We start from the raw sequence: 72089 nt of genomic DNA, 5'->3' as shown, positions 1-72089 counted from the left end.
GCAGGACTTTGTCAAAAGCTTTCTGGAAATCTAAATAAACCATGTCATATGCTTTGCAATTATCCATTATGGATGTTGCATCCTCAAAAAAATCAAGCAAGTTAGTTAGGCACGATCTCCCTTTCCTAAAACCATGTTGACTGTCTCCCAGTACCCTGTTACCATATAGGTAATTTTCCATTTTGGATCTTATTATAGTTTCCATAAGTTTGCATATAATAGAAGTCAGGCTTACTGGTCTGTAGTTACCTGGTTCAGTTTTGTTTCCCTTTTTGTGGATCGGTATTACGTTTGCAATTTTCCAGTCTGTCGGTACCACCCCTGTGTCAAGAGACTGCTGCATGATCTTGGTTAGCGGTTTGTAAATTACTTCTTTCATTTCTTTGAGTACTACTGGGAGGATCTCATCCGGCCCAGGGGATTTGTTTATTTTAAGAGCTCCTAGTCCCTTTAACACTTCTGCCTCAGTTATGCTAAAGTTATTTAAAACTGGATAGGAACTGGATGACATGTGGGGCATGTTGTCAGTATCTTCCTTTGTAAAAACTTGTGAAAAGTAATCATTTAACATATTTGCTATTTTTTTTTCTTCCTCTACGATTTTGCCATTTGTATCTCTTAAACATTTAATCTCCTCTTTGAATGTTCTCTTGCTGTTGTAATATTGGAAAAACATTTTGGAATTGGTTTTAGCCCCCTTAGCAATGTTCATTTCTATTTCTCTCTTGGCCTTTCTAACTTCCTTTTTGACTTGCGTTTGCAGTTCTGTGTACTCTTTCTGCGTACTTTCTTTTTGGTCCTTTTTTAATGCTCTGTAAAGTGCCTTTTTTCGCTGAATATTTTTTTTTAATTGATCTATTAAACCATTTTGGCAATTTAGTTTTACATTTAGATTTGTCTACTTTAGGGATATAATTGTTTTGCGCCTCTAGTACTACATTTTTGAAGAACAACCATCCTTCTTCTGTGGGTGTTTTCTCTATTTTACTCCAATCTACTTCTGTTAGTCTCTGTTTCATACCTTCATAGTTTGCTTTTCTAAAATTGTAAACCTTAGCTTTAGTCTTTACTTTTGGGGATTTAAAAAACACTTCAAATGAGACCATGTTGTGGTCTGAGTTTGCCAGTGGTTCTCTGACCTCTGTTTTAGTTATTCTATCTTCGTTATTTGAAAAGACTAAATCAAGGCATGCCTCCCCTCTAGTGGGTGCCTTGACAAATTGTGTTAGGAAGCAGTCATTTGTCATTTCCACCATTTCTATTTCATCCTTCGCGCTACCCACCGGGTTTTCCCATTTTATTTGGGGGAAGTTGAAATCCCCCATTAGTATGGCTTCTCCTTTGCTACACACATTTCTAATGTCATTGTATAACAGATTCATTTGCTCACCGTCTGAATCTGGCGGTCTATAGCATGCTCCTATTATTATGCCCTTTGAATTTTTGTCCGTTATTCTGACCCATATTGATTTGGTTTTATTTTCTTTGTCCAGGTTTAACACCTGGGCTTCAAGACTGTTTCTTATGTATAGCGCTACCCCTCCTCCTCTTCTGTCCTGCCTGTCTTTCCTATACAGTGTATACCCACAAATATTATATTCATCCCCATCACTCTCAGATAACCACGTTTCTGTAACACCTATCACATCATAGTTACCTGTTAGTGCAGTAGCTTCAAGTTCTAGAATTTTGTTTCTGATACTTCTAGCATTTAGATAAATACATTTAATGGTTGTCTTACCTGAGTTGTTGTTCTTGTTTTGATGCGGTCTCCCTTCTGTTTTTTTGTTGATTTCTCCCCCCTTCCTTTCTAGTTTAAATGCTTCTGAACCTACTCGAGGATCTTTTCTCCAAGTAGACTTGTTCCCTTGTTATTTAAGTGCAGTCCATCCCGTCTATACAGATAGTCCTCATTGTAGAATGTGGTCCAATGATCAAGATAGGTGAAGCCTTCCCGTGTGCACCACGTCTTCAGCCATTCCTTTTGATTAATTATTTCCAGCTGTCCATATGGTCCTTTGCAAGGTGCCCGTAGTATACCAGAAAATACCACAGTTTTGGTTTTCTCTTTTAATTTCCTTCCTAGCTCTCTGAATTTGTTTTGCAGGGATTTTGGTCTGTCTCTTCCAATGTTGTTTGTACCGATGTGGACGACTACTACCGGGTCGTCTCCTGTTCGTTCTAGGAGCCTGTCCACGTTTTCAGTGATGTGCTTGACCGAGGCTCCCGGAAGGCAGCACACTGTTGTAGTAAGGGGGTCCAAACTGCGAATTGAACTTGCTGTGTTTCTCAATATGGAGTCCTCAACAATCATGACCTCCCTTCTTTTTGCTGTCTGGTCACCACTGTCAATAGGGTCCTGGATGTTGTTCCTTTCATTCTCTTGTTGTTGGTTCTGCTCATCAAAATTCTGAAGTGACTCAAATCTGTTGGTTGTTTTGATTTCTGGTGGTTGTGTTTGACGAAGTTTCTTTTTTTCCCTGCTTCTGCCTATCTGAACCCAGCTGTTCTGACCTTCTGTCTCCCTGGTGGCTTTCAGTCTGTTAGGGGTGATGCAGACTTCCATGAATTGTGGGTGTGCCAGTTCCTCAAGATCCTGTTGCTGTCTCACTTCTTCCAGCTCCATTTCTAGCATACTTACTAGTTTATGCAAATCCTGGATCTCGCGGCACTTTACGCACACTTGGTTTAGCTCCGCTGGGTTTTCTCGGATTTCCCACATCAAGCAGGTGTCACAGATTACTGGCTTGAAGACCATGTTGAGTTTTTTTTTTTGAAGTTTAGTTTCTTCTGCAGCCGTCAACCTGCTTTCAAACTGCTTCGAAACTGCTCTGTACTTTTCCACGCCTGTACTTCTCCCACTCGCTGTTGCTTCCACTCGCTGTCGCTGGGAAGACTGCCTCGTTTAACTGCGTTGTTCTGCTGTGCTGTTGGCTCCTCCCCTCGCCCGTGTCTCAAAACGGCGCTGAATTTGAATCAGCTGCTCCGAGTTTCAGCTTGTTTGTTATCAGAAAAACACACGCGGCTGTTTGACTTTGAGCTGCTGCTGTGTTTCCCCAATGTCCTCTGTTTTCTGATTAAAGCAATTCAAGATGCAATTTCTCCTTTCTGCTTCGAAACTGCTCTGTACTTTTCCACGCCTGTACTTCTCCCACTCGCTGTCACTTCCAATCGCTGTCGCTGGGAAGACTGCCTCGTTTAACTGCCATATCCATTGTCGATGTTGCAAAAAAATCAACCAGGTTAGTTAGACACAATCTCCCTTTCCTAAAACCATGTTGACTGTCTCCCATGTTCGGACGGTGGAAATGGTTTGTTTCCCAGGTCGTATTGGGCGGCTTCAGCATCTGACATGGCCTGGTAGGTTGCCTTGGCCTCCCTGATCAAGCAGGGCACTAGCTGGCTGGCCCACAACTCCTTTGACCAAGACACGGTAGTAGCCAACCACTCAAATGCGTCCAGGTATGCCTCTGGATCATCCTCTGCTGCCATTTTTTGTGCCTGAGCCTTTGGAGCTTTCATTATGGGTCCTGGGGTTGCGTTGGGTAGCATCGCAATACCGACCCTCTCGATCAGAGCTGTGTACCTCTCCACTCTCCTTCTCTCCTCGGCCTTCGATCAGAGCCATGTACCTCTCCACTCTCCTTCTCTCCTCGGCCCTCGATCAGAGCCATGTACCTCTCCACTCTCCTTCTCTCCTCGGCCCTCGATCAGAGCCATGTACCTCTCTGCTCTCTTTCTCTATTTGGCCTCCAGTCTGCGCCTCCAACAGTGTAGCGTGATCCATACCGTGTTTTGACACCACGTGTGGCATAATGGTTTGCAGTGCGCAGGTGTAGTGGTGATGTGATTGCGAAACAGAAGACAGACAACAAAGTCACGATCCAAACAGTGGTTTATTTTTGTAATCCCGGTCTGAACCGCAAAGAATAGTCCCAGGCAATACACAGCAATGTGTTTTGCATTGTTTCAAACAACGGGTTACAGTCCCAAAATAATAAACACAGTATAACACACACAAAGACACAAACACGAACACAAGTCCAAAGTGAGTGCTGATGTGCAAATGGTAAAATACAATTTATTGGTATACAGCTATTAAGTGTTGTCTGAGATGGTGGTGGCTTTAGGTAACAGCTTCCGGTATGTGTTACCTGTATAATAAACAAACTAGTATAATTAGATGCGACAAAACAAACAGTAAACGCTCACGGTTGTCCTTTTAGCTGTTTGCTCGCAACCAAAACAAGGAACAGATCACTTAGCCACGTCCCCTTTTGTTGTCACACCCTTTTACCGTCAGTCACGCCCCCTTGGTTAGCGAGTGCAACCGTTTCTCCTCCAATCCACGGTTGCCACATCGCTTCCCTTCTGGGGCGATGACTTGGTGTACCATGGCACTGCCCCCTTTCTAGATGGCTGACTTCCACCTTTCCTTGGAATTAATATTCAGACCATCCAGTCCAGGGCACTCTGTTCCCTTTACACTGTGCCCTTCCTCACAGGTCGGGAGGGAGATTTATAACCAAGATTCATTTATAACCAAGATTCTTTCTCTGTCACACTGATGCACGGATTCCGCTTGGTTCATTGAGGAAAAAGCACTTTCACAGCAATATATGGATCCAAATAATGAAAAGACCATCAAAGCAAAGTCTTTTGTTGTTGGGTGTTTCTGGTCAGAAATCAGAGGCCAAAATGCAAGGCTTGTTTTGTCCTTTCTCATTGTCTTTAGTGACAAGTCGTGTAGTAGGTCAATTAGTTCCATTTGCACAACAGCTTTAGTGAAGCCCAGCAGTTCATATGCTTCAGATACTTTTGTTAAATTGGCTGTATGAGGATCATCAGTGCATTGAAGCAGAAGTGCCAGGGTTTGAAAATCCTGAAAGTGAGAGGAGACCGCTATTATTTTGTTATTAAAAAATTGCAGAGAGTTTTTTTTATATATATATATAATAATATATTATCTATATATATATTATATATATATATATAGTCGTATATATATATATAAGTTCAGCAGGAAGAAAAACACAGCAAGGTAAGGTACTGCAGGCAAAAGGACGCATGGTGTGCCATTTATTGAACAATAAAAATAAATAAAATATTTAAACACAAAACACTGCTCACAGAGCACAAAATAAATATTTAAACGAAACAAAGTCATGAACACAAATAATACAAATATAGGTCATGCTGGGTGATTGCCTGCACTGTTCCTATATATTATTTTTAGTTTTGTTTTGTTTCTACTCACGCTCTCCCGTTCTCCACTTCTGAACAAACCCTCCCCCCCCGACTACAGAGAGCTTTTATGCAGGTGACCATCTCCTGATTAGGAACAGATTAATCACTTCGGAGATCCACCTTCTGCACAAGGTTTTTAATTATTAACGTGGATAGGCTTCCCATCCAGGGTGTAAAACAAATACAAAACATACAGCTACGCTGTCAATATAGTATATACATTGTAAGGAATTGGGCGGTTTAAAAAAATGTAAAAGACAATGTAAACAAACTGGTTGGTAAACTAAGTAATGAATATAACTGTAACAAAGAGGGCCAACACCCGCACCCCAGCTTGTCCTGACTGCCAGCCTCGCTTCGCCCAGGGATGCCAGCCTCGCTTCGCCCAGGGATGCCAGCCTCGCTTCGCCCCGGGATGCCAGCCTCGCTTCGCCCAGGGATGCCAGCCTCGCTTCGCCCAGGGATGCCAGCCTCGCTTCGCCCAAGGATGCCAGCCTCGCTTCGCCCAAGGATGCCAGCCTCGCTTCGCCCAAGGATGCCAGCCTCGCTTCGCCCAAGGATGCCTCTGCATCGCCTGGGGTTGCCCGCCGCTCTGCATCGCCTGGGGTTGCCCGCCGCTCTGCATCGCCTGGGGTTGCCCGCCGCTCTGCATCGCCTGGGGTTGCCCGCCGCTCTGCATCGCCTGGGGTTGCCCGCCGCTCCGCATCACAGCCGGAAGTACTGTGGCCGGAACCCCATGAAGGGGAGCTGCCGGCCACGAAGAAGGGGGAGGAGGTCTGGAGACCGCCAACCCCAGCAGCAGTTTCGCTGCCGGAGGAGGGGGAGGAGGTCTGGAGACCGCCAACCCCAGCAGCAGTTTCGCTGCCGGAGGAGGGGGAGGAGGTCTGGAGACCGCCAACCCCAGCAGCAGTTTCTCCGCCGGAGATCGTGGGGGAGGTCCGGAGACCTGCTCCCTCTGCAGTTTCTTCCCTGCAGGAAGAACGGTGGTTGAAACCCCACCAAGGGGAGCTGCCGGCGCCGAAGGAGGGGGAAGGTCAGGAGACCACACCCCAAGCAGCCTTTCCGCTGCTAGGACTACCCTGGCAGGAGAATGCTACCCTGCTGACAGCATTACGACCTGTGGGCCCCTGGAAGCCTCTGGTCCTGGCCAAGGACTTTGGGCGGGACTTTTGGGCTTTTAAGGGGGGAGGTGGCCATTGAGGCCATGTGTGCTTTGCACAGGAGGGGGTATATGTAACAAAGTGCCCGCCCCTGTGTATATTATCTGTTATGTGTTGCGTGTGGTGTGTTTAAATGTTGGTGTATAGACATTGGTACACGGGATATAAACGGGTCTGTGTAACACGAGTGTTTAAAAATGTATATGTGTATTTAGGCACGAGGATTGCACAGCACTTCACGTGCAAGTAAAATGTAGTAATATGTGAGCACGGGGAATTGCACTTTATTAATTCACGTGCTGGGATTCAAGTGAATAATTAATTGGTAATTGAATCCCAGCACAATAGTATATATAGATGCACGTTGTCACATACTGGGGTTGGGTGTTCGGTGAGCGGAGAACGGGATTGGAGACGGAGGAAATAAGCAGTAGTAGTAGTAATAATAAGAGGAGAAAGTATCCGCTCACCGTGTTTGTCAGTGTCTGTCCGTGCACCGTTTTGTTAAGTTTAGTCTGTTTTTGTTTGTCTATTTATTTTGGCGTAGAGTGCCGTGTCCTGTGTTTTTCGTGTTTGTTAAACCTTTTATTTTGTATTAAACCGGCGCCAACAGGCGTCTTCATCATTTCATTTCATCCGTCCTGTGTTTTGTGTATTGCATTACCTTTCCTGGTTCTGACGCCGCCCACTTCGGCCGTCTCTGTGACAATAACGTATTTGGGATCAAAACTAAAGATGGGTTAATTAATACACTTTTAATTGATAATGGTTTGTTAAATAAGGGAGATTAAAAGTAATTAAATCAGGTTTAAAATAAATAGTTCTTAGAGACAATACATTGGGGGCATTAGAACTCGATAGTGGCTACAGGAGTCGGGACCAATTCCACGTTTATTTAATAGACTAATTAGCAGATTAATTAAGAATGTTTTAAAGGGTGTCTGTGTTTTGTGTGGGTGTGTGGCAATTTGACCGGTGATTGTGAACAGGTGTGGAGATGATTTTAATCCGGTAGGAAAGTGGTTTTAATTGTAATCCGGGTTTGGTGACCAACAAAAGAAAAATGCTCCGGCAATACAAAACAAAGTGTAATGCGCGGAGCCAAACAAACAGGTTTACAGTCCCAAACAATAAACGTTATCCAGCCCACAATACTAAAACACGGTCACCAGTCCCGGATGCGTGTAGTAGTACTATGGTGGGTGGTAACAGGTTATTTGGTGACAGTTCTTGCAGTGCAGTTCTGGCTTCTGCTGGCCCAAAAGTGACAGCTCTGGATCGTGTTTAGCCGTCTAGTCATACAATAAACAAGACAATTACTAACACTCAAAACAAACAAACACTCACGAATATTCCTCAGCAGTTTCTACGGCAGTTCTCAGTCCTTCCAGGATTAAAGCGCAAACCCCAAGCGAAGGAAAAGATTAGCGTTTCATTGGCCTCCTTTATGCTACCCGGCATGATCCTTTGGTAAACAATTCCAGCTGCATCTATAGCTTTCAGCTGCTACCTCGTTTATTTTCCGGGTCAATACGTTCCTGCAACAGAGTCTCGCTTCCATCCAGGCTGACTGACTTCCCAACCTTGGAAATGAACTGTCGGGCCAGCCCGTCCAGGTACTTTTCCTTTTTGCTATTTAGCACCCTCACAGGTCGAGAGGGAGATTTATAACAGAACTCATTGTATTTCTGTCACAGGGTGATAGAAGTAGTTTGGTTGGGAGAGTTAGAGAGCAAGCGGATTATTGTGACTATTGTGAAACTGGAAAACAAACTGTTGAAAAAGGTATTTGGATTACGATTTGCATTGCGATTTGGTTTTGGTGACGAGGTAACAGATTTAGCCTGCCTTGTTATCAGTTAGGAACAACATCTGTTTAGATAGGGCCCGAGAACAGGTTAGTTTTTGTTTTGTTTATTTTCTTTTGGTTGTAAATAATAAACACACGCTACGGCGTTTCCTGGCATCCTGTGTCTAAAGTGTTTATTTGGAGAAGAAAAATGCGTGACCAGAGTGCAATCCATCACAATATATATATATATATATATATATTATATATATATAATATATATATATATATATATATATATTTATATATATTTATATATATATATTATATATATATATATATATATATAGTAGCGTTTTCTGGGGCGGGTTCTTTGTAAGGCGGGTTTACATATAAAGCCACACAGCACAAGTGCAAGTAAAGGGTAAAATGTGTTTATTATTTTCAGGCTTTGGCAGCGTTCTTGATAAATAAAAATCAAAACAAACAAAGTAAATAATCCGCCACCAGTAGGAGGTCCTTCAAGTGTTGTCTTGTCAAGCCGTGGTTTGTTGCTGAGGGTCGTTTTCATATAGAAGGTGGGTCCAGAGTGCCATTCAGGTTCTCCAGTCCAGTCCTAGTTTGTCGTTGAGTGTTCAATCCTTGTTGTAATTATATTTGTCTCTCTGTAAAACTCCTTCTCCACAGTACACATTCTCTCACCAAATACCTCCTACTTCTTCACCTGCCAGGATCAAAAGACAAAGAAAGAAATCCAGGGCGCGGTTAAATAGAGCAACTGATTAGTATCACCTGTCTGCAGTTTGGCTCTGATTACAACTGGAGACAGGTGTGGCTGTTCTGCTGCAGTCTAGAAGTTTCCACTGAGCTGTCCATGGTCCTGGCAACCAAAAAACAAAGAAATCTCGCAGGCACATACCGTCCATCCACAACACAGCCCCTGAAACCGCTACAATATATATATATATATATATATATATATATATATATATATATATATATAATATATATATATATATATATATACACACAGTACCAGTCAAAAGTTTGAGTACACTTTCTGGAAACTAGGTTTTTTTTCATAATTGACCATGTTTTACGTCGTATACGTTTCTGTAAGTACTTGAAAATGGAAACACATGTTACAATATACAAAACAAAACATAAGGAGTATCAAAGCAATGTTCAAGAAAATTGAAAATTGTCTCTCAATCTCGGATTCCTCAAAATAGCCTCCCTTTTCTTTAATAACAGCCTCACAAACACGAGGCACTTGGTTAACAAGTTTCAGCAGGAAATCACCCGACATGTCTTCCCAGCTCTTCTGCAGCAATTCTCAGAGATGTAGGGCACTTGTGGGTAGCTTTGCTTTGACTCTTCTGTCCAGTTCATCCCATACAAGTTCTATGGCATTGAGGTCTGGACACTGGGCAGGCCAGGTAATTAGATTGAGTTGTGATTTTGTGAACAAACACAAATTAAACTGCACAGGGGCGGGGGGAAACCCTGTTCTAAAAATAAATAAATACGTTTACAGGGCTCCTCGTCCTGTCACAATTCCTCAAAACAAAAATGTGAGTCTCTGCGATTCCAACTGGTAATCAGACCTCAATTTGCCCAATAACAAACCGCAAGTGTAATCTGTGCAGCAATCAGAGAATGGCAAGTATTTTAAGCAGGAATCTAACTGTGTCTTGGGTTACTACAAAATCTGAATTCCTTCCGATTTTAGTTTTCATGACAGCACTTTTTGTAATAACAGAAACATCTTTTTAGGTGGCAGCAATACGATTCGGTAGCTACACTACTCTAGCATCAGTACTGAGTAAAAACCAGCGTGTTCGAAGAGTGCTTGAGAAAAGCATAACCCACAACTTGAACAGTTTGTTCTGACATAAAACAATCAAGTTTATGTCAAAATTAAATTACCAAATTAATTAAATCACCAAACAGGAACCATTTTTACCAGTGTGTACTTGAGGTTTAAATGCAATTTAAAGCTACAATTGCATTTAAATTGCTCCACCAGGAAATGAGCTCCTGGGGAGACTGAATCAAATTTAATATGACAAGCTGAAATATCTGCTGTATAGACCTTTAATGTAGAGTGGGATTTCCCCCTAATAGGTCCTGTAAAAATTGCAGTATAACTGCTATGGGACAGGTTGTAGGGTCTAACCCCTTTGACAGGCACCACATTTCAGAAATACCCCACTTGTATCAATACTGGGAACGTGTTAGATTGCACTCTGGCATTCTTTAGAGTGTCAATAACTCTATTAGGAATCTCCAGGTGGCTCAAATAGTGTTGTTTAGGGTCGGGATGCCACAACATCCCCCATGCCCGACCGAGCAGGTCGTGGCGTTGTGGTAGACGCTACGGCTGGCCTCCAGGAGCTGTATCAGGGTTGAAAACCACAGTCTCCTGGGCTAATAAAGCTAGTAATAATACCCTGGCCCAGTCTTGTCTGATCTTTACTAAGCACAGCAGGAGCAGAGCCTGCAGTTCCAGAGTATTTATACGGGGATCTCCATATTCCTTGCGGTCCCTTGCCATTCCACATAAGAAAATAAGAACATAAGAAAGTTTACAAACGAGAGGAGGCCATTCGACCCATCTTGCTTGTTTGGTTGTTAGTAGCTTATTGATCCCAAAATCTCATCAAGCAGCTTCTTGAAGGATCCCAGGGTGTCAGCTTCAACAACATTACTGGGGAGTTGATTCCAGACCCTCACAATTCTCTGTGTAAAAAAGTGCCTCCTATTTTCTGTTCTGAATGTCCCTTTGTCTAAACTCCATTTGTGACCCCTGGTCCTTGTTTCTTTTTTCAGGCTGAAAAAGTCCCTTGGGTCGACACTGTCAATACCTTTTAGAATTTTGAATGCTTGAATTAGGTTCGCCACGTAGTCTTCTTTGTTCAAGACTGAACAGATTCAATTCTTTTAGCCTGTCTGCATATGACATGCCTTTTAAGCCCGGAATAATTCTGGTCGCTCTTCTTTGCACTCTTTCCAGAGCAGCAATATCTTTTTTATAGCGAGGTGACCAGAACTGAACACAATATTCAAGATGAGGTCTTACTAGTGCATTGTACAGTTTTAACATTACTTCCCTTGATTTAAATTCAACACTTTTCACAATGTATCCGAGCATCTTGTTAGCCTTTTTTATAACTTCCCCACATTGTCTAGATGAAGACATTTCTGAGTCAACAAAAACTCCTAGGTCTTTTTCATAGATTCCTTCTCCAATTTCAATATCTCCCATATGATATTTATAATGTACATTTTTATTTCCTGCGTGCAGTACCTTACACTTTTCTCTATTAAATGTCATTTGCCATGTGTCTGCCCAGTTCTGAATCATGTCTAGATCATTTTGAATGACCTTTGCTGCTGCAACAGTGTTTGCCACTCCTCCTACTTTTTGTGTCGTCTGCAAATTTAACAAGTTTACTTACTATACCAGAATCTAAATCATTAATGTAGATTAGGAATAGCAGAGGACCTAATACTGATCCCTGTGGTACACCGCTGGTTACCACACTCCATTCTGAGGTTTTTCCTCTAATCAGTACTTTCTGTTTTCTACATGTTAACCACTCCCTAATCCATGTACATGTGTTTCCTTGAATCCCAACTGCGTTCAGTTTCAGAATTAATCTTTTGTGCGGGACTTTGTCAAAAGCTTTCTGGAATGTCATATGCTTTGCAATTATCCATTATCGATGTTGCATCCTCAAAAAAATCAAGCAAGTTAGTTAGACACGAGCTCCCTTTCCTAAAACCATATTGAATGTCTCCCAGGACCCTGTTACCATATAGGTAATTTTCCATTTTGGATCTTATTATAGTTTCCATAAGTTTGCATATAATAGAAGTCAAGCTTACTGGTCTGTAGTTATCTGGTTCAGTTTTGTTTCCCTTTTTGTGGATCGGTATTACGTTAGCAATTTTCCAGTCTGTCGGTACCACCCCTGTGTCAAGAGACTGCTGCATGATCTTGGTTAGCGGCTTGAAAATTACTTCTTTCATTTCTTTGAGTACTAATGGGAGGATCTCATCCGGCCCAGGGGATTTGTTTATTTTAAGAGCTCCTAGTCCCTTTAACACTTCTGCCTCAGTTATGCTAAAGTTATTTAAAACTGGATAGGAACTGGATGACATGTGGGGCATGTTGTCAGTATCTTCCTTTGTAAAAACTTGTGAAAAGTAATCATTTAATATATTTGCTATTTTTTTTTCTTCATCTATGATTTTGCCATTTGTATCTCTTAAACATTTAATCGCCTCTTTGAATGTTCGCTTGCTGTTGTAATATTGGAAAAAACATTTTGGAATTGGTTTTAGCTCCCTTAGCAATGTTCATTTCTATTTCTCTCTTGGCCTTTCTAACTTCCTTTTTGACTTGCGTTTGCAATTCTCTGTACTCTTTCTGCGTACTTTCTTTTTGGTCCTTTTTTAATGCTCTATAAAGTGCCTTTTTTCGCTGAATATTTTTTTTAATTGAATTGGCAATTTAGTTTTACATTTAGATTTGTCTACTTTAGGGATATAATTGTTTTGCGCCTCTAGTACTACATTTTTGAAGAACAACCATCCTTCTTCTGTGGGTGTTTTCTCTATTTTACTCCAATCTACTTCTGTAAGTCTCTGTTTCATACCTTCATAGTTTGCTTTTCTAAAATTGTAAACCTTAGCTTTAGTCATTACTTTTGGGGATTTAAAAAACACTTCAAATGAGACCATGTTGTGGTCTGAGTTTGCCAATGGTTCCACATGCCGCCCCAGCCGAGGCTGGACGCATCTTTGGTGACAACCTCTCTCCTGGTAACACTGCCCAGCAGTGTGCCTAAGTGTTGGTGAGCAAACAGCCATGGTTCAATGTGGGTTGAAAAACCCTGCTGTTGAACCACCTTTCAGAGGGCGCATGTGCAGAAGACCGAGAGGAAGGGTCTGGGAAGCTGCTGCCATCAAGCCCAGAAGCCGCTGTGAGTTTCTTGCTGAGCTGAGAAAGCTTCAGACAAGTGGTTATTCTCTGCACTCTGTCTTCCGACAGAATGGACAACATCTTCTTGGAATCCAGACACACTCCTAAATAGGAGGCTGTTTGTGAAGATGTGAGCTGGCTCTTTGCATAGTTCAATGACAGACCTAACCTGAACAGGTGATCTGTGATGAGTTTCATGTGAACCCCTGTCTGCGCTGGAGATTGAGCACAAATGAGACAATCATCCAGGTAATTGAGCACTCTGATCCACCAGAGTCTCAATGGGGACAGAATAGCTTGCATGCACTTTGAAAAGGCATGGGGAGCTAAAGAGAATCCGAAACTCGTACACTGTCCCTTGGAAAGGGAACCTGAGGTACTTCTTGTGCAACAACTGCTGCATGGTTAACATTTTGAACCTCTGTCGACTCAGAAAAGGGTTGGCTTCTGCAGCAGGTCTGTCACCTCCTGAGACAATACCAATGCGTCTCACGGATCCATGACTAATATTGTAGTCACACCCTAAAATGGAGGAGAACCGTGTTTATATTGCAGAGAATAGCAGGTCTGTACAGTATTGAGCACCCAGGTGTCCAACGTGCATTGATGCCTGTACTCCAGTTGTCTCACTGAAAAGGGGCCCTGAGTCTGTGGCAGCAAATTGCTAGGGCTGGTGCTTTGCCTGAGGCTTTTGCCTTTGCACTTGATGGCGGAATTTATTGAATTATTGAATTTACTTGATGGCGGAATTTATCCCCCCTTTGCACAGCCGCAGGTCAGTCGTAGAAACCCCCTCTGGCTTTAGCAGGAGCCGGCTGTGCCGGTCTCTGAGGCTGCTGGAACCTTGGTCTCCAGGTTGGCGACGGTCTACATACTGGGGGTGGCCTCTTTGGAATCAGGTGCACCAGTTCCTTAGTAGACTCCTGATCCCAATGACAGAACTGCAACATGCCAGCTATTGCAGGACCAAAAGTGTGCCCTGGAATAATGGGAGCATCCAGCATTAGTGCCTTGTCACCATCCGCTCTGCACACCTGAGTCAGCCAAAGCTGATGTCTAGCAGCTACTAAAGCAGCCAGGTTCCTATCTACTGCCTGCCTATTGAATTCTGAATACTGATCAGGTTCTCATTCACCAGCCGCAGTTCCTCGAGCTGCTATTTGTGGGTCTGTGACAAACAGCTCTGGTAAGCCATCAAGATGTTGTTATAATTGCCCAGCTGCACGCAAAAGCACCAGCTAAGTAAGCCTTTTTAAGCACAATTTCACAAACCCTGCACTGCTTATTTGGGTAGGTAGCATCTTTATTTAAAAGCGTTAGTTTTGGGGTTTGCACCAATGATGCGATAGCGGCATCTACTGGTGGAAAATCAGCCGTTTTTCAGCTTCATGCAGGCTGTAGCTCATTCCCAAAGAATGTGATGCAGCAGGTGCTGTAGCCGGGTGACCCCGGGATGAATGCACCTCAAAGAGGAAATACGGCTGTACTGGAGGAGACATCTGAGAGAGAGCAGGATCATCCTAGCAAAGTGAGTGTTTCTGCTTGTCAACTACAGGCCATGGAACATTCAAACCATCCGTGGCTCTTTTTATCAGTGGCAAAAGCTCCGCTGATAATGACACATGCGCTACTGGTGTTGCGCCATCTGAGTCACCCTCCTGAGACGGGAACTCTGAAGCAGAGATAGACAGCAGATCTTCTTGCTGCCATTCTGCATGTACTCCTCCCTGTGACTGTAATGGTGCAGAGTGAGCAGGTGTAGGAGTGCGGTCGCAGAACAGCTCCGCTAACATGTTTCTCTGTTGGGAGACCGCCCCCCAGAGCTTATCCAGTTGCCCACAGCTTTCTGATCTACAAGACCGGTGGCTCTTTCTCTGGAGGAGGGAAAAGGGAAGGAGAAGATGATGGTCTCCTATCTTCCCTAGGCACTGAGCTCTGATGAGAGGATACAGCTCTCTCCTTCTGAGATGAGGAAGGGGATCCTTGTGCAGATGAAACATACAGAGAGTGCTCTCTAGGACTGTGTGACACTCGTTTTTCTAATGTATGCATAGAGAAGGACACACAAAACTCACAATAATTGTGGTGAGTGTTTTTTAGCATGCTCTGGACCCAGACAGGAAGCGCATCTGATATGCCTGTCCTCTGTGGGGAGACCCCTCTTGCATATGTCACAAGAATGAAAACCAGACATAATGTATCTGCAGTAGTATGTAATGCAAACAATCCTTAACTGTAATCGCTATAACAGTATAGCAAAGTGGCAAAGTGGTTAACAGTGTGCAGGTGCAAGTGATCCGTGAACAGACAGACATTTATAATCCAGGTGCAAAGTTGTTTAATGGGTTTGCATGTCCAGTGCCTGACAGCAAAACAAACAGTAAATAATAATGATGGTTAGTAATATAGCAGCATGTATTACTTAGTTTGTAATCCCCAGGTTTGTCCCGAAATAATAGTCCTGCTTATTCTACACAAACACGAACACAAAACAGTGCATGAATTCTGTTAGTGCATGAATTGTGCTCGTGGTGCAAATACAGTGCTGTGCTGTTCCAGGTTTGTGCTGGCCTCTGGCGACAGCTCTAGAACGTGTTAGCTGATAGAAAGCAACAAATAGGCAGAACAAACAAACACTCGCAATACGGATAAACAAAACACAGGTCCTTCTGGGTCGTTCCGTAACCAAAACGATGGAACAGATTATGTCACTTCGTCCCCTACTTATACCATCACTCATGACTCCTTGGAAATGATTGCAGCTGCTCCTCTAATCTGCAGATGCCACATCATTTGCCTTCCGGATCGATGAATTAAAGTACTGAAGCTCCGCCCCTTTTCTAAATAACCGGATTCCTTTTAACCCTAGGAACGAAGCATCAGGCCAAACAGTCCAGGGTACTCTGTTCCCGTTACCTAATGCCCTCACAGATCGGGAGGGAGATTTACCACTCAAGGAGAACACATATGCTGCTAGCAGTGCGACAACAGTGGTAAATGACTCTAACCAGTGCTGATTAGATCAAAGATAGTACTGTATTGTATCAAATGCTTAACACCTGCACTGCTTACTATAATACAATGTACAGTACACACAGAAAGTGTCTATAGTGCACAAGCACAGTACAGTATAACAGTATGGTACAGTACACAGACTATGCAGTACAGTATGATGGGCAATGCACAGTATGATATAAACGAGACGGTATAGTGTTAATGATATATTATAATGCCCAATGTATGGTTGTGAAGAAGTGCCACCCCTGTGTGTATTTTCTGTTATATGTTGTGTGTGGTGTGTTAAATGTTGGTGTATAGTCATTGGTATATTTGTATATTTGTATTTAGGAATGAGGATGGCACAACACTTCACGTGCAAGTAAAATGTAATATGTGATCACGGGGAAATGCACTTTATTAATTCACGTGCAGTTGTACGGCAACTCCAATTGAATGATTGATTACACCGTGTAACAATTTTTTATTTTTTTTTGTTCCTAGGTAGTAAGTGTTATTTCCTAATTGCTTATACCTCAAAAGTATAGAAAATGGCTATTATTCCCCACAAACTTTGCTTTTGTGACCAGGACAGTGATATTTCAAAATATCACTATTTCCAATGGGAAAATGGGCAAATGTGTGTCTTCGTTCACATAAAGTCAGAAAAAAACAACATGAATCCAAATTTACATGTATTTATACTAAATTAATACAAAAATGAATACAAAAGAGTTAGAAGTCAGTAGTTTTTTGAGATTTACGATTATACTGCATTTACAGTATAATCGTAAATCTCGAAAAACTACTCACTTCTAAATCTTTTGTAGTCATTTTTGTAGACGTTCGTCTTTAGTTCGCCGTTGCTTTGTGACAGCCTTTCTGACCGTTTACTGTAAATAGTTATTATCTTTTCACATCGGCGAAGTTAGGAAATAAAAATGTACATTACAAATATCATATGGGAGATACTGAAATTGGAGAAGGAATCTATGAAAAAGACCTAGGAGTTTTTGTTGACTCAGAAATGTCTTCATCTAGGCAATGTGGGGAAGCTATAAAAAAGGCTAACAAGATGCTCGGATACATTGTGAAAAGTGTTGAATTTAAATCAAGGGAAGTAATGTTAAAACTGTACAATGCACTAGTAAGACCTCATCTTGAATATTGTGTGCAGTTCTGTGTCCTCGCTATAAAAAAGATATTGCTGCTCTAGAAAGAGTGCAAAGAAGAGCGACCAGAATTATTCCGGGCTTAAAAGGCACGTCATATGCAGACAGGCTAAAAGAATTGAATCTGTTCAGTCTTGAACAAAGAAGACTACGTGGCGACCTAATTCAAGCATTCAGAATTCTAAAAGTTATTGACAGTGTCGACCCAAGGGACTTTTTCAGCCTGAAAAAAGAAACAAGGACCAGGGGTCACAAATGGAGGTTAGACAAAGGGGCATTCAGAGCAGAAAATAGAAGGCACTTTTTTACACAGAGAATTGTGAGGGTCTGGAATCAACTCCCCAGTAATGTTGTTGAAGCTGACACCCTGGGATCCTTCAAGGAGCTGCTTGATGAGATTTTGGGATCAGTAAGCTACTAACAAGCAAACGAGCAAGATGGGCCGAATGGCCTCCTCTTGTTTGTAAACTTTCTTATGTTCTTATGACTGCCAGCAATCAGACCCGAAGCAGAGCTGAGCCCAGCAACTGCTAGTGAATCAGAAGGGTAACCTTATTCGTTGTGCAAAGTGCTGGCGGGAACGGTAGCAGGTCTGGGACCCAGTTACCCCAGCAGGGTTATAGGGATGCCCACCTATAATGCTTACTTTGGCTAACCAACAGATCGAAACCCAAGGAAAGCCTACTGCTAGAGCCCGAACAGTCTTCACACTAATGCTGTAAGCAGATCTTAACGTGGAACAGAAACACTGTGGGAAAAGCAGAAAGCAGATAGACCAGCGCACGCAACTATTCAAACATAGGACAGCTAAGTCCAGCAGCCGCGTTAGTATTTCTGTGGAAAAGGCAGAAAATACGGAAGGACCAACTTTGTCACATTTGGTGGAGAATGCGGGCATCTTGATGCGCCTCCTGCTGGGCTGTAACCGCTTGCATCAGTGCCTGTACAACTGCCTCCTTACAGAGTCTCAGTTGCTCTTTTCAATTTTGTATTTATGTTGTCAAATGTAGTAGAAGATTCCCGCATTCTCCACCAAATGTGACAAAGTTGGTCCTTCTTTGCGAACTTTGTTCACAAGTATGAGCAGTGACAACGCAATAGACGACGAGTGTAAGTTCATTTTAAACAGGATGTTACCTGCGTGTTTATTTTCCAGGGAAGTCCAATAATCAGAGTTGTAAAGTTAAAACAGAGTTTGCAAACAATCAGGTAGTCATCCAAATTAGGGTCAAAACAGCCAACAGGGTTATCCAAACAGTCCAGGGTCATACACAATAATGCAATCCAGAAATCAATAGAACACACCAACACCCTCTCCGAACACAGCACCGAACTCCCTCTACTCCCCCTCCTTTTGGTGCTGTCAGGCTGCAGTCTTCGAGCGGAGCACAGGGCCGCTGAGGGACTAACAAACAGCCACGGCTGAGTGCACAATAAGTGAAGCAATTTTTACTAAAACACAAAACAATTTGCAATAAGTGATAAACACAAGCGAACAATAATAACAATACAATCAGATATAACACTGTGTCACTTATCTGTTCATAGATCTCTTAGTTTGGTGAAAGTTAAAATGATGTATTGAATGACTGTAGTCTCTTTTATACCCTCGGGGGTGGGCACGACTGCGTCATGGGCACTACGTGCAGCTTTGGAATATTGATTCAAGTTAGATAGTATCAAAGGATTAATACCCCTGAGGTAATGGTTACATTTTGTACATGAAAGGGAACTGCATTATTCTATGTTATGCCATCTGTTATGTATAATTATGCTATATTTTTATGCCTGGAGGGGAAGTGGCTGAAGGTGATTTTCCCTTTTTAGTTTTTTTTTTTCTTCCCTCCATTGCCTTCATATCATTTTATGCGATACAATGGATTTTTTAGGGAGTGTGGAAGGGTGTGGGTATTCACTGACCAGGAGATTCTTTTTGCAATGATTTATTTCAGCCCGCAGAGGGCGCTGTTGTCTGTAGCCTGAATACCACCAATGGTAGACAGGTCCACTGGAATACCAACACAGGTAGAAAGTTCAGTGCTGGTGCACTCACAGGTGCTCAAAAAGAATAATTAAAAAAAGGCAAAAAAAAAGGACAATAAAACCACAAAACAAAAGTGCTGCTTATGCAGCACCCCCACTGCCGCTATGCCGGTCAGTTCGGTTTTCCGTCCTATGCTTCGTGTGCGCTATACACTGGGGTGGCCAAGGATCCCCTATCACGCCACGACACATATATTACAAATACATATACTTCAATACTCTGTTTACTTAAGGCTGGCTGTCTTCCTCAGCCATGCGTGCCTGGTTTTGGTTGCTCATTCCAACCATTGGCATTCCTGCCTGGTCAATGTTTACATTTTCCTTCTCCGCTGGCGTCTCTGTGTATTCTCAATCACGGCCACCCCAATGCACAACCAAGCACAGTACTTATGGGCCGAGCAAACCCCCAAGGCCCACCTCTCAGCCACTCAGAGAGAAGGAAAGCCCACACACCCTCATCCCCACCTCTCTGTGTCATCGCCATGACTGACAGGCAGATCTTACGAGGATGCCACCATCATCCTGCAGTACCACGCATGCGCCCGACAGTCAGTACAGGTTTTCCATTACAGGGCGATAACTTTTTTTTTTATATTTTCACATTCAGCAAAATGTGTGAGGTGGTGTAGGTGGTCATAATTATATATGTAGCATATATTTATATTTTCATTTTTTTGGTTTGTTTTTTGTTCAATGGCATGAACACATGACATCAATTATGAGTGAATAGCGACTGCATAGATCTATTATTTTATTGCTTGTTTTTTAGCAGCTGTTATTTTTATTCATATTGTTTGGATTCAATGTTTTTAGAAATCTGTAAGATTTCATATTATAATAAAGGTGGTTATTTAACACAAGATTGTCCTGACAAACTCCCTCGCTTGAAAACTTTTTTTGATTATATAATTTTTATGTTTTATTAACATCACGTAACCAAAGAAACTACAGAATGATATTTCAAAAGTCTAACGGAAGCCATAATAGCTGTACAGCAGTACTTAACACTGCAGACATTTTGACAGTTTGAGGTTTTCAAATTTAAATTAATCTGCGTGTCTGAAAGTTATGCAGCTGTCCATTTATGACTTTTACTAAATACATGTATTAAATACCCTGATGGTGTTTGAAAGGCAGGACCACGAACACAAGGAAGTTATAATCCCACCCAAACCGCCAAAGCCGTCACTTAGACTGCCTTTTACAATACGTTTTTATTTTGAATATAACACAGCTGTAACTTTGAAACTGAGTGACCAAATACCTGCAAAAAAAAAAAACCAAAACAAAGTAGTAAGTACACTTAGTAAGTAAGTTAACAAGGTTAACAATTAAATAAACTGGACGATAACAAAAATAAAATACAAACAAAAAAAAGCTGTCTTTATTCTCAGTCACATTGACTTTGTCATAAAGTAATGTATTTTTATCAGTTTGTATACGATACAGAAAAACACAAACACATTATCCACCCCTCTCAGACACAGACCTTGAAAAATGACTGAAATCCAAGAAGTGGTTATGCTTATTTTTATTCCTCCTGTCTGTTCTGCTGAAACAGTGTGTCTGCACTGTCAGTGACAGGGGAAAAAAAATAACTCCATCCCCTGCTGAGTCTTTTCAATTGCAATGTCGACAATATCAAAAATACAGATGTACTTTCTTTTAAATGGGAGTACTTTACTGGCGTAAGGATATTTAATTTAAAAAAAAAAAAAAAAAAACTTTGCGCTAAACATGATTTATGCTTTTTTCTTCAAGTTTGGCCTGGATTAGAAATGCAATAAGCCCCTTCAGGGTGTTCGTATACATTGAGTATCAAATTTTTTTTAGGGGTTTGACTTTGTCTCGTGCCTCACAATGCCCAGGGGCATCCATATATTGAACGGATACGGATATCGTGTCAGGTCTTATTGCATGCATATATAGTAATGTTGTTGAAGCCGACACCGTGGGATACTTCAAGATGCTGCTTGATGAGATTCTGGGATCAGGAGGTAGAAGTTCTGCTGCAATAAGCTACTAACAACCAAACAAGCAAGATGGGCCGAATGACCTCTTGTTTGTAAACCTTCTTATGTTTTTATACACACACACATGCTCTGAGACTACTGATTGACTATGGGCATTGGATTTTGGAGTTTTCATACATACTGTTATAAAATGGGGGCTGTTGACTTTGATGGTTTCACTTTGGATTGCAGAAAGAAGTGCTATAGAGGAATGCCTCTGCATACACAGTGTTACGCTCAGAACGCTAAAACTACAGCATGCTCATTTTTAAAATGGAAGCTTTTACACAACTTTACTATAGAAGTGAGATAATAAGTGAGATAATAAAGCGAACAGTTCTAGAAGTGAGTTTATTAATGAAAGTTTATTTATGTCATTAATGAAACTACAATCTACAAAAAGAAAGACTAGGCAAGTATGGGACAGCAGATTTCAAGAATGGTACTCCAACATTTGATGGCAGTGAATGCGTCTTTTTTTTGTTTTGTTTTTTAACAAGTTCACATAAAAGTTGTCTTTTACTTTAAAGTCTTATCTGAAACTAAAGATATCAAAGTTATTCTTTACAATCTACAAATGCTTTAGTAGCAGAAGCATGCCTTCATTTCTTTCCTGCGTGAATGCGCTGGTGTCGTTTAAGGTGTGCTAACTGATTAAACATTCTTTCACATTCAAGACAGTGATATGGTTTCTCTCCTGTGTGAATTCGCAGGTGTTTCTTAAGGCTTCCTAATTCACCAAAATTCTTGCCACAATCAGTACAGTGATATGGTTTCTCTCCTGTGTGAATTCGCAGGTGTTTTTTAAGGGTTCCTAATTCATTGAAACTCTTCTCACATTCAGTACAGTGATATGGTCTCACTCCTGTGTGAATTCGCTGGTGTATTTTAAGATGCCCTAATTCTTTGAAACTCTTCCCACAGTGAATACAATGATGTGGTTTCTCTCCTGTGTGAATTCGCTGATGATCTTTAAGGTGTCCTAACTGCCTGAAACTTTTCCCACAGTCAGAACAGGGATATGGTTTCTCTCCTGTGTGAACTCGCTGATGTATTTTTAAGTTTCCTAAATAACTGAAACTCTTCCCACACTCAGTACAGTTATATGGTTTAACCCCAGTGTGAATTCGCTGGTGACCTTTAAGGTGTCCAAAGCGACTGAAACTCTTTCCACATTCAGTACAGAGATGTGGTTTCTCTCCTGTGTGAGTTCGCTGGTGATATTTGAAGTTTCCTAACTGGCTGAAGCTCTTTCCACATTCAGAACAGTGATGCAAGGCAGTTCTAATTGTAGAACGGTTATTAGACTCTGTTGTCTCAAACGGCAAAGGCTCTCGCCTTCCATATTGTGAAGAAGAATGTATTCGTACAACTTCCAGCTCAGAGATGCACTGTTCCTGGTGAACGGGAACCAGCTCAGAGATACGCTGTTCCTGTTGAACGGGAACCAGCTTAATCGCCTCCTTATCAACATTAGTATGTAGGTCTTTAGATACCTCTTTTTTACTTAATATAGACTCAAGCTTGGAAGTTTCTGGGTTTTTATGGAAAGCTTCCAGTTCAGGGGCCTCTTTAATGCAGATAGGCTGCAGTTCAGGAAGCTCCTCTTTAATGAAGACAGGCTGCAGTTCAGGAAGCTCCTCTTTAATGCAGACAGGCTGCAGTTCAGGAAGCTCTTCTTTAATGTAGACAGGCTGCAGTTCAGGAAGCTCCTCTTTAATGCAGACAGGCTGCAGTTCAGGAAGCTCCTCTTTAATGCAGACAGGCTGCAGTTCAGGAAGCTCCTCTTTAATGCAGACAGGCTGCAGTTCAGGAAGCTCTTCTTTAATGCAGACAGGCTGCAGTTCAGGAAGCTCCTCTTTAATGCAGACAGGCTGCAGTTCAGGACGCTCTTCTTTAATGAAGACAGGCTGCAGTTCAGGAAGCTCCTCTTTAATGCAGACAGGCTGCAGTTCAGGAAGCTCTTCTTTAATGCAGACAGGCTGCAGTTCAGGAAGCTCTTCTTTAATGCAGACAGGCTGCAGTTCAGGAAGCTCTTCTTTAATGCAGACAGGCTGCAGTTCAGGAAGCTCTTCTTTAATGCAGACAGGCTGCAGTTCAGGAAGCTCTTCTTTAACATCCACAAACTCCATCTTTAACCCTTGTCTTACAGTTTAATAAGCCAGCGTCTCTTCAGAATTTCTATCCTGAAAAAAAGATGACATGTTTTTACAATTTCTTCTATATACACACTTTCATTTTGAAAATGCCAATACATACTTTTAGTTTTATAACTAACAGCTAGGACTGCCATTGTTACATTACAAATAATAGTTTTGAAAATCCAACTACGAAGTAACATGGCTCTAAATTGGCAAAAATAAGGGCAAGGCCAAAATGGCCTTCCAGTTCAATACATTTGTAGAGAGCACCAAGGCCACTAAACTAAGGTCAAGGCCAAAGTGTGAGATGTACTGTAATTTTGCTTAGGATTCAAATATAAAGCTAATTATTGGCCACAGAAAGAAACACAGTTTAACTTAATAATCACTACATACTCATTCAGAAAATGCTGTTTTTTTTGTCAAACAGCTGAAGCCACACATTGGCTTTTATCACTAATCCATAGGTTTTTGTTCAATTTATTCTGCTCAGTTTAACAAAACTAAACTAAACTCTGAAATCTCGTCCCCGCGTGTAACACACAAAATGCCAAGTCACTGTGTTACACTTATATATCAACTAAAAAAAATTCAAATGCATCTTTACCATAAGATGGGCAAATAGTGATAATAAACACTAAGACAATGTAGAACAGTATTTTCTACTATTTTGGTTTTGCTGTGGTAAAAATAAATTAAAATAAGGGGATAACAGCAATTGAAACATACTGAAATTCTACAGATTGTGCAAGGCTTTCTCTTTTTCTGAGATGCCTCCATGTCCTGGTGGTCCACTATGAAAGGCGCTATATAAAATAGACTGATTGAAATAGCAAGCAATGTATAGTAAGAATCTGCAGTTGCTGCCTCAGCTTGTTAAGACAGTAAATGGATTTTCAACAAGGTCTGCTTCGTATAGAAAAAGTACTGTAAAAAAGATAAAAACAGCACAAGCCAAACTCAAGATGGGTTTGCTGCTCTTCAGTACCCCCACGGCGCCTAAGCACTAGTACAGTACTGTACACTCACTTTGTGCGGTACTGTGACAGAGAGAATGAATCTGAGCTGCAAATCTCCCTCCCAACTTGTGAGGGTGCCTCAAATATTAAAATGCCCTGAGGGTTAAAGACACCGTTTGAGACTTGTTTTGTTTGAACTGCACCTGCACCACATTACCCTCCACATCCTGACAGGTACACACAGTACCCGAGCAATCAGATCCAAAGCAGAGCTGAGACCAGCGACTACCAGTGAACAAGAAGGTAATCTTGTTCGGCGGGAACGGGAGCAGGCCTGAGACCTACAGTTACCCCAGGGGCGACACGGGGATGCCTGCCTGCAACGGTCTTAAAACGAAAATAACCAAGAAAACTGCCAGCAGCCTGACCCAGCGCGTCTCGGTCTAACGCAGGACAGCTGAGCCCAGCAGCCTGACCCAGCGCGTCTCGGTCTAACGCAGGACAGCTGAGCCCAGCAGCCTGACCCAGCGCGTCTCGGTCTAACGCAGGACAGCTGAGCCCAGCAGCCTGACCCAGCGCGTCTCGGTAAAAACGCAGGACAGCTGAGCCCAGCAGCCATGTCAGTGTTTATGTGGAAAAAAAGAAAATACACTGAGAAAAAAAAAAATTCTCACACAATACAGTAATCAAACAATCACCATTATTTTAATATAGTTTTTATAACAAAAAACTTTTTTTTTTTTTTCCCCCTCTTCAACCGAAGCTAGCAGCTTAAGCGAGAACACAAGTAGCCAACTTAGGTGTTTGATACCAGGGAAGGGGCAGCAAAGCTGCCGGCTTCGCACTGGGCACAAAGCCACTGAAGGACTTAATGAAAAACCACAGCTGTTTGCGTTACTAGTGTAATAGCAGAAAAAGTAGAATAGAACTTGTGGGACTTTGGTTTTATTTAACAGTGAACGCAATCAATCAATCAATCAATTCGTGATTAACGGGAGAATCTAGCCTTGTAGCTTGACTGTTTGGAACATTTGCTAGTAAATGTAAGTAACATACTACGAGTACAACTATAATAAGCAATACTTGGGAGTTATTCAAATATAAAAATAGCTGTCTGCCCCCCCCCCCCCCCCCCCCCCCCCCCCCCCCCTGCATAGTAATACATTAAAAAAAATCTATAGAATATAAAAGGAAAACATGCCCAATGAGAATTTGGTCATTTTAAAAGCATTTTTATTTAAGTAAATGTAACTTTAATCTATAAAAAAGTTAATAGCAAAAAATAATGCACAAGAACTGAGAATGGATTTTTCTGTCTTTCATGCAAACATATATAACCTTTATGACTCCTTATGAACACACTTTTTTACGCCGTGTTTTCGGCATTTAAAAAAAAAAAATTCAGGACCGTGAAATGGGTAAACATCGGTCAAACCGACGCTCCTACCCGTGTTGCACCATATAAACTAGTAAAACCCGGTATACATAAACAACTTGAACAGTAATGTAATATTAACAGTACTAACATCAATAAAACAAAACGCTACGGTCACAGCTTGTGACACTAGTAAAATGCATTTACTACCCTGAAATCATACCAAGCCACAGTAAGGAATTGTGGAAAATAAATGTGGCACTGCACAGTCAACTCCGTTGAGATGAACTTTGTACAGCCAGCTTAAACAGGCAGATTTATGGACATTTTGTCTCCAGGAGTGTGAAGAATGCACTGAGCTCAGAGGTTGTCACACTAGACTACACACACAGACACACACACACACACACACACAATAAATTAAATGACCTTTGCAATTGGTTAAAGTCAGAGAAAGAGGAGGTGGACCGTCTATACAGAAGGGTATTTAATGTCATGCAAACATTGTAATGAAGAGTATTCTGTTTGTCCTGTACCTGGGACCAGGCTCCCTGCATATTTCAATAAACCTAACAACTGATTGAAGAAAAGGACTCTGTGCATTTTCTTGAATCTACTTAATCACCATCATCTATTTTGTTAAGTTACTTCATTGGCGAGCCACCTGTGGACTGTTTCCTGATACTTTTTTTTTCCAAATACCGGGGGGTTGATACTTGACTACGGAGAAACCTTTTTGCCATGCAGAGGACCAGGACAAAGCAGGCAGAAGGAGACTGTTTCTACTTTCAGCTCAGACGGTGTGGAGAATCTTTGAATCAGGACTTCAGATCGAACATATAACCACGTACATTGGTGAGTAGTTACTGGTTTTTTGTTTTATATGCAGTTTTTAGAATGTAGTGAGAATCAAGGGTAAAGTATGAAAGAGGACTTTTGACTACTTGATAATTCATGTACATTGAGGACACAATTAGTTAAGACTGCTTAACTAAAAGTGTATTGACTATTAGGACTTTATGTATGAAAGAGGACCTCTGGAATCCTAAAAAAAGTCAATCGAGTAAATCGTGTAGTGCTTTGACGTGCCAGGGAAGCTATGTACAGAACAGTAATGTACATGTTCATGTAACAGATCAGGAGTGTGTGTCTCGTAAGAAGAAAAAGACAAAGGCAATTCAAGACTGGTAGCCCACAAAAAACAGAACAAAAAAAAAAACTGTAATGCTAAAGATTCTATATCAACTTTGAGGAATGCATGTTGTAAAAATTAAATTAAAAGGTCACATTAAAATGTAATTAAGAAGTTGTTTATTAATGATTGTTTGAGCAATTCTGATTTTGCTCAAGCGTGGAGATAAAGTAACTTCTTAGTAAAACTACGTACTAAGAACCAGCACGAATACTTATTGTCTTGCCCCGATCATAAGAGGGTTTGATAAGGGAAAGAGACCCAGGTTAATGGATGAATTGTTTGACTGCAAAAGAATGGCCAACCTTTGGACTGAAACAGTAACACAAATATACAAAGGAACAATGAAAAAGTTTGTGTTGGATTATATTGATATACACAGAGCTTTTTGTTTTTCTAAGGGTTAACTAGAAAAGAAAGTGCAGAGAGGGAGAGAGAGAGATAATGTAGAGATTGCTGCTACATTGACTGCTTGAAAAAACACTTAGGAAGAAAACAAATGTTTCTGGAGATCAATAAATCTGAAACTAATTAAGTAAATCAACCTTGAAATATTTTATTACAAATATTTTCATGAAGCAAAGTTAAGTGTTTGTCTGTTTGTTTGTGAATTTTATGAATCACCTATGAATACATATTTGAAACCACAGATCACATGAGAATGAAATAGGAATGTTGGCGCAAGGGATTTTACAGTGCAGTATAGGACTGTAGGCTTGGTGGATAGTGGTACTGGATAATCAGCAGTACTGATTATGGAAAGTTTTTAGAAACTTATTTTTCAAGAATTAACAGATTTATTTGAAAACGTATTTTTCAAGAATTAACAGATTTATTTGTAAATTCTTGAAAATGCATGGCGTGATATTAATCAAACTGACACGTTTTTGAAAAGGGTTTTATAACTTGATTTAAAAAACAATAAAAACAGAGAAAGCAATCTGTTTGCTACAGGCACATAAACTAACACAGAGAGACTAAATAACTTACCTAATAGGCTACTGTTTTATCAGCTGCAAGAGGGTGGGTTATTGAATTGAAAATTGAATAAGGAATATTACATATACAAGATATCACTGAGGGATAATGTATACTAAATGGACCAGCAACTAAGTGTAAAATCTTTGGTTGACATTAGGCTGTCTGTGTTAGTATACTATCACCCTACAGGGGTTTCTTTGTCAATTATAAGCACAAATCGAAGTAGTGCACAATTAGCATAGGACTAAGCCCCTACCTAAAGGGTTACAATTTCAAATTGGGGAACAAATGTTGGTTATGAAAAACAAAAAAACAAAAAAATGGGGGATGGCTAGGGTGCCAATTGGGAAAGTTCCATATGAAACTATGGACAAACTTGTGCAAATCAATAAAGATTGTATAAAAGATATTAACTTGAAGTTTTTTTCGATTCTGGGTGATGTGCTCAGAAATAGCTGTTTTGTGATAAGACAAAAATAAAAAGACTTTGCACTTAAACACCAGTAGAGATCTTGTAAATAAATAAGCTTACAAAGGCTTAAACAGATCACTGGATTTAAGAACATAAGAACATAAGAAAGTTTACAAACGAGAGGAGGCCATTCGGCCCATCTTGCTCGTTTGGTTGTTAGTAGCTTATTGATCCCAAAATCTCATCAAGCAGCTTCTTGAAGGATCCCAGGGTGTCAGCTTCAACAACATTACTGGGGAGTTGATTCCAGACCCTCACAATTCTCTGTGTAAAAAAGTGACTCCTATTTTCTGTTCTGAATGCCCCTTTTTCTAAACTCCATTTGTGACCCCTGGTCCTTGTTTCTTTTTTCAGGCTGAAAAAGTCCCTTGCGTCGACACTGTCAATACCTTTTAGAATTTTGAATGCTTGAATTAGGTCGCCACGTAGTCTTCTTTGTTCAAGACTGAACAGATTCAATTCTTTTAGCCTGTCTGCATATGACATGCCTTTTAAGCCCGGAATAATTCTGGTCGCTCTTCTTTGCACTCTTTCTAGAGCAGCAATATCTTTTTTATAGCGAGGTGACCAGAACTGCACACAATATTCAAGATGAGGTCTTACAAGTGCATTGTACAGTTTTAACATTACTTCCCTTGATTTAAATTCAACACTTTTCACAATGTATCCGAGTATCTTGTTAGCCTTTTTTATAGCTTCCCCACATTGCCTAGATGAAGACATTTCTGAGTCAACAAAAACTCCTAGGTCTTTTTCATAGATTCCTTCTCCAATTTCAATATCTCCCATATGATATTTATAATGTACATTTTTATTTCCTGCGTGCAGTACCTTACACTTTTCTCTATTAAATGTCATTTGCCATGTGTCTGCCCAGTTCTGAATCTTGTCTAGATCATTTTGAATGACCTTTGCTGCTGCAACAGTGTTTGCCACTCCTCCTACTTTTGTGTCGTCTGCAAATTTAACAAGTTTGCTTACTATACCAGAATCTAAATCATTAATGTAGATTAGGAATAGCAGAGGACCTAATACTGATCCCTGTGGTACACCGCTGGTTACCACACTCCATTCTGAGGTTTTTCCTCTAATCAGTACTTTCTGTTTTCTACAAGTTAACCACTCCCTAATCCATGTACATGTGTTTCCTTGAATCCCAACTGCGTTCAGTTTGAGAATTAATCTTTTGTGCGGGACTTTGTCAAAAGCTTTCTGGAAATCTAAATAAACCATGTCATATGCTTTGCAATTATCCATTATCGATGTTGCATCCTCAAAAAAATCAAGCAAGTTAGTTAGGCACGATCTCCCTTTCCTAAAACCATGTTGACTGTCTCCCAGTACCCTGTTACCATATAGGTAATTTTCCATTTTGGCTCTTATTATAGTTTCCATAAGTTTGCATATAATAGAAGTCAGGCTTACTGGTCTGTAGTTACCTGGTTCAGTTTTGTTTCCCTTTTTGTGGATCGGTATTACGTTTGCAATTTTCCAGTCTGTCGGTACCACCCCTGTGTCAAGAGACTGCTGCATGATCTTGGTTAGCGGTTTGTAAATTACTTCTTTCATTTCTTTGAGTACTACTGGGAGGATCTCATCCGGCCCAGGGGATTTGTTTATTTTAAGAGCTCCTAGTCCCTTTAACACTTCTGCCTCAGTTATGCTAAAGTTATTTAAAACTGGACAGGAACTGGATGACATGTGGGGCATGTTGTCAGTATCTTCCTTTGTAAAAACTTGTGAAAAGTAATCATTTAACATATTTGCTATTTTTTTTTCTTCCTCTACGATTTTGCCATTTGTATCTCTTAAACATTTAATCTCCTCTTTGAATGTTCTCTTGCTGTTGTAATATTGGAAAAACATTTTGGAATTGGTTTTAGCTCCCTTAGCAATGTTCATTTCTATTTCTCTCTTGGCCTTTCTAACTTCCTTTTTGACTTGCATTTGCAGTTCTGTGTACTCTTTCTGCGTACTTTCTTTTTGGTCCTTTTTTAATGCTCTGTAAAGTGCCTTTTTTCGCTGAATATTTTTTTTAATTGATCTATTAAACCATTTTGGCAATTTAGTTTTACATTTAGATTTGTCTACTTTAGGGATATAATTGTTTTGCGCCTCTAGTACTACATTTTTGAAGAACAACCATCCTTCTTCTGTGGGTGTTTTCTCTATTTTACTCCAATCTACTTCTGTTAGTCTCTGTTTCATGCCTTCATAGTTTGCTTTTCTAAAATTGTAAACCTTAGCTTTAGTCTTTACTTTTGAGGATTTAAAAAACACTTCAAATGAGACCATGTTGTGGTCTGAGTTTGCCAGTGGTTCTCTGACCTCTGTTTTAGTTATTCTATCTTCGTTATTTGAAAAGACTAAATCAAGGCATGCCTCCCCTCTAGTGGGTGCCTTCACAAATTGTGTTAGGAAGCAGTCATTTGTCATTTCCACCATTTCTATTTCATCCTTCGCGCTACCCACCGGGTTTTCCCATTTTATTTGGGGGAAGTTGAAATCCCCCATTAGTATGGCTTCTCCTTTGCTACACACATTTCTAATGTCATTGTATAACAGATTATTGTGCTCACCGTCTGAATCTGGCGGTCTATAGCATGCTCCTATTATTATGCCTTTTGAATTTTTGTCTGTTATTCTGACCCATATTGATTCGGTTTTATTTTCTTTGTCCAGGTTTAACACCTGGGCTTCAAGACTGTTTCTTATGTATAGCGCTACCCCTCCTCCTCTTCTGTCCTGCCTGTCTTTCCTATACAGTGTATACCCACAAATATTATATTCGTCCCCATCACTCTCAGATAACCACGTTTCTGTAACACCTATCACATCATAGTTACCTGTTAGTGCAGTAGCTTCAAGTTCTAGAATTTTGTTTCTGATACTTCTAGCATTTAGATAAATACATTTAATGGTTGTCTTACCTGAGTTGTTGTTCTTGTTTTGATGCGGTCTCCCTTCTGTTTTTTTGTTGATTTCTCCCCCCTTCCTTTCTAGTTTAAATGCTTTAAAAAGCGAGTATTATATTTCTCTGTTACAAACTGCTTTAATAGCCTATACATTCCCAGATGAAATAAAGAAAATTCAAGGAGAGAATAACCCCATTGAAGGTTTAAATGAAATCAGATGTTATCAAAAGAATTAATATTGCACTTGATTTTTCTAGCTTTGGAAAATAAATAATTCTGATGGAGATTCAAGCATTGGGACACAGGTGGAGACAACGGTGAAACAACTGATCGTACAGCAGGGGCTGTGAATGGGACGAGACCATTGAAAACTGCTGTGCTACTGAAGAATATTGTCAGCTATACTGGACATTCATTTTCAAAAGAACGTGACATTTGAATGATTCAGTGTTGTATATGTCTAAAATGAATGAAGGGAAATTCATGTTAACATTATAAGCAGTAGAAGTGCTGTGCAAAATTATTAAATTTGTGGGGGTATTGTATAGAGAATATCACGAGATATAATTAAGGTTTTTTATGACTGTATAAGAAACACTTACATACTAATGTGTTACTGTGACAGGGTCTTCCTCGAGTCACGCGTGTGGGTAGCCGCTGTTCAAGCATACAGAGAGACTGAGGTGGTGTTGAAACGCCGGCACAGGCGCGCAGGATTTATTAACAAAAACAGAAAACAAAAGTAAAATAAAGGCGGTCATGTGACGTTACCAGCGATGGTAACGCACAGAGGACAAATACAGTAAACCGTACAAAAAGTGCAAAATAAAACACAATACCCCAAACTATAACTCAAAAAGGTGCCGTGAAAACGGCAGGCCTTGCAGCAGCCCCGAGCAATCTCCCGCGGATGTTTTTAAACTGACGGACACTCGGTCGAGACCCGCCCACGTGCTGATTGAGGACCAGCACAGCCAATCACTTGCTGCCCTTCCCTCAACCAAGCATAGGAGGCAGCAAGTCTCAATCGAGCGCCCGTCTGTAAACAATAATACAATCAAACTAAGCAAGTCCCAAAACGTCACAAAATAAACCCATTCCCACATATAAACCACACAAACACTAGTTTACCACTGTGCAGGGCAATCGCACTGCCACAGTTACATATAGATAGTTAAGCATTCACACGCTATTTTAGTACTTGTTCAATGTATAGTGATCATGGATAGCAAGTACTGTTGGAGAAGGAATGGAAAGACTGGGGAATGGACAAATGTATGTAAATCAAGGGATTACACTCCAGGGTACAGCTATATATGAGCTAATAGATGAAACAGAGGGAGCCTTGCGCAATTTGACCAAAGCGATAGATTGTAGAATATTTGCGGGTGACCTTTTAAAAACAGTGAAGGAAGAAATAATGAACATTAGGCTAGGAGTGGTACCTAGACATGCACAGGAGGAACTCAGGTTGAGGTTGGCAATGTTCCATCCTGATCAGACTGACCTCCTGGGAGCTAGTTTAGTGTGGCCAAAGGAGAACGGCAAGGAACCACCTGGTCATATAGGGTTCTATCTCTCAATACCATACATGGATCCTAATAACAAAGTTCAACGAGGGAACTGGAGTGGTGTGGTGCGTAAAGCATGCTGTTATGAAACAAACAGTCAAGTAGTTTGCCGGTGTCCTGCAATCACCGGAATCAACAGAAATATAAGCACTGAATTAGAGGTACATCCACTAGAGGGGTGGAAAAAAGCAGTGCAGGTTGGGAAATATCAATGGTGTGTGTTGAGTAACCATACCAATTTTAAGTATGGAGATTTAATTTGTCAGGCTTCTCCAGGATTTTGTTTTACTCCGACACATGCAGTTCAGATTGGAGATCTATATATACCTGAAACTGAAGCAGACGAGTTCCAAATTACAGCTTGGTGGGATGACACGTTTCTAGATTCATATTCGGTCATTTTTTCTCAAATGCACAAATTGGTTAAAATAGCCCAACAAAGAGCGGAAGAGAAGCTGCTCAAAGCTAAGGTCAAAGTTGATTTGGCACAATCAAAAGCCACTGTATTGAAACAATATGGATGGGTATGGCAGGCCTTAGGGAACACTTTTTGGGATTATATTGTTTTAACAATACTGTTATTAGTAATAGTATTGATCCTGTGGAATAGCATTCAGTGTTTCTGGTGGAAAAAACAACAGCGACAGTTACAAAGGACCATTGACAGATGGGAAACTGTAAACTTACTGGGAGCCACCATGAATAAGAAATAACACCTGTGTACAGTGATATTAACTGTATTTACTGTATTTTTCTATGTTTATTTTTCATTTTTTTGTATTATTTGTACGTATCTTTGTTTTGTTTTTGCTTATAGCAAACTTACCTATAGAAACAGCGAAAACAAGGTAGATACCTACACATAATGGAGAGACTTAGAATGAGAGGAACATGATTAACTATAATATATTATACAAACACATTACTTGATGTGACTACTCAGAACCAGCGAAGAGGACATCTGAGGGCTCGGGATCACGTGAGCAACTTGGTTGTAGCAGGTCACCCCCCTCCATCTTATATTCTAAAAGTAGGGTATGGTAGAAAAAATAATGTTGAGTATTCTGTTTGTCCTGTACCTGGGACCAGACTCCCTGCATATTTCAATAAACCTGGCAACTGATTGAAGAAAAGGACTCTGTGCATTTTCTTGAATCTACTTACTCACCATCTATTTTTTGTAAGTTACTTCAGGCACGAGACGAAGTCGAGGCGCTGCTACAACCAAACGGTGGTATAATGCCTGGTAATACCCGATTGTGAGGGTCTTATTGCTTATATACTTCAATATTACAGCACAATTAACTATAATTTTTATTGATTTTAACTGAATTTATTTCGGTTTTCCTTTTTTATTTATGTATCCTGTCACATAACACTCTAAAATGAACGTTCTAGAAATATAGTCCTCCATAACAAGAATCTTCTCTATGAAATGTGTACAAAACAGCGTTTTAAAAACTGTACACTTATTTGAATAAACAGAGAACAACAGATTGTGAAAAAGTATTTTAAAAACTGTACATTATTATTATTATTATTATTAAAAATTATTATTATTAGCACACAATGGTTAAACATAATTCCATGTGTAATAAACAAGAGGTACTAAAGATCTCCTATTTCTAGCCTTTTGTTTCTAACACATTATCATCATTATATGATGTATATTATTATTATATTATTTAATCAGAAAAGGAGAACCATTGACTAAACTTTGAAAGGTCTAATATTCGTAATAACTTTTCCAAAAAGTCAAACAGGACTGTTTGTCTGAAAGAGAGTAGACACGATGAACTTAGCTCTATGACATGTGGAGAGCTCTCCCGCCTTATTTTTCCTTATTTTGATTTAGCCATTCCTCAATTGACATCTTATTAAAAAACTTGAAATTTACTTTAAATGACATTTTGTTAATAGCTGATGGAGTTCTTGTTTGATTTGTTTTTGTGATGTGGTTGCAAAGATTCTAAGGGCATATATCAGGGACTATATCCCCCTAGCGCAACCTTATTTAGAATGCGTGGAATCTTTCCATTAAAGTGTGTATATATATATATATATATATCTCTCTATCGCCTTATGTGGTATACATTTTTTTATGTAAATACAAATGTTTTTGTTGTTGTTTGGTAGCACCAATTGTTTTTCGTTGATTGTACCTAAAGACACATGATAGCGCAACCGTTGAGGGGTCATTCAACATATTGGTTATATATCATGTAATGATTATCACCCAGAGTTTTTCCTGTGGTTAAGATTCTACGATCCCAGAGTGTCGACACATTTTTTTTACTGCAAATCAAAAAAATTAAAAAAAATATCCTTTTCAGTTGATGTCGGCTTACTGGGATTTCCGAATTGGTGTATTCTATATCATTATAAGACATACATATGTCAGACGTAGGGGGAAATTGACAAAAGAAAGTAAGAAAGTCAATGCCCACACAATATATATATATATATATCATATAATATATATATATATATATATATATATATATATATATATATATATATATATAAATATTACAGCTCCCTTTGATGCAATACCAAGCATCGCCTTCAAAGCCACCATTAACTGAATCATGTTTCTAATGTGAAACAAATACTCAGTGAGTAACTGTTACACATTACAAAGGCACATTTGTAGAGCCCTGTGTTTTTCGCAAATATAAAATAGCACGAAATAAAACTGAATTCAACCTATAAAACGAAAAATAATAAAATGAAAAATAATTATAAAGCAAACATAGGGTAGCGTTTCAGCAGGAGGCAGAAAACGAGTGGTGGGAAATAGAGTGGGAGATGAACACAATTACAGCGGGAATTACAGACACAACTGCATGGAGCACTACAACAATGGCATTTTTTAACTGGGAGGTTTATGCCAAAAATACAGAAGCTCTGACTAGCACGTGCACAGATGAATAATTTGAAGCGATTTGTTTGGGAATTAAAAATTGTGATGATAGAAGAGAGACATTTGTTTCTAAAGTGCCTAACAACCGTAAAAAAAATATTATATATCTATAGATAGATAGATAGATAGATAGATAGATTTTGCAACTGTCATCTGGAATGGGAGTCGAAAGATACCGTCTAAGCATTAGCTGTTTATTCCTTTTGGGGAAAATATGGCTTGTTCGCTTGTATTTTGTATTAGCATGCAAATTATTTGCTTTATTTCAAATAGTGCAAACTTTGCACTGGAGCAAATGCTGTTTTGGTTTTGAATGAATCCGAGTGAATGTATCTGCTTTTCTTGGTGTTTAGGCTAAAGACTGAGAAACCCCAAGCTTAGTGTATACTTACTGTTTCGTGTTTGCAGTTTATTCAAAATTTTGCAGAAAAATTACAGATTTTTTGTTTTTTAACTGGATGTCAGTTTTTACTCATTTATACCCAATTTTTGTCTATTATTCAATATTTTCCTGGTACTGTTTTCTAGGAAATACACATTACTTTGATTAAAATGTCGTTTTATTTTGACTCCGATATTGCAATAAGCAGCCCTACAACTGCATCCTAGGATACAGCATATGTTTAGACGTCAGAGGATCAAATAACATTCAAATCTGTATTGTGGCAATTGCTGGTCATATTAACTACTACCTTGATCAAAAACTAAAATACTTGCACAGAAACATAATATTTTTAGTGTATGAGGATGGGGAGAAAATGTAAATCAGTTTATGAAAATTAAAAATAAAAAATAAATATACAAAAGTATACAAAAATAAAAAAATAGCAGACGTGGATCAGATGAGGCAGAGGATACATAGCGCTGCAAATACTGCTGCACTGAGGTGTATGTTCACACTGACAATAAAAGAACATACAGACAACTAAGCAACATACAGACAACTAAGCAACACATTAAACTAAAACAAGTGAACTGAGAGACAAGCAATCCATTTCTGCAGCTTTTACACATGCTTTAATAAAAAGAAAGCACACAATGGCTGTGTTCATGAGTTTGTAACAGCGCTGTGCTTTGGTTATCGGTGTGTATTGGTGACTGTGCGAAAGTACTGTACAACTGGTAAAACACTGCCTAACGCCGACAAACTTAATCAAATATTTGACAGAAAATAGCGATACTTTAGTTGGTAAACTTATACGGAGCTGTGACGGAAATAGAATGATCTATGGTGATAAATCTCCTGCCTGACTTGTGATGGCGCCAAGTAGTGGGAACAGAGTACACTAGACTGTTTGGCCTGACACTTCATTCCTAGGGTTAAAGGGAAGTCGGTCATCTAGAAAAAAAAAGGGGGTGGAGCTTCAGTGCACTAACTGATCAACACGGAAGGGAAACAATTACAGCCGCTCCTCCAATTAGCAGCTGCAATAGTTTACCAAGGAGTCATGTGTGACTGTATAAATAGGGGACAAAGCGACGTAACCTCTTCCTTCAGTTGTAGTTACGGAATGACCCGGAAGGACCAGTGTTTTGAAATATCGTGTTTTGTTTGTTTTGCCTTGTCTGAAAATACTGTTTGTTACTGTTTCAACGGCTAACACGATCCAGAGCAGTCGCCAAAGGCCAGCACCAACCCGGACAACACCACTGCACTGTTTCATTAAGGACTGTATCTTCACCACGAGCCCTCCAGCACGCACTGTGGACTGTGTTGTGTTACGCGTGGGTGAATAAGAACAGGACTCTTATCTGGAACCAACCGTGGATTTAAACAGAGCAATACACGCCGCTGTATTGCCTTTAACATTGTTTATTATTTGCTGTTGTTACGCCATCAGGCAATCGGATTATAAATCATTAAACAACACTGCACCGGGATTATAATTATCTGCCTGTTTATTGATCACCTGCACACTGGTAACCACTTTGCCACAGGAAGGCACTGATGGAAATGTCCAGTGTGATTGGCTTGCACAGTCCAGTTCTGTCAATTTAATTTTCTTTTTAGGATTTCAAGCCAAATAACCTTGGCTTGTTTTGTGCCAATCTCATGTTCATACCTTCTATAGATACTATTTCTGTCAGCACAGCAATTGCCCAAACGTTCTCAAAGTACCAGCTACAAGGGAAAATGTGGCTTTGACTTGCACAAATTAACGCGGAACACTATGTGCACTGTTATATACCTCCCCAAGCCTGAAATACAATTCGTATGGTTTTCTATGGGTAGACTGCTATATGTGCAGTTATTATGACAGCCCCACAATAGAAGCAGGGCCTAAAATTAACTTTTTGGTGAACCAGCCATTTTGGCTTGTGGATAGAAAAATTCACCAAAATAATTTTTGACCATTCACTGAAAACACCTTTACATGCGTTGCGGCGCGTTTCTTCAATAATGGAACAAAAAATGGTTTAAAAAAAGCAACATTTATTAGAACAATATCAGTGATCTGTGCAAATAACACACTTGTAAAATGTTACAGTTCACAAAATCAAAAAGGATGAACTATTGGGTGCACCAACAACTTCAGCAAATCTAATTCAAGAAAAAAAATCTTACAGTACACCATGTACAGGGCTGTGTTTCTTCTTTATTATTTTTGTAATTTGTAGCTTAAAAGTTTAATTAGTTAATAACATTTACATTATAGTAATTGACTAGGCAATTCAGAGGAAGTATAATAACTAAAAACTAACAAAATAAATATTAAATAAAAGTAGAAACAATCATTCATAATAAACAAAAAACACCATGTTTCCACTGTAGGACTAATACACAGAGAATTGTGAGGGTCTGGAATCAACTCCCCAGTGATGTTGTTGAAGCTGACACCCTGGGATCCTTCAAGAAGCTGCTTGATGAGATTCTGGGATCAATAAGCTACTAACAACCAAACGAGCAAGATGGGCCGAATGGCCTCCTCTCGTTTGTAAACTTTCTTATGTTCTTATATAATGCCCCCTAAACTGTAATATTGCCATTTGCTACATTAAATCACGCAATCTCCTCTTCAGACTCATCTCCAAGGCTCCTCTTGTTCATCTTGTGTTTCCATCCTGATTTCATCACTACACTTTCTGCCATCCATAAATTCTGGTCTCCTGCACCTAAGGCTAGCAACATGCCACAGCTCAATTGCTGGGTTTGGGTCAAACTCTTATCTGTGGAGCTACAAGTTGAACCATGAGCAAGTCTGAGAGAGTATCACACTTCAGACTCGACCGCCAATTACTTTTCACTTGCTTCATTATATTAAAGCCTCTTCACATTCAGCTGTAGAAGCTGGCAGGCACAGGACAGGATCCACCAGGTCCAGCAGGGAGGAGCACTGATCCCTGTGCATCCTATGCACCTCAGGCCAGGAGAGCTTCTCCAGAGCCTCTGGTGTGAATGTTGCTTGCTGGTGGATCTTGGACTTTAGAACAGTCCATTGATCAGGCATCTCATCTACACTGACCCCAGAGGAAGTCAATATTGTCCTGAAGTGCTCCACAAGGATTTCGATCTCTAAATCGCCAAAATCTGCAATGTTTGCAGGATTTGGCCAAGTTCTAGAGTCTACCACTTTTGTGGCACACAAGATTCCAGTGTCTACATTGGAACCGGTTATCCATGCTGCTTGTCAGCCTGTCTAACAATCTGTCCTTTGATAATGCAAGGAGCTTTCAGTGTCACAGTTTGACAAAGTGACACCCTCAAAGCAAGTGTTGGCCATAACAACTTTCAATGGGGCCAGGCCTGGATTTGCATTTTTCAATCATGGCCTGGGTGGATGACAGTGCACTGTGAACCTCTGCCACGGTAATAATTGTCTTTTACAGCGTCTGAGACAAATTGCTCAGGTGAGTTAGAGCATCATGCAGGAACAGCTAAATTTCACAACACCGCTTGCTGTAGCAGTGCTGTAAAACTTTCGAGCTTTGCTCTGCTGCACACCCTGGATGCCTTCAGCATCTGGTGATTGAATCTAAAATGCAAAGCAAGAAATCCATATAAAATGACTCAAACTGTCATTTAAAAGAGAAAGTTTAAATATGATGGTGTGACAAAGTGCCCGCCCCTGTATATACTATCTGTTATGTTGCGTGTGGTTTGTTAAATGTTGGTGTATAGTCATTGGTACACGGGATATAAACGGGTCTTTAACACGAGTGTTTAAAATGTATATTTGTATTTAGGCACGAGGACTGCACAGCACTTCGCGTGCAAGTAAAAAGTAATAATATGTGAGCACGGGAAATTGCACTTTATTAATTCACGTGCAGTTGTACCGAGACTCCAATTGAATGATTGATTAGCAGTCGAGTCTTGGTACAGCTGCATAAAAACAGCATGTTTTCACCCACTCGCGGTTGGGTGTTCGGTGAGTGGAGAACGGGATAGGAGATGGAGGTAAAAGTAATCATAAGAATAATAATAGTAGTTAAAGTATCTGCTCACCGTGTTTGTTTATCTAGTCCGTTTTGTTTGTCTTTTTTGTTTTGGTGACGTGTGCCGTGTCCTGTGTTTGTGTTTGTTTGTACAACCTTTTTATTTTCTGTTCTGTTTATTAAATGCTGAGCAAAACATTGCCTCTCAGGAAGTGGGAAACCTACCTTGTGCCTCCCACTCGAGTGGGTAAGAGTGGTTTCTGTCCAAGGACTCTGTAGCTGTTGATCAGGTTTGCCCTGTTCAGTGGGCTGTTATGATAGAAGTAATATAAGCCCATCAAGAGCCCTTCCACTTTCTGGTACAGGGTGTTGGTTTTAATGGCATCAGCAAAAGCTAATTCAAAACGGTGAGCCATGCAGTGAATTCCTAAAACATGTGTCGCCATGAAGCCTGCTGACAACACCACTCTTTGCCCCTGGCATGATAGCGGCACCATCAGTATCACAAGCAAGCAGCTTTTCTTTCTATAGCTCTTCAAAACCACTACTGCCATCAACCTTTCTCATGAGGGAACATATCAATTCCAATCTATGTTTGGCATCTGCCTTTTTCACTTACACCTTCCCTGCTTGACTGAGTCGCGCATACAGCAGCTCCTCTTCCATGACTGCACTGTCTGTGGACCCATCTGACATCACTGACAAGAACTTTGCTGTTTCAATCTTTTCCTGCAGCTGCCTCTGCAATCTAGTGCATAAAGGCTTCATGCCTGCATGGCATTCCTACATTCACCCATATTCACAATTCAAACTGTTGGAAAACATGGATCGACAATTGATTAGGAGTTTGCTACTCATGTGGACTGGCAGAGCTATACTGGTGTTCTTTCTGAAAAGAGACTAATATTGCAGATAGCAGACTGTTTGGTTCAAATTGCATGTACTGCTAACCATTGATAGACGTTGCGTCTACAAGCTCTTGCCCAACATTGACTGCAAGCTAACGAGATAACAATGCTGTGGACTACAATTAGCACAGGCTCTAAAGACTTCAGAGAGATCGAAAGAGATAATGCCACTAGGATCAAAGGGGGTCGCAGGAAGATAACAAAAGGCAGAGGTATGGATCTTTTATCTCCAGGAGTGTGAAGAATGCACTGAGTTCAGAGGTTGTCACACTAGCCTACACACACAGACACAAACACACACACATACAATAAATTAAATTACCTTTGCTCTACCTGTGGCTCTCATCGTCTAGAACCCAAATACAAACACCTGAAGTTTACACAGGATGCGGTCAGGAATGCAGTCAAAGATAAAGTTGGGGAATTACTTTCAAGTCTCCTAGAGAACACTGATATCGCAGAAAAGGAACCAGGTACATCAGAAGCAAGTGGACCACCCGCAAATAAACAATGCTCTGACAAGGATTCTGCTGTGGCTACTTTATTCGGAGATGAGTATTACACAGACGCCACAACCTCTCTGCAAACGGAACTGGAAAAGCACACACAAGATGAGTATTGAATATTAGTCTCTTTTCAGAAAAGAACACCAGTATAGCTCTGCCAGTCCACATGAGTAGCAAACTCCTAATCAATTGTCGATCCATGTTTTCCAACAGTTTGAATTGTGAATATGGGTGAATGTAGGAATGCCATGCAGGCATGAAGCCTTTATGCACTAGATTGCAGAGGCAGCTGCAGGAAAAGATTGAAACAGCAAAGTTCTTGTCAGTGATGTCAGATGGGTCCACAGACAGTGCAGTATATATATATATATATATAAATATAGGTAGCATAGGCATAAGTTTGTCATTCCTGAATGTAAGGGAGCAGAAAATGGCAAAATACGCTCAGTTAAGCAAAAAAGAAATATTACTATAAGAAATGAAGGTCAATCTTTAGGGCAAATCGCAAAAACTCTGCAAGTGTCTGTAACTGCTGTGGCCGAGACCATCAAACGATTTCAAGAAACTGGCACTCATGAGGACTGAACAAGCTCAGGCAGGCCAAGGGTGACCTCAGAATCAGAGAAGAAGTTCATTCGAGTCACAAGTCTGAGAAACCGGCGATTAACTGCCCCTGAAATACAAGCTCACCTAAATGCTACTAGAAGTACAGATGTTCAGAGGAGATTGCGTGAAGCTGGCTTAACTGGAAGAACTGCTGCAAAGAAACCATTGTTAAGAGTGCAGAATAAGAGGAAGAGACTTGCCTGGGCCAAAAAACACAGAAACTGGATGTCTGAGGAGTGGAAGTAGGTCTTATGGACTGACGAGTCAAAATTTGAAATATCTGGGTCCAACCGCCGAGTATTTGTAAGATGCAGAGAGGGTGAGAGTTAAACGAGGCAGTCTTCCCAGCTACAGTGAGCGGAAGGGACAGCGAGTGGGAGAAGTACAGGCGTGGAAAAGTACAGAGCAGTTTAGAAGCAGTAAGGAGAAGTTGCATCTTGAATTTTAATCAGAAAACAGAGGACATTGGAGAAACACAGCAGCAGCTCAAAGTCAAACAGCCGCATGTGTTTTTCTGATAACAAAGAACCTGAAACTCGGAGCAGCTGATTCAAATTCAGCGCCGTTCTCAGACATGGGCGAGGGGAAGGCATGGACAGGCTCATAGAACGAACAGGAGACGACCCGGTAGTAGTCGTCCACATCAGTACAAACAACATTGGAAGAGACAGACCAAAATCCCTGCAAAACAAATTCAGAGAGCTAGGAAGGAAATTAAAAGAGAAAACCAAAACTGTGGTATTTTCTGGTATACTACCCGCACCTTGCAAAGGACCATATGGACAGCTGGAAATAATTAATCAAAACGCATGGCTGAAGATGTGGTGCACACGGGAAGGCTTCACCTATCTTGATCATTGGACCACATTCTACAACGAGGACTATCTGTATAGACGGGATGGACTGCACTTAAATAACAAGGGAACCAGTCTACTCGGAGAAAAGATCCTCGAGCAGGTTCAGAAGCATTTAAACTAGAAAGGAAGGGGGGAGAAATCAACAAAAAAACAGAAGGGAGACTGCATAAAAACAAGAACAACAACTCAGGGAAGACAACCATTAAATGTATTTATCTAAATGCTAGACGTATCAGAAACAAAATTCTAGAACTTGAAGCTACTGCACTAACAGGTAACTATGATGTGATAGGTGTTACAGAAACGTGGTTGTCTGAGAGTGATGGGGACGAATATAATATCTGTGGGTATACACTGTATAGGAAAGACAGGCAGGACAGAAGAGGAGGAGGGGTAGCGCTATACATAAGAAACAGTCTTGAAGCCCAGGTGTTAAACCTGGATAAAGAAAATAAAACCGAATCAATATGGGTCAGAATAACGGACAAAAATTCAAAGGGCATAATAATAGGAGCATGCTATAGACCGCCAGATTCAGACGGTGAGCACAATAATCTGTTATACAATGACATTAGAAATGCGTGTAGCAAAGGAGAAGACATACTAATGGGGGATTTCAACTTCCCCCAAATAAAATGGGAAAACCTGGTGGGTAGCGCGAAGGATGAAATAGAAATGGTGGAAATGACAAATGACTGCTTCCTAACACAATTTGTCAAGGCACCGACTAGAGGGGAGGCATGCCTTGATTTAGTCTTTTCAAATAACGAAGATAGAATAACTAAAACAGAGGTCAGAGAACCACTGGCAAACTCAGACCACAACATGGTCTCATTTGAAGTGTTTTTTAAAACCCCAAAAGTAATGACTAAAGCTAAGGTTTACAATTTTAGAAAAGCAAACTATGAAGGTATGAAACAGAGACTAACAGAAGTAGACTGGAGTAAAATAGAGAAAACACCCACAGAAGTACTAGAGGCGCAAAACAATTACAGCCCTGAAGTAGACAAATCTAAATGTAAAACTGAATTGCCAAAATGATTTAATAGATCAATTAAAAAAAATATTCAGCGAAAAAAGGCACTTTATAGAGCATTAAAAAAGGACCAAAAAGAAAGTATGCAGAAAGAGTACATAGAACTGCAAACGCAAGTCAAAAAGGAAGTTAGAAAGGCCAAGAGAGAAATAGAAATGAACATTGCTAAGGGAGCTAAAACCAATTCCAAAATGTTTTTCCAATATTACAACAACAAGAGAACATTCAAAGAGGAGATTAAATGTTTAAGAGATACAAATGGCAAAATCGTAGATGAAGAAAAAAAAATAGCAAATATATTAAATGATTACTTTTCACAAGTTTTTACAAAGGAAGATACTGACAACATGCCCCACATGCCATCCAGTTCCTATCCAGTTTTAAATAACTTTAGTATAACTGAGGCAGAAGTGTTAAAGGGACTAGGAGCTCTTAAAATAAACAAATCCCCTGGGCCGGATGAGATCCTCCCAGTAGTACTCAAAGAAATGAAAGAAGTAATTTACAAGCCGCTAACCAAGATCATGCAGCAGTCTCTTGACACAGGGGTGGTACCGACAGACTGGAAAATTGCAAACGTAATACCGATCCAGAAAAAGGGAAACAAAACTGAACCAGGTAACTACAGACCAGTAAGCCTGACTTCTATTATATGCAAACTTATGGAAACTATAATAAGATCCAAAATGGAAAATTACCTATATGGTAACAGGGTCCTGGGAGACAGTCAACATGGTTTTAGGAAAGGGAGATCGTGTCTAACTAACTTGCTTGATTTTTTTGAGGATGCAACATCGATAATGGATAACTGCAAAGCATATGACATGGTTTATTTAGATTTCCAGAAAGCTTCTGACAAAGTCCCACACAAAAGATTAATTCTCAAACTGAACGCAGGTGGGATTCAAGGAAACACATGTACATGGATTAGGGAGTGGTTAACATGTAGAAAACAGAAAGTACTGATTAGAGGAAAAACCTCAGAATGGAGTGTGGTAACCAGTGGTGTACCACAGGGATCAGTATTAGGTCCTCTGCTATTCCTAATCTACATTAATGATTTAGATTCTGGTATAGTAAGCAAACTTGTTAAATTTGCAGACGACACAAAAGTAGGAGGAGTGGCAAACACTGTTGCAGCAGCAAAGGTCATTCAAAATGATCTAGACAAGATTCAGAACTGGGCAGACACATGGCAAATGACATTTAATAGAGAAAAGTGTAAGGTACTGCACGCAGGAAATAAAAATGTACATTATAAATATCATATGGGAGATACTGAAATTGGAGAAGAAATCTATGAAAAAGACCTAGGAGTTTTTTTTTTTTTTCTAGTCTTCATCTAGACAATTTGGGGAAGCTATAAAAAAGGCTAACAAGATGCTCGGATACATTGTGAAAAGTGTTGAATTTAAATCAAGGGAAGTAATGTTAAAACTGTACAATGCACTAGTAAGACCTCATCTTGAATATTGTGTGCAGTTCTGGTCACCTCGCTATAAAAAAGATATTGCTGCTCTAGAAAGAGTGCAAAGAAGAGCAACCAGAATTATTCTGGGCTTAAAAGGCATGTCATATGCAGACAGGCTAAAAGAAGTGAATCTGTTCAGGCTTGAACAAAGAAGACTACGTGGCGACCTAATTCAAGCATTCAAAATTCTAAAAGGTATTGACAGTGTCGACCCAAGGAACTTTTTCAGCCTGAAAAAAGAAACAAGGACCAGGGGTCACAAATGGAGATTAGACAAAGGGGCATTCAGAACAGAAAATAGGAGGCACTTTTTTACACAGAGAATTGTGAGGGTCTGGAATCAACTCCCAGTAATATTGTTGAAGCTGACACCCTGGGATCCTTCAAGAAGCTGCTTGATGAGATTTTGGGATCAATAAGCTACCAACATCCAAACGAGCAAGATGGGCTGAATGCCCTCCTCTTGTTTGTAAACTTTCTTATGTTCTTATGAGTTCTGCACGTGTGGTTCCCACTGTCAAGCATGGAGGAGGCAGTGTCATGGTCTGGGGTTGCTTTGCTGGTGACAGAGATGGTGATCTTTACTAAGTCCATGGCAAGCTCAACCAGCATGGCTATCATAGCATACTTCAGAGGCATGCCATTCCATCAGGATTACGGCTAGTTGGGCAGTCCTTCATTCTTCAGCAATATAATGACCCGAAACACACCTCAAAGTTGTGCAAGAACTATCTGGCGAAGAAGGAAAGTGAAGGACAACTCAATCTAATGACCTGGCCTGCCCAGTCTCTAGACCTCAATCCCATAGAACTTGTATGGGATGAACTGGACAGAAGAGTCAAAGCAAAGCTACACACAAGTGCCCTACATCTCTGGGAATTGCTGCAGAACAGCTGGAAAGACATGTCAGGTGATTTCCTGCTGAAACTTGTTAACCAAATGCCTCGTGTTTGTGAGGCTGTTATTAAGGCAAAGGGTGGCTATTTTGAGGAATCCAAGTTTTAGAGACAATTTTCTTGAACATTGCTTTCATACTCCTTATGTTTTGTATATTGTAAAATGTGTTTTCATTTTCAAGTATTTACAGAAACGCATGCGACATAAAACATTGTCAATTATGAAAAAAACCTAGTTTCCAGCAAGTATACTCAAACTTTTGACTGGTACTGTGTGTATATTTATATATATATATATATATATATATATAGCGAGAGAGAGAGAGAGAGAGAGAGAGAGAGAGTGAGTATATGTTTACCCTTTGGCTTATGCACAATGAGAAGTCTTCTTTTTTTTTTTTTTTTTTTTTTAATATCTATTTATATATGTCTATGTTAAGGACGAAACTCTGTGGTCTGGCGAGTCTAGTTTTGCCCGGGCAAATCTAGTTTCGACAAAGGCTTCTGGGTGAATCCCAAAGTTACCAGAACTTGAAAGACGACTGGGCGAAACCCTTTTTTTCAACAGTTTTCACTGAATTTGGCGCTAGTCCAGGCAAGTCTAGTTTCATCCAACTCTCGTCCAAAGCGTTAACATTGATGCTGGGCCAATCTAGTTTTGCCTATGCCAATTATTTTGGCAAGTCTAGTTTTGCAAATCTACACTCTCTCCTGTAGGGTACCTGGGTACCTGCCTCGCCTCCACTTCTGACAACAATGTAGCGACTGTGTGCTGGATTTCTAGCGGCAGTGCAGAAAAGGCAGGACACTAGGGCTGATTTTAATAGCATTAAACCACTCTTTTTATTAGCGCTCTCTCTGCCAAAAAGTCTCACTCCTCCATACGCGCAAACTCGCCACACACGTACAAAACAGAGAAAGAAATAATACGTTAATTGTTTGTGTTCAAATCTTTTGTTTCGTCTTTATTAAGACAGTTAAGATTGTAAGAGTGTCAATAAAGCCCCTGTTATATTTCACGTAAATTGCATTGCCTTTTACGTTTTACGCAGTTCTGTGCATGGAAAACATTTAGATTTAATTTTGCTGTTAGGTCGTTAATGAGAGATTTTACACACCGCTACAATACATACTGGATTTAAAAGTATGTACTGTATTATACTTAACGTGTCGTCTCTTCAGTTTTGCTAAGTGATATATTTAGAATCATATCATTCTGAACTAAAATACTACTTCTATTAAAAACATAATACTGTACCAACAAAACCGTTGCAGTACATCTAAATGGAAGCCTACTTATTTTAAAACACAAAAATGTATTTTTGATATTCAGTTTTTCAGGGAACACAAAAAAAGATATAAGGGTTGGAACGGGCCAAAATGAAATAATCAGATATGCGTCACACTCTTAACTGTCACCGATGTCAAAATTTTAAAGGGTCGAATATGCGAGTGCTGACTGTACCCTACAGCCCGATCACATAAGGGTCATGAATTTAGGTACTAAAACAAAGTTTATTTCATAACAATAACTAAACCCTAAACCTAAGGTTTGTGGGGTATTAGCTGTAACTTTAAATACACACAACAATATCCTAATCCTAAAGTCCTAACCCTAAGATTCGCAGGGTATTCGCCGTGGATCACCAATTAATCCTCACAGGGTAATCATTATGTTCAGCGTTCTCCCACTCCCACTCTATTTATGGTCACTTGTGCTTGAAATGGGGCGGTATTCACTCAAAGCAACTGCAGCTCCCAGACTGCATTGCAAAGCAACAGTTGCAGTTGTTTTGTAGTGTACTCTGGGAGTTGTCTGTTTTGCTGTGCACTCGCAGCAGAGTGCACAGCAAAACAATGACAACTCCCAGAGTACACTGCAAAACAACTGCAACTCCCAGAGTGCGTTACAAAACAACTGCAACTCCCAGAGCACATTACAAAGTAACTGCAGCTCCCAGAGAGCACTGCAAAACAACTGCAACTCCCAGAGTGCATTACAAAACAACTGCAACTCCCAGAGTGCATTACAAAACAACTGCAACTCCCAGAGTGCATTACAAAACAACTGCAACTCCCAGAGTGCATTACAAAACAACTGCAACTCCCAGAGTGCACTGCAAAACAGAGCGGGGGAATTTATTTTGAATGTTCCTGGTCAAGTCGCGATTAGACGAGATGAGCTGGACATGGAGAGCAGGAAAGAGAGACAGCTGGACAGGATGCTTGAGAAAGAGATAGAGGTGGAAAGGGAGACAGAGAGAGAGCTGGACACAGGGTCAGATTAAGGCCCTGGGCATGGACTACATAAATTGGCCTTTTGTTGAGCAGCTTCGAATGCAGTTAGAGGCTGTTGCATTTCTACCGCACTTTCTTTTGCCTGCAGTTTCTCAGTATTACCAGTTCCGAGGGCTGTCTTGCTCCTTATTGTTTTTTTCAGCCACTTCACACCTGTCTTAGAGGGGGCTTGTCTTTTTTTTTTTTTTTTTTTTTTTTTTGTAAAAACAAGCCAAACTTTGGATTTTGTTCTACTAAAGCTGATTCTTTTAAACTTTCTTTTTTTTCCATTTATCACCCCCAGTTGAGTAGCGAGGGTTGGCAGCCAAATCCATGATTTACTAATCAGCATACCAGCAGCAGTTAAAATACGCAAGCACACAGTGGTAGTACATTAAATTACACAGCTCCACTAAAAACAGGCAGGTCACTTATCAAAAACACTTGAGCCATTTTCAAGAGCAGGGGTGTCAAGTGTTATTAAATCAAAATTGTGACAGTATTTACTGGTTTTACACTGATGTACATGATACACCTGCATTCTAAGGCTCGGTAAATAAAACAAATGGAAGATGGAATATGTAAGATCATAATTATGGGGCCCCTAGTTTTCTGGGGGGCCTGGGACCTGTAGGCCCGCCCCTTAATAAGGCCCTAGTTGGACAGAGTGCCTGAGAGTACCACCACTTTTTTTTCCCATTTCAAGCACTGATGGTCACTTGGTAGGGGTGTTGAGGGTAAATGAAGCACAACGTTAATTACGAGTTGCGCACACAGCACTACCCAATGTTAGCTCCCTGCGAGAGCTACGCTGTGCGAGCCTTCATTGTGCAGCGATACTCTTGGGAAAACTGAGCGGCTGTGCAGCCTCTGAAGCCCATTGCTGCTTGACCTGCGTTTTCCAGGTGAGTTCACGCAGGTGGCGAAGTAGGGCAGGTTTTGCGCAGAATGAACATCGTGAACGCACCCCGTGTCATTTGTTAAGTTAAACTTCAACTTCTGGGGCAGGTTAGTGTATAAAAGTTTTTTTTTTTTCTTTTACTGAAAAAATACTGTTTATCCACCAAAGAAAGGAAGAAGAGAATTCTCTGTCTGTGTCCTCCTTCTGTCAGTCACACAGACAGCACTGGGGGCAGTGGGAACATTATTTTTTTTGTATTATATAAATCTAGATCAACGATGCAAAATGATAATAAATGTTATTAATTATAATTAAAATTATTGTTTTTGTTTACTTTTGGGAGGACATTTTCCATTAGACACCCTTTGATTCAACATACAGCTGAGTAATGTACCTTGTAGAACTAAAGTTTGCCTGGTTGCTTTTATATTACATAGATGTACAGAACGGTATCTAATTAGTGTTTGCCATGCATTAAGTTTAACAAATGAAGTCGATAGGGTGTGCTTGATATTTCTCTGACTTTCACCTGCTTTAATAATTTTGTTTTGAACATATTGTATGCAAAATATGTTTAAGTGACGTGGCCTTGAAGTCTAAATGCTGTTAGGGTTGTATTTTAAACATACGTTGGCAGTGTGTACCTACCGTTTTCTTTTTTTCTGCTGCCTGGTGGAGAACATACATTCAGCAGCTTTGAATTGGGGCAGAACATTGTCAGTCAGAATAGAATACGATTCTTCTGCTCGTGGCTAACGGCATCCCAAGACCTCTGCTTTCTTTTCTTTTTTTTTTGACCACCAGCCGCCACTGAGCTCAGCTTAGTACCAAGTTTCAAATGTACTGAGTACATCCGTCGAAAGTCAACGAAACGAAAGACACATCATATACATTAATACACCTATTACATTAAATAAAACGTTAGACAGCTCTAAACATGTCAAATGAACGCTATTTAAAATACAGTAATCCGTTTTTTAATTTTTTTTAATAAATATAGCGTACCTTCACAGGACTCCATTCAGCGTCACACATCTAACTCCACCAGCACCTCAGCCCCCATGATGCACATTCAAGGAACACACAGACCTTTCAGAACCGAACTCTCTTATTAAACACACGCCATAAAAGCAATAATTCAAAAACCAACACAACTTCAGACACTGAGCAAAACGAAAGCACAAGTTCGTTCCTGTGGAGTCACATAAGAAACATTCCCCTCCTCAGTTTCCTTCCGCCTGTGGGATTTGTAGTTCTTGGGATCTACAGGCAGGACGTCTGTGCAGTCTGTGGCCTGATGGGGAAAGCCGACCTCGTATAACTGCGGCATGTACTCTATAGGGCGCTTTCCACCCGTGTATCCAGCGAGTTTATAAGTTACTCGGAAAAACTGCTACAAAAATAGTAGCGACATAAGGGCGAAAAAATGGTTTTCCATCCACTGCAAATTCTATGTAGTTAAAGGGAATTTCCCGCGACGTTTCTGAATGTCGTAGCTGAATTTGCGCGTTTCGCTACGTTTTCAGGTTATTAGCAAGAAATATACTCGCTAGATTTTATATATATATATATATATATATATATATATATATATATATATATATATATATATATATATATATATATGAGACTTGAAGCGGGCACATGTTAGTAAGCCCAGCGGGGTCCTGATACTTTTGTAAAAAGGTAGTTTAACATTTGTAAGTAAGATTCCAAAACGTTATTAAGATTATATATTTTTTAAATTAACAAATAGTAAATAATATACCGGTATTATTTAGAATTAGGCTTTCGACTTTACCTCCTTCTAATCTATATAAAAGGACTTCAGAAAGTGTCCTTATATTGTCGAGAGCATAGAGAGGAACCCTCTTCTGTGTCAGGGTTAATGGTTATTGTAATTATGCTTTTGTTGATTATTGCTCCTAAAATAGCAAATGCACATATCTATGGGGTACCATGTGTAAAAAAAAAAAAAAAAAAAGAAAGAAAACGTTAATATTTTAACATTTCTTTCCAGATTTAACTTAAATAATGTATTTTTTTCCCCAGATTTATAAATGTTGTGAAAATAAATATATTTTTTTAAATGTGTACATTCAGATATAATTTATAAATCTAGTTACAAGATTTACCATTTAACTAAATATTTAACTGGCCAGCTAAATCGGGAATTTATATGCAAATGCTTTCCTCCCGCTTTGTGCTTTCACGCAATTTGATTGGCCTTGTAATGTCTACATATTCCCCCGATTAGCATTACAAGAGCCAATCAAATATTTAGCTTAATGTTAAATCTTTTAACTAGATTTATAAATGATATATGAATGTAAACAAAGAAAGTGGGAACAACAGTATCGTGGTTTACTACATATTATCCAGCCCATTGCTGGTGTTCAAACAAAGCAGAGTTTACATTGCGAAAGGGCTGTACCTGTCAGTAAGTATTTGAAATTCACGTGGGAAGACTTAAATATGCTGTGTATTTGTGCATTGGTAAACTTACATAATTTCGTTTTTATTATGCATGATTCCTGAAAACATCTTGTTAATATGTGAACAAAACCAGTGGATTAACTGCTATTGGAACGCAGATTATTGTGTTAAAGATGTTAATAGACTTTCAATGTACACGTTTCAGTGTACAATGATTCTGTTATGATGTTTCCAAGCTGTTCTGTATCTCAAAACGAGACTCCTGTCAAACTGAAGTATTTCAATTGGGAGTGCGTTGTATTGAAGATCTGAAGGTCCCTGGTTCCATCCTGGGTTTTGGTAAACAGGAGAACTAGTTTATTATTATTATTATTATTATTATTATTTTGAACTAAAAACAGAGCACATTCTTTTCTTCAGTGTAATTGGAGGAACTAACAACATATTACAGTGCCATTTTCTAATGTCATTAAGAAATGCAAAAAGCATCATCCCTGGGTGGGCTTGAACCACCAACCTTTTGGTTAACAGCCAAATGCACTAACCTATTGCACCACAGAGACCAAACTACTAGATCATCAAACCATATAGGAGTGATTAGAAGGCAAGATGCTGCAGAACGTGATTGAAGGAGCAGAACTCAACCGATCCTGAGACCACATCTAAGAAGAATGCATTTCGGGGCAATATAATCCATGATTGTTAGATAACTCCCTAGGAGCAACGTCAAGGAACCTTGTGCCCATTGAAGGCAATGAGGGATTGTGGCAATGTTGCCCCGCCCCTGTGTGTATTTCCTGTGTTGCATGTTGCATGTAGTGTGTTAATGTTGGTGTATAGTCATTGATACACGGGATGTAATATGGGTTACGAGCAAAATGTATATTTGTATTTAGGCACAAGGATTGCACAGCACTTCACGTGCAGGTAAAATGTAATAATATGTGAGCACAGGGAATTGCACTTATTAATTCACGTGCAGTTGTACCAAGACTCCAATTGAATGACTGATTAGCAATCGAGTCTCTGTACAGCTGAATAAAAGCAGCATGTCTTCACTCACTCGGGGTTGTGTGTTCGGGAGTGGAGAACGGGGGAGAGAGACAGGAGAAGCATAATTATAAATATCAATTGCTACGAGTGCTGGAAGCACCAGCACCATATTTGTTTTGTGTAGCGTTCGTCCACCCTGTTTTGTTAGTGTCTATTCGTTTTGTTTGTCTATTTATTTTGGCCGCAAGTGCCTTGTCTTGCTTTGGTGTCAGTGTTTTTTTACAACCTTTTTATTTGCTGTCTGTTTACTTATTTAATGCTAAGCGCAACCAAGCGCACAGCTTCAACAAACTCCACCTCTCTGGTTCCTTTGGGTCCAAGTCAAAAGCCTGAAGGCGAGGCAATGCAATCCCAGGGAGATGGCCAACCTGATGGTTAACATGCCTCACGCTGATGTGTTGTCCAAGTGGATCAACACATGCTTGTTGCGCACCACAGGTAGGAAGCGTCAGGGACCAGTCAGGGACACTCCTCACTCCGATCTCAAACTGAGAAGGGGGGGGGGGTTGGAGGGGGAATTGCTGAGAGTAGCCTGCCAGTGGAATCTCACGTGGGGTGGAAGAATTTCACTTCTGAAGCGTTTTTTTGTTGGTTACCTCAAAACTGAGTAATCAGATCATTGCTCTTTTATTTAGTTTAACGTATGCCCAGAATCTGGAATGATCCTTAATAACCCGAGTGTATGCAGTGTTTACTAACGCAAGAGTGAAGTAAATCAGTCACTGCTCATCTGACAATCAGTTTGATATCCCATGGTATACTGTTAAGGCTTGACTAATATAGTTCGAAGGAATACAACTAATTCGAAGTCCAATATTAAAAAGTGATCATGCATTATGATCCTGAGTAATTGACTTATATTTCAAAAGGGGTTGAATAGTCAATGTAGTAAACATGATTAAATTCTAGAAGAAAGAAAAGTAGAAATTAACCAATTAATAATTTTCTGAAAATTATTTAACATAATACACTGAACAATACATAGGTGTTTGTGAAGGATGCTATAATGATAAGGAACCTATCGTACAACTGATATTCTCGATAGTTTGGTTATGAGACTGATGTGTGCAAAACAATGTAATGTAACATTACGGCATGAATCGATCAATACAATGATTACTTAATTCTTAGTTCTAAAGGTGAGCAAGCAATTTGTTCACAAAAGCATGAATGCTTTCATCGCCAGAGGTGTTATGACGTGTCACATGGATGCTGTCTTAGAGATTGAGTTCTCTTAATGAACAAATCAGTTGTTCAAGAAAGTTTGTAAACTTTCTAGCCTAATGGTTTAAATGAAACTAGATTGAATTCTAGACGTTTTAAGGAGTAAAGTATTTCACTTGTTAAAGATGTTACATAACCTAAATCTCCTGTGGGAACACAGTGATGAGGTACACTGACTAGTGAGCTAACGAGCTGCTGTCATGAGTGTGATCGGCAAGGTTACCAATAATCCTGACGGTTAGTTATTCTGACTAATTATGATGAGAAACTCATTGTGTGGAAAGAGTCAATACAATGCTGACCTCCCTGCATAACCCTGCCCAAATTAACCCAGCTATTCAATCACAGGGTTGAAGTGAGAATCACAAAACCCACTGACTTTCAAAGAGCTGCTGCCTGGCTAGCTCCTAGTAAGGGAGAGCTTCTAGAGTGGAAAGCTCCTTCCAGTCGAGCTTCTAAAAATGTGAGCGAGCTTCTGCTGTGTGAGCGAACTCCTTCCAATAATGCTTCTGCTGCTGCCCAAGTGTGCTGACCACAAAAGAGTTAGCTGGGAGTTCAGAGGAATGAAATGGATGCTACACCGCTCTGAACAAAGTTGCAGAGCTATGGAGCATAAATGCTCAAATTCACAGAAGGCAAGGAAGAACCAATGTTCTGAATAATGGCTAAAATCATCTTCTGAGGAGGGGCCTTGCCATCTGTCCTATGAGAGACTGGACCAGTAAATGGGATACTGCATTAATCAGAAAACGGGTCTTTGTTTCCACTTATCTGCACGAAACGAACTGAAGTGAAGCTGTCAGTTATGTTTTTGGAAGATTCCGAGAGAATCGCCACAAGAACACTTATAAACTATATAACTTTTCAATTGCAATGCATTAGCTGAACTGAGTTACGTCTGATCAACGGAACTATTCCCAGTGGGAAAACTGCCAACAACAAAGATAATGTTGCAAGCCTTGGAGATCAACAAGCTGATCTCATTTGAAAAGAACTATTTGTATTGCGAGCCTACACAATACAATGCGTACTGCAAAATACCGTCTGCATTGGAACTGCGGATCTGGAGAGCTGCAGTGTTCATCGACACAAATTGACATCTGTATATGGAAATTGATAAGTATTCAACATGTCTAATATTAAATACTTTATGACTCGAGAAAGTACCTGAAGCAAATGCTATCAAGTTAAGTGGAAACTGTTCTAGGAATAGAATATAACTTCCTGTTTTAGAGTGTGTAAGACATGTATTATGTTTGTTTGAAATGTGCAACTCAAAAAGTGTTGTCTCGTAAATGCAGAGAATTTCATCATTGCCCCATTTGAGTTAATTTGAATATATAATCAACTGAGGTTGATAACATATTATTAGTTTGGTACATAATGTCTAAACTAAGTTAACACGGTAAAACTAATTTGCTAGATTAGGTACTGGAATGTTGGATTCCATTCGGAATGGGAAGTTGAATTAATTCTCATGCATATTGACATGATCGATTACAATGAGAAACGGATATTGAAAATACTAATGCAAAGTAGACACTTTGTGTGATAGGACATATTCAGTATTAGTATATTAACCATGTATGCTAATGATGTTATGGATGTAATCGTTTGACTATGGAATCAATGAACTGCATATTACTATTCACACATATCTCTAACCAATAGCCTTTCCTTTCTGTAATATTTTCCCTTAAATAAACAAATGTTTTGTATTTCTGACACGTTGTGTGGATGTCAATTGTTGTCAAGGGAATCCGAGTTCTACATGATATCACCGAACTATTATGGTATGTCTCAGTAACTAACATTTGGATGTTCTTAAACAGTGCGGCTAAAGACTAATTTATATATAAATAAATTGTATACAAAGTCACTACAATGGTGAGACCCAGCCTCACCAGGTGCTCCGTCACAAGCGACGTCTGGGCTACCTCTCCCTCCCGCGACTGGGAACAGATCAACTAGTCGTCGAGGTAGTTCATCACACTGACTCTTTGCAGCCGCAAGGGAACGAGGATAGCGTCTATACACATTGAGTACGTACGGGAAGCCAGGGAGAGGCCTAACAGCAGCACGGAAAACTTGTAAACGCTACCTTGAAAGGTGAAGCGGAGATATTTCCTGTGCTCTGGATGAATGGGGAAGTGAAAATATCCACCATCATAAACCAGTCTCCCAGCCGGACAGACTGGAGTACCCCTCCCCATGAGAGGTGGGGTCTACGAGACGAATGGCGCGTTTACCGAGCAAGGCTGCCACTTAGGTCTGGAACGCCGAAGCAGATTCGTCACGTACATAGTCATGATGCCGCGAAAAGGAGGGGGTCCCAAATGAAACTGTAGCACGTAACCGTATTGTACAGTTTCGAGCACCCATGCATCGGAGGTGCAAGCGCGCCAGTAGTGCAGCTGTTGTGCCGTAAAATTGAGTCAGAGGCCGAAAGCCTTCAGGGGCTGGCTGTGGCGGCTGCCTGGGGCGATTGCCCTGAAACCGCCTTCTAGGGTGCTGCTGCGTGAACTGGCCACGGGCTGCACGTCTTCCATGTTGCGGGAGAACCCTATCTCTCGCCTGAGGTGAGGCTTGAGGCGACGCCTAACGTCACCCAGCAGGGCTGTGGGGGCTGGCACCGTCCTGGTAATCGTTCACGTTGGAGGTGTGTGTCAGTGGATCGACATACCTCTTACCGGAGCAACGTGGCCACCTGCCTAGATACCTTGCATTCTTGTAAAGACCGCTGCAGGATCTCCTACACTGCTGGACCAAAAGTATGGCCTGGCGATGTAGGTACGTCCCAAAGCGCAGCCTTATCGGCATCAGGCACCCCTGTCTGCGCGCGACCACTGGGCCAGCCAGGCTCCAGCCCAGGGCCTGCCCTTGCAGGCCGGAGACCTGGAGGAACATGTATGATAATAATTGCAACTCCGTGGCCACTGGCTCTGGGAGCGGGGTGTCACGTAAAATGCCATCAATGTATGCGATCAGCATACTGGATTTGTTCGCCAGGCGGGTACTCTGGGCCCCCGCCAAGTGGACTCCCCACACGAGGCTGTGATGGAAAGCGCGTCCTCGTCCGAACATAGTGCCCGGTCTTCCTGCTCGCCCTGTTCCCACAGGGATATAAGGGGGTGGTACAGCGACTCTCAGTGGCACTGGGGGTGAGGCCAAAGCCGTCAGGACCTGCTGCCTCTCCAAAAGTTCCATTATCCAACCGATCTGGGCTTTCATGTCCATAATGTCCCGCGCCTGCCGAGACTACTTCACCTGTTTCGCCGTAGGCGATGGAGAGTGGCTGCGGTTGGACACAGACATCTGCACACAAGGGATCTTCCGAAGGGGCTCTGTGATGTCGTCAAGAGGCGTGACTGGGAAGGACCCGCTACGGTGGACGAAGAACGCCCCATGCGACTCTCTCCAAGTGATGGGCGAGCGCTCAGGGCTGAAAAGCCACGCAGATGCTGCAAGTGCCTTGTAGGGCTGAAGAGGTGTGTTCAGAGTCTAAGCACCTAGCACACATGGTATGCCTGTCTTCCTAGTCCCACAGGCCTCACAGGCATGAAACCCATCCCTGCCTGTCATTGCTGGTTCACACAGCAGATGTGCGTGACACGGAGAGCGTGTGCAGTACTTGCACCAACTACCATTGTACTAACCCACCGTGGGCACCGAGTGCAGTCTTAAACTGATGTTATTCTCTTTTGGTACCAGGGAGTTCTTGAACACAGCATGCAAGTGAATACAGTGCAAGTATATGAAGAATGCATATAGAAAGATGTGTTTAATACATACACCTATTTTGGTTTAATTACTTCAATCCTTGGTTAAAATAATAAATATATTATGATTATGCTGAGCTTAATATAAAAGCTGCCTTCAGGCCTCTGTAGTTCTGACGTCAGTGCCCCGCCCCTCGGGTGTACAATGACTATGCAGAGCATAGGAAGCTCGGCCTCTTTTGCTTTCAGCTTCTGATCGTGATTGAGCGTAAACTATTTGTTGTTCTTACAACACTCTTACTATTAAAAAATTCAGTGTTTGTGCCCTCCGTTGCCTTAATTGTGCACTGGAAGCTGGCGGCTGCCCCTTCCCCAGGTTTATCTCACTGAAACGCTAGTTCCTTTCGCTGAGCCTTTAGCTCTCGTATGGCTGGCACTGCCCCTTAAACACTCGACTGAGTCGCTTATTCGAGCGTTCTCGCTATAAATCTGGAGCATCACCATCTCCTGGCCACCTGCATCCTTATTAAGGAGCTCCCTGATGTGGTCATGGCGGCTCAGAACAAGAGATGAACCAGGTCTCTGTCTGGCAGTCACCAGACTGGCCCAACTCACAGCAAGAGCGGAGGGCCGATGCCTTGTGGCGCTGGTGGTCACCAGGACAAGTCCTCTCTCCTGGATGCCCCCATCACTCCTGGCCATACTTTTGGCCCCGCAGTGGAGGAAATGCTTCAGAGACGTCAAGGAGGCATCAAGGCAGTGTGCCTAGCTGCTTCCACGGAAGCCAGCCTTGCCTGCTAGGGCTTCCCCCTGTGGCCCCGTTACTATCCCTGAAGGGCCGTAGCAGCCTTCAACACCTGTCTCCCAGTTACTATACTGGCAAACCAGCACCAATGACAGTTGAGTGCTCAAGACTATGCAGGCTGGATACAGCCTTCAGTTCCAGTTAAAATCATCCCCCTTTCGGGGGGAGATAGTAACTGCAGTGAAGGACCAGCTCCAACATGCGGCTCTCAACACATAAATCCTGCTGCTTCTCTTGAAGTGTGCCATTCTTGAATTAGATCCCTCCTCTGAAGGGAGAAGTTCTATTCAAAGTACTTCCTACTGCGTAGAGTACTGCATACTCTCCTTCAGCCTGCCCCTTGCTCCTCGCACCTTTTCCAAGTGCATGGATGCCATTCTGGCCCCCTGCAGGTTCAGGGCATTCGACTGATGAATTATCTAGACAATTGCCTCATCTGCGCCCAATAACAGGAGCAAGCCCTGGCACATACTGCGTTGGTCAACCTGCAGAAGTGCCACCTCATGCCAAGTCAGCAATCGGATTTTCTGGGCCTCCGTCTGAACTCTGTGTCTATGAAGGCCACATTAACAACTCAGAGAGTTACCGCAATAGAGTCTTGCCTCTTCCTATTCAGGTTGAGAGAGACAGTAATCATGGTGCTGTGTCAGCGCATGCTGGGGTTGATGGCTGCTGCCTCGCAGGCCCTTCCTTTGGGCCTTCTCCACCAAAGGCCTTTCCAAGCCTGGTTCAACTCATTTGCACTTCACCCGCAACAAGACGGACATCGCAGGCTGGTGTATCCCAGTCCTGCTGGAGAATTCTGCACTGGTGGACGATCCCCTCCAACCTTCGTCAGGGGACAACCATGGGTTCCATCTTCCGGAGGGAAGTAATCACCACAGACACCTCCAACCACGGCTGGGGCGCAGTCTGGAATGGTGTGGGCACTCGGGGGGTGTGGACTGGGCCTTGGGCCTCAGCCCACATCAGTGCTCTGGAACTCAGGGCAGTAGATCTCGCCGTACAGCACTTTATTCCGATGGTCCAGAACAAACATGTGCTGGTGCGGTCAGACAACACCACGGTCGTGGCATATATCAACCACCAGGGCGGCCTGAGATTTTCGAGCCTTCACTGCATGGCGGTTCGGCTGTTACTGTGGTCGCAGCCCCGGCTGACTCAACCACGCCACGGATCTCCTCTCGGGAGAAGGTCCCCTGGCCTCAGAATGGCGTCTCCACCCCAAGGTGGTGGAATACATCTGGGAGAGGTTCGTCAGAGCAGACGTAGATCTCTTTGCCTCACCAGAGTCTACGCACTGCCCTCTTTGGTTCTCGATGAGAGACCTCGACAGTCCCTTAGGAGTTGACGCCCTGTCCCACGAGTTGCCGGCTTATCTCTTATGTGCCTTCCCACCGATACCACTGCTCCTCGCCTTCCTAGAGAAGGTCAGGGTAGAGAAAGCTACAGTGCTTCTGGTAGCTCCTCGGTTGCCCTGAAGGACCTGGTTTTTTTCTCTGGTGCAACTCCTGCATGGCCAGCCGAGGCAGATCCCCCTGTGGGTGGATCTCCTCTCTCAGGCTCAGGGCGATCTGTGGCACCCAAACCCCAGCTGATGCAACTATGTGTCTGGCCCCTGAACAGGAACTCCTGTCAGCTCTAGGGCTGTCATCGGCAGTTATTGCTACTATTCAGAGTGTGAGAGCTCCCTCTACCAGGTCACAATATGCATATAAGTGGCAGTTATTTCAGGACTGGTGTCTGGCCCAGGGCCAGGACTGAGTTACCTGCCCCATGGCAGTTATCTTACAGTTTCTCCCAAAACTATTAGATGATGGTAGGTCCCCTTCCATATTGAAGGTGTTCCTGGCAGCCATATCTGCTTGTCACACGCGCATAGATGGGTTATCGCCTGGAAACCATTTCCTGGCATCCCAATTTCTTAAGGGTGCGAGGAGGTTGCGTCCTCCCAGGACATCTAGCTCTTATAAACACTCCATTTGAGCCACTGCACACTGTGGATCTGAAGCCCATGTCTTTAAAGATTGCATTTTTGCTGGCTATTGCTTCAGCCAAATGTGTGGGCAAGCTGCATGCACTCTCAGTGCACCCTTCTTGCACTCGATTTGCTGGAGACTGGTCTAGAGTCTCCATGCGACCAAACTCTGCATTTTTGCTGAAAGTAATTTCCCCGTTCCACGTGAACCAATTTGTGGAGTTGATGGCATTCCATCCTCTTCCATTCTCTTCTCTGGAGGAGCAACTGTTGCACATGCTCTGCCAAGTGTGGGCATTGAGATTGACTGTAGAAGTGGTGTCAGACACACTGAACAGTTGTGTTAATAACAGCTGTGTTATGGTTCTAGAGCACTGGGTCAGGCATGGTCTAAACAACGTCTGTCCCATTGGATAGTGGACACCATTGCTCTGGCTTATGAGTCTGCTGGCTTTTTCCCTCCGGGGCAATTGAAGGCGCATTCAACCAGGGGTATGGCGACATCCTGGGCCCACTTTCGAGGTGTCCCAGTGTCTGAAATATGTGCTGCGGCTAGCTGGGCTATGCCACACACTTTCATGAGGTTCTACAGATTCAATGTTCTGGATTCCTCTGCTCCACTTTTTGGAGCTTTGGTCTTAGATTCTATGACACCAGTGGAAGAGTCCACTTAGTGTTAGTCTGGATTAGACTGCTGTGCTCTTTGAGTACGCTCTCCAGCTTTACCCATGTGGTAAGAGTATCCCGGTACGATCTTGTACTGTTAAAGACCCTCTGTTCATAAAACAGTGTTAGGACATATGTCTTTTGAACCAGATGCTGATGCACTGTTCCGTGTATTTTTTACATGTGGGCTGATCTTGTCCTACTGCAGCACTGTCTCCCTTGCGACTGCTTTGGTACACAGTACCCATTAGTTGATGGCTATTTTCGAAAGAGAATGTGAATTGAAAGAGAAAATAACCATCAAGCAGCGTGGCCACTTCAGTAACCCTTGCAGCCTGAAGCAAAAGAGTTTCTTACGCTCTGCATAGTCATTCAGCACCCGAGGGGCGGGGCGCTGACGTCAGAGCTACAGAGGCCTAAAGGCAGCTTTTATATTAAGCTCAGGATAATCCTATCACCTGACTTTTCTCTTTCAGAGAACCTGGGTTGCATCTGCAACCTTACGTTCTGTGCTATTGCTCCCCTCACTTGTTTTTAACAGGTCTTCATTAATTTCTATGATTTAATGAAGCCATATATAGTTCACCACTGACTCCCCTTGCCTGTCTTTAAAAGCCTGATACCTGAAAAAACTTAAATCTTGTTAGCAGAGCTTCCATCTTTACAGTTCCATTCTCAGTATAGTCTGTAGATGATGGCTTTCTGCATGAGGTATTCATTTTGTTATTAATTGTAAGTTTTATATTATGTGTATGTGTGTCTTTTATAGTTAGGTTCTTTTTAATCATTATGTTTAAATTATGTGTGAATGTGTTTTTATAGTCATTTTAATGTGCTTACTAATTCTGTTGCTTTAATATGCTTTTATAGTAAGGTTCTATACAGTATTGTGTAAGTTTTGAGTTCTTTCAATACCCATTGGCAAAACCAGCTACGTGCAGTTTTACATAGCCTAACATGACTGAAAGTCACAGATGGGTGTCTGAGCTAAACGCCAAAAGGCAGGAGATTAGCAGAGATAGTGTGAGATGGGGGACGAGAACTGAAAGACAAGATGGATGCGCCCTGCTAGGTACAACGTGATATGCAGCCCCCCCCCCCCCCCTCCATGTGCAATGATAGAGTAGAAACCCCTATCATTGGACAGAAGTAAAACAAATGGGAGTGGAGTCAACAGTTGTTTACAAGGGTATAAATACCCAAAATGGTAAAGTATTGTCAGTCTTTTCATCTCTTTCGAATTGACTCCATGGATATCCTTGCTTTCTGATACAAACGTATGCACTGAACTGTACTGAGGCCTTGTCCGAAGTCAGTTTAAATCTGGTGCTTATATGATTGTATTGGAGGTATACCTTTCTTGTATATAAAGTGTTTTTGAATCAAAAACCATTTGTTAGCTTAATCTTTTTCACTACACCAACATCAGTGGGAAGACTTCAGATAAAGTAAACTGTTTCTATCAAAGAGCCATCTATCGCTGCAGCATACACCTTTCACTCAAAAAAGGAGCTTGCACCTTGAGCAAGTGAAGACTGGTTTTAGGTTTATTTGTGACAAAGTAATCTACCTCATATTGTTGTATGAATAACTGCTTTGAAAGTAAACTTGTCATATGTTTAATCTATGTACCATATACAGCTTAACATGGTATATTAAAAGATTGTCTGCATCATTTCACTTAGTTGAACATGCTTCACTACATTTTTGAACAAGCCTTTATGCTCCTCCCACCCCTCTCTCAAGAGATCGAGGATGCAGTGAGGCTGTCAGACATACAGAGCTCGAAGGGGGAGAACCCTGTCAAACTCTGCGGTACCTCTCTCACTGCAAAAAGGAGGAAGGGAAGAAGCGATGCCCTCCCTTTGCTCTTGAGTTCCAAAATGTCAGAGCATCTGCTTCAAGGTCTGAACGTTCCAGCAAACCATCAGTCTGTGGATCATAAACAGATGTCCTGATGGGATGTATTTTTAATATTTTATACAATTGCTGTAACATTTAAAAAAAAAAGTTGATTCTATGATCAGTCAAAATCTTCTTGGGGATCCCTACTCTAGTCATAATATGCATTAATTCTGTGGCTATTGCAGCGGCACTAGTGGACCTCAATGGAACTGCTTCCAGGTGTCGTGTTGCATAATCTACCACCAGTAATATATGCGTATAACTGGATTTAAAAGGAAGCAAAGGGCCCACGTTGACCATTGCAATGCATTCAAAGGTGGTGGAAATAATTTGCAGTGGGACCAAAGGGGCGGGGCGCACTTGACCCGACACTAGTCGCTGGCAGTCTGGGCATGTGGCTACATATTGTGTCACATCAGTATGAAGTCCTATCCAATAGAATCAAGCCAATATTCGCTCCTTTGTCTTGTCAGCTCTGAGGTGCTCCAAAAAAGGCATATCATTTGCCAGCCTCATGACCTTGGGCCGGCAAGACGGGGGAACCAGTAATTGTGTTACAGGCTGTCCTGTGCCTGTGGCTAGGTTTACCCTATACAGCAATTGCCTCTTGATACTGAAATGTGGAAATACTAGTGCCCCAGTGCAGTCAACATCCTTACCTTCAATAGACCAGACCTGTCCCAAAGCGTGCACTAGTGACAGGTCATTATGCTGGTCTCACACTATGTCCAAGCTTGATTGCCACAAGTCCGGTATATTGAAAGGGGTGGGAGTAGCATCTGCCCTAGATGGTGTGAGGGAAATTTATGTATTCTAATATAATTCTATATTTTTTTTGTATGTGCTGAGTTAATCCTGCATACTTTCTCTCATCTCCCCTCACCCAACTTAAAATGCAACTTCAAAAGAAACTGAAGAAGCCGTCTGCATATCTGCTAGCCAGGGCCAGGATGAAATTAACAAGATTGTGTGATTAAGAACATAAGAACATAAGAAAGTTACAAACGAGAGGAGGCCATTCGGCCCATCTTGCTTGTTTGGTTGTTAGTAGCTTATTGATCCCAAAATCTCATCAAGCAGCTTCTTGAAGGATCCCAGGGTGTCAGCTTCAACAACATTACTGAGGAGTTGATTCCAGACCCTCACAATTCTCTGTGTAAAAAAGTGCCTCCTATTTTCTGTTCTGAATGCCCCTGAATGAAAACCTTCTTCAACATAAGAACTTCGATCTGCCTTGGAACTAAACTTTGAATTGAACTGCAACCAAAAGACAATATCTTCGAAGAGGATTAACTGCAATTGACTTTCTATGTGGGATTTTAAAAGAAAAACTTCACACATTGTTCTTGGAAAGCTAACAATTTACAGCGAAACTCCAGGACTCTTAGATCAAGTTTTGCACATTAATGGAATATTTTTACAACTGGACTTGCAAAACTTTGAAAACATTCCTGCTCTTAAACCTTTCTTCAAGCTCCACAAAGGTAAATATATAATTCTTAACCTATCAAGAGTTGCCTATAGCCATTAGATTTAGAATATCTATTATGTGTTGTCTTTGCTTATCCATGTGTGCTATATACTAAAACTAGTTAAAAATCATTCTTTCTTAAATTGTCTGTGTTTTTTTTTGTTTGAAACAAGATGCACTTTTACAGAAAGTAAAAATTCATGATTTAATCAATTAAAATTTGCAGAACTGTGAATTACTATTGGAGTAATGTATTGCTGTAGTTTATAGCATAATTGGTGAACTATAGTGACTAAGTTCTTTAATAGTAATCTGTGAGGAAACACCGTTGTGATATGAACTTAGATGTAAAAATGTAAATATACACGACAATGGCCCAGTAACCTCACCCTCTTGGTCACACTGTGTACTGACTCACTTTGACTGACGTTTGTTACCATCTGAGCGTTCTCCCACCAGATCCCAGCCTTGTCTCAGTGATGCTCCCTCCCATTTTTTGGTCAGTGGAAGGGGTGTGGGTAATTCACTGATTAGGAGACAGACAGGTGTAATTGAAAACACCACACAGGTGCCCAGTTTTATTTTTGACCAGTTCTTACTTTTTCCGGCAGAGGGCACTGTTGACCGTGGGCTGCCTATCAACGATGATAGACAGCACCACGAAAATACCACAGCTGGTAAGCGAACAGCAAGTGCACTCGCAGAAGCTCAAAGAAATAATAATGAAAACAGAAGGTGAAAAGAACAAGGGAAAATAAAACAGTAATAAAACTACAAATAAAAGGTGCTGCACTCGGCAGCGTTATCCCGGTCGCTGCTACCCGCACGACCCAGATCACCGTCCTACTCTGTCGGCTAACTAGCCTGCTCTTTTACAATATGCCGCGGTCTGCCCAAGGGTTCCCCGCTCTCTCTGTCTCGCTGTGAAACTCTTTTTTTTCTTCCAGCTGATTCCCGGTCCTGAATCAGAGCTTCCGCACTCTCGGCGCATCTAAGTGGGCAGACCTGAGGAAACAGCAGAGCATTTTTTTTATAGGGCTAGCAATCTGCCAAGACTCGCCTCTCAGCCATTCAGAGAGGGGGAAAGTCCACACACCTACCTTCCCACCTCCCCGTGTCACTGCCATGACTCACAGACGGTTGTTGGAAGACTGCCGCCCTCTTCCTGCAGTACTGTGAACATGCCAGCAGAGTCAGAACAGATCTCTCCCTGCTACATATCCTTCCCCTTAGAATGACACCACTGGTTCATTCGAAACTCCTACACCCCCATGCCTTCCTGAGAGAAAAAGTCTGCGTTTTGATGCAGCTTTCCTGCTCGGTGGACTACCCTGAAGGCATAGGGCTGTAAGGCCAAGTACCACCGTGTGATTCTGGCGTTGCTATCTTTCATCCGGTGAAGCTATGCTAAAGGGGCATGATCTGTAACCAGGGTGAAGTGTCGCCCCAGGAGGTAGTACCGGAGTGCCTCGACTGCCCATTTTACTGCGAGACACTCCTTCTCGATGGTGCTATAATTTACATACAGGACTGGGTGCTCGCTTCCCTGAACCTCCTACGACAACACTGCCCCGAGACCTGTCTCTGACGCATCCGTCTGCAGGGTGAACGTCTTACCAAAATCTGGGCTGCATAGTACTGGCTTACTACACAGCCTCCGCTTCAAGGCGAGAAAGGCCCTCTGGCACGACTCCATCCACTGAACCGTATTTGGGGCGTAGTGAAGCTCGGGATGAACTTTCTATAATAGCCCGCTACTCCCAAGAAAGAGCACACCTGGGTTTTGGTTGTAGGAACCAACCAGTCAGCCAAGGCTTTCACCTTAGCAACTAGCGGTCTGATCTGGCCGCCCCCTACCCGATACCTCAAATACTCCGACTCACTCTTCCCAATGGCACACTTCTTTGGGTTAGCAGTGAGCCCCGCCTCCCTCAAGGATTGCAGCACCGTCGCCACCTTACACAGATGACTCGGCCAATCCTCACTGTGGATAACCACGTCATCTATGTAAGCAGCGGCGTACTCTTGATGGGGCCGCAAGATGCGATCCATCATCTGCTGGAAAGTGGCGGGTGCTCCGTGCAACCCAAAGGGCATGGTCCTAAATTGGTATGACTCACAGGCGGTTGTTGGAAGACTGCCGCCCTCTTCCTGCAGTACTGTGAACAGTAGGGAAGGGACTCCCGAAGGGAGTCGAAAACGCCGTCCTCTCTCTAGATTCCGGAGTCAGGGGTATCTGCCAGTACCCCTTTGTTAAATCCAGTGTTGTCATAAAATGAGCTGTGCCTAGACGGTCCAGCAACTCATCTACCCGGGGCATCGGATAAGTGTCAAATTTCGATTTCTCATTGATTCGTCTGAAATCAATGCAAAATCGAGTTGGCCCGTCTGGCTTATCGACTAAAACGATTGGACTGTTCCAGTCACTTTGGGACTCTTCTATTACCCCCAGTCTCAGCATTTCGTCAATTTCCACTTTTATTACCTGTCTTTTACGTTCAGGTATACGGTACGGCCTCTGGCGAACTAGCGTCCCCGGCTCAATATTAATGTGATGATGGGCTACTCAAGTCTGCCCCGGGATGGAAGAGAACACGTCAGGAAACTCCGCCACCAGATCGCAAGCCTGACATTTCTGCGTTGGTGTCAGATTCTCAGCAATCTGTACCGATCCTTTTCTTGCCAACATAGAAAGATCAGGTCCCAGATCCGTGACGTCATCTGCATGCGCCACTAACAACGTCTCTGGTTGCAACCAAGGCTTTAAGAGATTGATATGGTAAATGTTTTCTCTGTCCGTCGCTCCGGCTGGCAGATCTCATAGTCCACCTTCCCAACCTGGCGTGTAACCTCAAAGGGTCCTTGTCACTTAGCCAATAGTTTCGACTGGGTAATAATAAAAGTACCTTATCTCCCGGCTGAAATGTGCGCAACCGGACTCCTCGGTTATACTGTGTCTCCTGTCTGTGCTGTGCCTGCTGCAAATTGTCATGCGCCCATTACCCCACAGGCTCAAGACGTTTGCGCAGGTCCAACACATACCTGACGGTATTGGTCGAATTGTCCTGCTGCTCCTCCCACATCTCTCTGACCAGATTGAGCACGTGGAAGCCTGGGGAACCTCTCTGATCTCAAAGAGAAGGGGGGAATCAGCTGGTCCCTGTAACGCACATCACTACGAATAAACCTGCGCAACTTAAGGGTCTTATTAAAGCGTTCCACCAAACCATCGGTCTGAGGATGAAACACAGAGGTCCTAATGGTCTTAATTCCCAAAAGCTTACATGTTCCGCGGATTAGCCGGGACATAAAATTGGTGCCTTGATCAGTTAATATCTCCTTGGGAATCCCCACCCGGGAGAAAAACTTTACCAGCTCGTTGGCAACAGACTTAGCGAACATAGATCAGAGGGGAATTGCCTCTGGATAACGCGTAGCGTAATCCAGAATGACAAGTCTTTAATGGCCCAACTATGTCCATCCCAATACGCTCAAACGGAGTTTCCACTAGGGGCAAAGGCACCAGTGGGGCTCGTGGAATGGCTCTAGGGCTGGCCTTTTGACATTCCCCACAGCGCTCACAAAACCGTTTGACATCGCCATCCAGCCCCAACCAGAAGAACCGTGACACAAGCCTAGCTTTAGTTTTATCCCTTCCCAAATGACCAGACAGGGGAATAGCGTGAGCCAGCTGCAACAAATCCTCCTTAAACGGCTGAGGAATGAGCAACTGATGACGCACTTCACCGGTCTGGGGTAATTTATCAACACGGTACAGCAGGTCTCGATCAATTTCAAAGTGGTGGTACGTGGCGACGGATCTGGGCTCAACCACCCGACCATTAACCACCGCTGCTTGGTCAAAGAGCCTGCCCCAGTTCCCGGGCCGGGAGCTCCCGCCGACACCCCCCGACCAAATCTTGGACTACCCCTTCCCCCCAGTCCCTTCGCCCTTTCCGGGGCCAGTTGAGGGGACGATCCAGTAGCCACACTCCTCCCGGGCAGTTTCGCAGGCGTTGGCTCCGCTGCCTGGTACTGCTCAGCAAGTTCGACCGCCTGGGCCAGCATGTCTGGCGCCTGCCACTGGACCCACAGCCGAGGTCCCGAAGCTAGACACTCCAGGAAGTGCTCCACCACGATCATCTCCACCACCCTGGCTTTGGTGTTCAAATCCGGATTCAACCAACCCATGGCGTAATCCTTCAGACGGTGGGCGATGGCTCGTGGGTGCTCCCCTGCCGCAAACTGCTCCTCCCGGAATTTCTTCCGGTAGCCCTCCAGTGAGGCCCCCACATGATTTAGGATGGCTGTCTTCAGCCGGGGGTAATCCAGCATGTGCTCCCGGGACAGCGTCCTCGCAGCTGCTTGAGCCTCCCTGGTGAGTTGGGGCAACACAAAGCTAGCCCACTGGGCTTGGGGCCACCCAGCCGAGATCGCCATAGCCTCAAACACCTCCAAGTAGGCGTCCGGTCGATCCTCGGCCGTCATTTTAGTGGGTCTCTGGATGGAGTGGTCTGGAGCTGCAGGTCTAGCCGCCCCCTGCACTGCCGCAGTGAGCGTCTGGCGCAGGAGGTCCATCATTGTGGCAAACTGGGCAGCATCCATGCTAGTCTGCTCCTTCTGAATATGCACTGCTTGGGGCAGCATCAGTGAATCCCACTTCTGACACCACGTGTGGAAGGGGTGTGGGTAATTCACTGATTAGGAGACAGACAGGTGTAATTGAAAACACCACACAGGTGCCCAGTTTTATTTTTGACCAGTTCTTACTTTTTCCGGCAGAGGGCACTGTTGACCGTGGGCTGCCTATCAACGATGATAGACAGCACCACGAAAATACCACAGCTGGTAAGCGAACAGCAAGTGCACTCGCAGAAGCTCAAAGAAATAATAATGAAAACAGAAGGTGAAAAGAACAAGGGAAAATAAAACAGTAATAAAACTACAAATAAAAGGTGCTGCACTCGGCAGCGTTATCCCGGTCGCTGCTACCCGCACGACCCAGATCACCGTCCTACTCTGTCGGCTAACTAGCCTGCTCTTTTACAATATGCCGCGGTCTGCCCAAGGGTTCCCCGCTCTCTCTGTCTCGCTGTGAAACTCTTTTTTTTCTTCCAGCTGATTCCCGGTCCTGAATCAGAGCTTCCGCACTCTCGGCGCATCTAAGTGGGCAGACCTGAGGAAACAGCAGAGCATTTTTTTTTTATAGGGCTAGCAATCTGCCAAGACTCGCCTCTCAGCCATTCAGAGAGGGGGAAAGTCCACACACCTACCTTCCCACCTCCCCGTGTCACTGCCATGACTCACAGGCGGTTGTTGGAAGACTGCTGCCCTCTTCCTGCAGTACTGTGAACACGCCAGCAGAGTCAGCACAGATCTCTCCCTGCTACATGGGTCATTCTCTTTTTATTTGTTTCTCTAGGACAGAAGACAGGAGAAAATATTTCAGCTTGAAAAGAGAATACATCACCAATTTGTTCCTTTTTCCTTTTTTCTGCCACGTTTACATGTTTTTACATATTTGAGAGCTTTCTTTGATGCCAATGATACTTCCATAATGGTTCTTCCTGGAAATCTGGGTGCTATATCTTCAGTAAAAAGAAGGAACACCCCCTAAAAACCCTTCCTCCAACCAATGACTATGCAGAGAACCATGTCAAACGAGCCAGTCTTCAGACACATCTGGTGTGCAGCAGACCAGAAGGCTTCACTGGGTATGGACATTACCCACTTTGAAATCTGATGACAATCATGTACCCCAAACAGTTTATGGAGCCACTGCAGTTGAGACTCCCTGTGCAAACAACTGGTGCAGATGTCACACAGCTAGACTGTCCTGCACAACATATTGCAAATGTGAAGAACAAAATAACTGCCTCAATGAGAAAGCTATCAGACTGCCTATTGTTGAAGATGTAGAGTAGAGTTGATATTAGCGTATGGAATACTAACATTCATCCATCCATTATCTGTAACCGCTTAATCCTATAGAGGGTTGAGGTGAGCCTCACCCGGCAGATATAGGGGCGCAACCTGGACGGGACACCAGTCCATCGCAGTGCACAACTAACATGTTTCTAATAACAGTGTAGTCCAAAATTGGTTAATGTGGAAAGCTGTGATCACCTTGGGGAGGAAAGCAGGGTTGGTGCGCAGCGACAGCCTGCTGCCATCCTCCCAAATACGCATGCAGGAGCTGTGCACAGACAGCGCCTGCAGCTCACTGACCCGCTTAGCGGAGGTGATAGCCAAGAGGAAGGCTGTCTTCATAGACAGGTACTTCAGCTCTAAGGAGCGTATGGGCTCAAACGGGGCCTTCGTGAGAACCTCTAGTACAATAGTAAGGCTCCATTCATGGAGAACAGTCCTCTAGGAGGTCATAATAACCTTGAGCCTTTAAGGAAATGGGTAGCTAAAAAATGCACACCAGAAGACATAGAATGTATGGGGCCAATGGAAGCAGAGATAGCTGATAAATACACCTTCAAGGTGGAAGGCGATCTTCCAGCATCAAGCAGTTCTTGCAGAAACTGCAAAATGACTGGCATAGGGCAAGAATGGTGTCATGGTTCCCAGCCAGACACCAAGCTTGAAAGTACTTCCACTTATAGGTATACAAAAACATAGTGGAGTCTGCCCTAGCACTCTGCATCATTCCCACAAATGCGTCTGAAAGCCCTAGGGCTAGCCAGCAGTCCCTTTCAGGGGCCAGACCCATAGCTGGAACCTTCCCGGTTCTGCGTGCCAAAGAGAGCCTTTTGCCTGACTGAGGAGATTCACATGAAGTGGAATCTCCCAGGGCTAGCCATGCAACAGCTGGCACAGGGTCGAGAACCATATTCTCTTAGGCCACTTGGGAGCCACTAAGAGAACCGGTGCTTTCTCTAACTGGACTTTCTTGAGAAAAGCCGTGAGCAGCGTTATAGGCGGGAAAGCGTACAAAAACGCTTTGGGCCATTCGTGCTCTAGGGCGTCTATGCCGAGTGGACGGCCTAAGCGGTGGAGGGAGAACCACAGGGGGCAATGCGTCATCTCTGCCGAAGTGAAGAGATCGAACC

At 42.0% G+C, this 72089-nt stretch overlaps 1 protein-coding gene and 1 non-coding gene across 2 annotated transcripts; both read right to left on the bottom strand.

The window, feature by feature from the left end:
• Nucleotides 1-21443: 21443 nt before the first annotated feature.
• On the bottom strand, nt 21444-50997 carry LOC121297903 (zinc finger protein 391-like). The gene is made up of 2 exons (XM_041224531.1): nt 50780-50997; nt 21444-23596 (listed from the first exon to the last, which is right to left on the bottom strand). Exon 2 carries the CDS (start codon nt 23540-23542, stop codon nt 22013-22015), a length of 1530 nt encoding a protein of 509 aa, XP_041080465.1. The 5' UTR covers nt 23543-23596; nt 50780-50997; the 3' UTR covers nt 21444-22012.
• A 1702-nt stretch (nt 50998-52699) lies between these two features.
• On the bottom strand, nt 52700-52773 carry trnan-guu. The gene has a single exon. It is a non-coding gene; the product is annotated as a tRNA-Asn (tRNA).
• Between the last annotated feature and the right edge of the window lie 19316 nt (nt 52774-72089).

Source organism: Polyodon spathula, chromosome 23 (genome assembly GCF_017654505.1).
Source record: "Polyodon spathula isolate WHYD16114869_AA chromosome 23, ASM1765450v1, whole genome shotgun sequence".
Taxonomy (NCBI): Eukaryota; Metazoa; Chordata; class Actinopteri; order Acipenseriformes; family Polyodontidae; genus Polyodon; species Polyodon spathula.
The sequence above is the reverse complement of the archived record's forward strand: the minus strand, read 5'-3'. Positions and strand labels throughout refer to the sequence as shown.

Coding starts and splice junctions, on each gene's coding strand:
- LOC121297903 (XM_041224531.1), bottom strand. CDS start 23,542: ATGGAGTTTGTGGATGTTAAAGAAGAGCTTCCTGAACTGCAGCCTGTC.